The sequence below is a fragment of the Hylobates moloch genome, unplaced genomic scaffold, assembly GCF_009828535.3.
Source record: "Hylobates moloch isolate HMO894 unplaced genomic scaffold, HMol_V3 SCAFFOLD_23, whole genome shotgun sequence".
NCBI lineage: Eukaryota > Metazoa > Chordata > Mammalia > Primates > Hylobatidae > Hylobates > Hylobates moloch.
The window spans coordinates 33596394-33668203 of NW_026652298.1; the positions used below are offsets into that span (position 1 = coordinate 33596394).

At 46.7% G+C, this 71810-nt stretch overlaps 1 protein-coding gene across 3 annotated transcripts; it reads left to right on the forward strand.

Moving 5' to 3' along the window:
- The first annotated feature begins 2374 nt into the window (after positions 1–2374).
- Positions 2375–53365, forward strand: TMEM114 (transmembrane protein 114). Of its 3 annotated transcripts, XM_032144769.2 has the most exons (4): positions 2375–3258; positions 3564–3644; positions 21052–21189; positions 23275–23779. In XM_032144769.2, the coding sequence occupies exons 1-4, from the start codon at positions 3039–3041 to the stop codon at positions 23505–23507; spliced, it is 672 nt and encodes a 223-aa protein (XP_032000660.1). In that variant the 5' UTR covers positions 2375–3038; the 3' UTR covers positions 23508–23779. The 3 variants fall into 3 exon arrangements, with proteins under 3 accessions (XP_032000660.1, XP_032000661.1, XP_032000664.1); XM_032144770.2 differs by lacking the exon at positions 21052–21189; XM_032144773.1 differs by lacking the exons at positions 21052–21189; positions 23275–23779 and adding an exon at positions 53108–53365 and having other exon boundaries at positions 3039–3258.
- Positions 53366–71810: the final 18445 nt, after the last annotated feature.

The following is a 71810-nucleotide window of genomic DNA, read 5'->3' on the forward strand; positions in this document are numbered from 1 at the left end:
TGGCCAATTAGCACATCTGGTCCCTTTGAATGACAGAGATTGATTCAGAGATGGGCACATGACCAAAAACAGACCAATGAGATTTAATTCTGGGGATTTGGCACTATTGAGAGAGAGATTATTTCTTTTTCTTGGAGTTGCTAAGCTGTGAAACTGGCTCCTATGATTGAACAAATGAAAGGCTGCTTGAAAAATGAAGTCAAGCAAGAGGAAAACAACTGAGAGGCGGCAAGAAGAAGAGAAAGAGGGAAGCGATTGAACCTCAAAGACATTGTAAGGGCTCCTGGGATCAGCCTCAACTGAATTTTACCTGCATCTCTCAAGTTGATGGTGAGGACTATTTTGATGATGGTGGAAGTAAAGATGATAGTAGTAGTGTGATGGAGGTGACAGCAAAATTATCAGTGATGATGGTTTTGGAAAAGATCTATGTTCATCAAGATAGTGGTGGAGGGGTGATGAAACAGAATGGTCTGCAGAATCAAGGGAGGGTATATTCTTGCTGGTGATAGCTCTACCAGGGTGCTGATACCCTTGATAATGAAGATGAGGATGACAGTGATGTAGATTAAGGTGGTATTGGCAAGGAATAATAAAGTAACAAGGAAAGGGAGAATTCTTAACCCCAGCCTATCACCAAGCCCTATCAATTCTACTCCCTCAACTTTTAAAAAACTCTATGCACTTCACTCTCTGCTCACTGCTGCCCCCACCCTAGCCCAAGTCAGCAGGATCTTGCTTCTTCTTCTACGATGTCCTCCTAACTGGCCTTCTTGTTCTCTTTCTTGTCTCTCTATATTCTATATTCCACACTACAGCAAGCATAGTGAGATTTTTTAATACATTAAGTTAGAATATTTTACTTTCGTGCTGAAAATGGTTCACTGGTTTGTGCTAAAATTGAAACTCTTTATCATGGATCTCAAGATCTGCATGACCTGACCAATTATTATACCCTCAATCTCATTTCCCTCTGGTTGCTCTTCCCTTACTACATTCTAGCCTGATGGCCCTTCTTTTGATTTCTCTAGAATGGACCAAACCCCTCATATAAGCCATTCTCTAGACATGGATACTTTTATAACCTTCATGTCTGAGCGTCAATGTCACTTCCTCAGAGAAGCCCAGTGAGATCTCCCCTCTGGTACTTTCTCTCGTAGCACCCTGTCATAAGCACACTTTGATGATTCTCTTCCAACCTGACCAGCACTTACCAACTTTTGGACCTTGATACAATGGTCCCTTAAGAGTGGATCACAGGCGTGCCAAGATTGTGATTCCTCAGCCACAAGGTCAGCCTTGAGGGGCTTTAGTAGCTGTAACTCCTGAGGATTGGTCATCCCCAGCTATCTGGAAGCCTCTTCTATTAATAAGCCATGCAAATATAGGTATTTTCTCTATGTCCCCTGCTTTGTAAAAGGCTGGGAAGCCTGAATCCTATATTTCTTAAGGGCAGGACTTGTTTTTGGATTGTTCATGCCTATAGACTATAGTATCAGACACATAGAAGATACCGGAAGTATTTCGTGAAGGAATAAAAGGTTTTATGGTGGTGAAGAAGATGGTGGAATTGATAAGAGTGATGGTGATGACAAAGAGGAGATTGGTGCTGGTGCTGGTGGTGGTAGTGATGATGATGGTGATGGTGATGCTGGTGGTGATGCTAATGATGGCGGTGGTGATAGTGGTAATGGTGATGATGGTGGTGATGATGATGGTGATGGTAATGATGATGGTGGTGGTAATGGTTGGTGGTGATGGTGGTGATGATGGTGGTGATGATGATGGTGATGGTAGTGATGATGGTGCTGTTGGTGGTGATGATGGTAGTCATGATGGTGGTGGTGATGGTTGGTGGTGATGGTGGTGATGATGGTGGTGATGGTGGTGATGGTAGTGGTGATGGTGGTGGTTGGTGGTGACGATGGTGATGATGATGGTGATGGTAGTGATGATGGTGGTGTTGGTGATGATGGTGATGGTGGTGGTGATGATGATGGTGATGGTGGTGATGGTGGTGGTGGTGATGATGGTGGCAGTGGTGGTGGCTATGATAATCAAGAAAGATTTTGGGGGTAGAAATGATAGATTCTGAGGACCTGGACTACCTCGGTGCTTTAGAGAACTTTTATGAAAAATTAATGTGCCTTTTCACATTCTAGTCAGCCCAGACTATACTTGAAGGTGGATTTTGGAGGAAGGGTACTTGGAGCTGGAGGGGGTCTTGGAGATGATTTGCAAATCCTGGCGGGACTATGAGGCCCGCGACACCCCTCCTTACTGCCCCAGGTGTTCCCAAGGCCGCCTGCCCTTCCACACCGGCAGCCTCCAGCGCTCCAGGGCTGGGGACCGCCCCCGTCCATGCTACGTGCGCACTCCGAGCTTTCCCTCGGCGAGGAGGAGGGTGCAGAGGGTCAGCTGAGCCCCGGCCAGAGCAGGAGCTGCGGGAAGACCCTGGAGAGCAGGGCTGGGAGTGGGGAGCTGGCAGTGTGGGGCCAAGAAAAAGGGCTGGGGCGGAAAGCCAGAGACAGAGGCAGAGAGGGGAGCATCTGGGATGGTGGGGAGGGTTCGTGGAGAGTGAGGCAGGGGAACGGAGGGAGTAGGAGTCTGGGGAAAGTGAGGATTTTGAAGTGAGAGAGTCCGCTTGGGCTGGGCGTGGAGGGCCGAGGGTGGAGTGGGGCTGAGGGACGAGGTGGGTTAAGGTGCTGGTGGGGAAGGACTAGGGCTTCCAGGAGGGTCTGAAGGCGAAGGTGGAGGTCGGACGGCACAAGTGAGGGGGTCTGCAGGTAGAGCTGGCATTGGAGGGCTGGTAACGTGGACGGTGGCTGAGCGGGGCGCGCGTGCAGGTCGGAGCCGGCAGGTGAGGAGCCAGGGTCTGAGCTAGGGACCGGGGTCCAAAGGAAAGGCTTTCAGATCTGAGCTCGGCGGCTCCGGCAGTGGAGCTGGGAGCCCGCGGTGGCCGGCTGGGGAAGGGGGCAGGCGCAGACGGGTCGCGCCTCGGCGGCTGGAACCCGCGGCTGCTGGTCCTCGGCTCGGCGATGCGGGTGCACCTGGGCGGGCTGGCCGGCGCGGCTGCGCTGACCGGGGCGCTCAGTTTTGTGCTTCTGGCGGCCGCCATCGGCACGGACTTCTGGTACATCATTGACACCGAGCGGCTGGAGAGGAGCGGCCCGGGGGCGCAGGACCTGCTGGGGTCCATCAATCGCAGCCAGCCCGAGCCTCTGAGCTCCCACTCCGGCCTCTGGCGGACCTGCCGGGGTAAGGGTGCACCCGGTGGCTGGGGGCTGTGGCTGCGAACGCCCCCTGCGCGGTGCCCTGCTCGCTTGGGACCTGTTGCTTGGCGCGCACTCCTCCCCCAAGTCCCTAAAATACAATGTCTAGGGACTCGGGGGGAAGGTGAGCAGAAGGCCGGGGCTGCGAAAACCCTTCCGAGAGGCACCCGGCTGCGATCCCAACTGCTCTAGCTCTCCCCGCGCCCTCCCCGGGTGGGGCACTTAGGGTGAGCATGGGGGCAAAGCCGCAGATGGGGGTTCTGCGCCCATGGATTCCTCCGTCCTATCCAGTGCAGAGCCCGTGCACACCGCTGATGAACCCCTTCAGGCTGGAGAACGTGACAGTCAGCGAATCGAGCCGGCAACTTCTCAGTGAGTCCGGGGAGGGTGAGGATGGAGGGAGCGCCCCGGTCCTAGCCATGGGTTCTGGAGCCTTTCCCCAAACAGCCGGGCTTCGGGGCCTGCGGAGAGGGCGGCTGGGGTGGCCTCTGACAGCCCGGCCTGAGAATGGAGTGGGCTTAAGACCGGGGGGCGGGGTCTCTCCTGATCCACCTGTAACGTTTTGTAGTTTAGGGTTCATTCAGCTCACGTTGACTAATGGCTTTCTTTGCACCGTTTTGATTGATGGTTAAGACACAGGCCATCCCCTCAAGGAGCTCACAGTGGTGCTGAGACAAATGTGGAGACGCGCAGTTAAGAGTTCAGCAGCGTGAGGAAGGGAAGGTGGGAAGCCCCTGCAGGGACCTAAATTAGCCTGGGGAGGTGAATGGTGAAAGGGAGGTCTCATTCCACAGATTCCATGCCAGCGGTGTTTGTATTCACATTGCCTAGAACAAGGGCTTTGCAATAGTGCGGTGCGATAAAAATTTGCATATAAATATATGATTGGAGCCAGGCAATTAGGAGGTGGGAACAGCTCCTCCTCTCAGGTCCATTGTGTCCCTCTTATTCGTGGTTGGTTCTTCGTACCCAACTCAGTGCCTGGAACTCAGTAAAAGTTGTGAGGACTGAAAGCAAGAAAGGAAATGGGATGAAGGAGCATTTGTTGAGGGACAGAAATAAACGTAACAGTTCAATTCATTGAGGCTTGCGATAAGCCAGACATGGAACAAACTGCTATTCATCTATGTCTTCATTTGATTCCTACAGCCACACCCTATGAAGTTATTAGTATCTTCATTTCTGCCTTCATTTTTCCAGTGAGGAGGCCCAGAGAGGTTCTGTAGGAGGATCTGATGAGGAAACGAAGACTGACTTTCGCAGACGTTGAAAACATGGGCAGGTTTTTTTGAGACAGGGTCTTGCTCTGTTGCCCAGGCTGGAGTACAGTGGCACAATCTTGGCTCACTGCAACCTCCTCCTCACAGGTTCAAGCGACTCTCCTGTCTCAGCCTCCCAAGTAGCTGAAACTACAGGCGCCTGCCACCATGCTGGGCTAATTTTTTGTGTTTCCAGTACAAATGGGGTTTCACCATGTTGGCCAGGCTGGTCTCGAACTCCTGACCTCAAGTGATCTGCCTATCTCAGCCTTCCAAAGTGCTGGGATTACAGGTGTGAGCCACTGCATTGGTATCAGTTTTTTTTTTTTTTTTTTAATTAAAAAAGATTTTTTTTTTCATAATGATAGGAAACATAGTTACTACGTTTCCCAGGCTGGTCTTGAACTCCTGGCCTCAAGTGATGTTCCTGCCTTCGCCTCCCAAAGTGTTGGGATTTCAGGTGTGAGCCACTGTGCCTGGCCTTCTCCCTCCACTCAACCCTACCTAGAGACAGAGTCTTGTTCTGTTGCCCAGGCTGGAATGCAGTGGCACGATCACAGCTCACTGCAGCCTCAAACTCCTAAGCTCAAGCAATCTTCCTGCCTCAGTCTCTCAAAGTGCTGAGATTATAGGCATGAGCAGTTTTTGATAGACTTATTGAGGCTGGGGATAAAAAAATAAAGACAAGTGCCTAGCATGGCCCACAAGGCCTCGTAGGGTCCCTCTCCAGCCCCATTCTCCCCTTTACTCCTTTCTCTCCAGCTGTGCTGCCCTTGGCCAGTTCTTGGAACATGCCAAGTTTCCTCCTGCCACAAAGATTTTGCACATGCTGTTCCCTCTACTTGGAATCTCCCTGCTTTTATCCCACCAACTTGACTTGGCTAACTCCCACTCATAGTGCAGGTTGTATGACTTTTTTTGTGGGGGTTTAAATCTGACTCCCTCATTAGACTGAAAGCTCCATGGGGACAAGGACCATGTCTATCTTGCCACTACTGAATTCCCAATATTTAGCATAGAACCTGGCACATGAGTCAAAGTTTGCTGAACAAACATATTAGTGAATGCAAATTATATGATATTGTAGGTGGAGCTCAATATATGTATTTATTGTATGAATGTATGGGTTTGTGGTGAACCAGAACTGTTTCTCTAGAGTCCAGAGGCATGCTGGGAAATATTGAACAACTAGATCTCTGCAAAATTAAAAGAAAAAAAAAAGCCCTGGTTTGTAGCATTTGCCAGTTTCTGTGGTGCACATTCTTCCACCATGGCCAATTTCGAGATACCAACATGATGTTACCTGGCTCACAAAATTCTCAAAATCTTAATTGGCTCTTGTGAGTTGATATGAGTCAGCTCCAGCACACTACTGTGTAAAGTTCCACCAAAGGAGACATACCCTAGACACCTGGAATGTGTGGGAGTTCAGGAAAGGTGGAGGTACCGTGTGCTCTGTCCTGAGCCCCAAACTGCACAAGCAGAAAGTTTGAGTGTCTTTGAAGCACTCTTTCAAGAATTATAAGAATTCGGCCAGGCGTGGTGGCTCATGTCTGTAATCCCAGCACTTTGGGAGGACGAGGCAGGCAGATCACCTGAGGTCAGGAGTTCGAGACCAGCCTGGCCAACATAGTGAAACCCCATCTCTACTAAAAATACAAAAATTAGCCTAGTGTGGTGCCATATGCCTGTAGTCCCAGTACTCAGCAGGTTGAGTCATGAGAATCGCTTGAACCTGGGAGGCAGATGTTGCAGCAAGCTGAGATTGCACCACTGCACTCCAGCCTGGGCAACAGAGTGAGACTCTGTCTCAAAAAAAAAAAAAAAAGAATGATAAGAATTCTGGTCATGGAAGTCAGGGAGATGGGGGTCATGTACCAGCTAAAACCCTTACAAAACAGAGGCCTTCTGTGATCCTGGGATAGGTGTCTTAACCTCTCTGAGCCTCAGTGTTCACATCCGTCAAAATGAGATGTGGACGCCATCAAGGGATATGGTTAGAATGCCATGAGAGGGAATAAAAATGGGTGAACAAAATGGACCTTGCCTAGGACCAGTCATAAGGAATGACCAGACTTGTTAGAAACGAATGACTTGACATCAAGTTTCCAGACATACGGTAAGTGCTCAGTAAGCACGAGCTCTCCCTTTGCCCTTCCTTCCAGCCTCCTTCTAGAGGTAGTAACATCTACAGAGTGCTGATCCTTTGCCAAGCTGGGTGTGCACATTCAGCCGACTTATCACATCCATGGGTCAATTGGACGGCTAACCACAGTAGGCACTGGGCTGGCTTCCTCTTCGATCTTGACAATGCAACAACCCTGCTTGTTTCAGGATTTTGAGAAAGACCAGAACTCACATCCACAGTCTATTCACTCGTTCACCCTCAGTCCTAGGGCTAACCCACAGTTTCACCACCAAGGAGGCACGTGGCCATGGGCCTTTCCTTATTTCCTTATACCTCTCTGAGCCTCAGTTCCCTCCTGTGCAAAATGAGGATAATTGTCATCTCTTTTTCTAAGGTTATTGGGAGGCTAAAACGGGAGAGTGTATTTAAAGAGCCTAATGTGGTGTCTGGCCTCCGTAAGCATGCTATAAGTGGTAGCTGCTATTATTCCCATTATATAATCCAGGAAAAAGGACAGGCTGCCCTTTCATACCATGTACTCCTTGCAAATCACCCCCAGAAAGAGCTTTTTTTTTTTTCTCCGCATAATCTCTTTTTCTTCCAAAATGAATTTTGAGTTTGGTCCAAGCTCTTCTATTATATGAAGACATTTCATTCCTTTAAGGACCTGCTGCAGAGGCCATAGAGGAGAAGCTAGCTGACAAGCAGCATGTTTGACAAGCAGCACGTTCTCTTAAGTTCAGCCTCCTAGATAAATCCTGGTGGGGGTGTATGGGAAGAAACCTTGATTTTTCCTCTAAGAAAACCCTCACAGAGAGACTACTTCAGTGCCAAGTAATTTGCTGTAATCACCTGGCAGATGGAGGACTGTTAGGGAAGTCCCATGATCTAACTTGCCTCCTGATATGATTTGGCTGTGCCCGCACCCAAATATCATCTTGAATTATAGCTCCCTTAATTCCCATGTGTTGTGGGAGGGATCTGGTGGGAGGTAATTGAATCATGGGGTGGGTCTTTCCCATGCTGTTCTCATGATAGTGAATAAGTCTCGCGAGATCTGATGGTTTTATAAAGGGGGTTCCCCTGCACAAACCTTCCTGCCTGGCACCATTTAAGACGTGACTGTGCTCCTCATTCACCTTCAGCCAGGATTGTGAGGCCTCCCCAGCCATGTGGAACTGTGAGTCCATTAAACCTCTTTCCTTTTTTCCTAAATTACCCAGTCTCAGGTATGTCTTTCTCTTTTTCTTTTCTTTCTTTCTGTCTTTTTTTTTTTTTTTTTTTTGAGATGGCGTTTCGCTCTTGTTGCCCAGGCTGGAGTGCAATGGCGCGATCTCGGCTCACTGCAACCTCCGCCTCCCAGGTTTAAGCAATTTTTCTGCCTCAGTCTCCCGATTAGCTGGGATTACAGGTACCCACCACCACACCTGGCTAATTTTTTTTTTTTTTTTTTTTTTTTGAGACGGAGTCTCGCTCTGTCACCCAGGCTGGAGTGCAGTGGTGCAATCTCGGCTCACTGCAAGCTCCGCCTCCCGGGTTCACGCCATTCTCCTGCCTCAGCCTCTCCGAGTAGCTGGGACTACAGGCACCCGCCACCACACCTGGCTAATTTTTTGTATTTTTTAGTAGAGACAGTGTTTCACCATGGTCTCGATCTCCTGACCTCGTGATTCGACCGCCTCAGCCTCCCAAAGTGCTGGGATTACAAGCGTGAGCCACCGCGCCCGGCCCTAATTTTTGTATTTTTAGTAAACACACGGTTTCACCATGTTGGCCAGGCTGATCTCGAACTCCTGACCTCAGGTGATCTGCCTGCCTTGGCCTCCCGAAGTGCTGGGACTACAGGGTGGGCCATTATGCTCAGCCAGATATGTCTTTATTAGCAGCATGAAAACAGACTAACACACCTCCTTAATTCTGCTTAGCCACCTTAGGAGAGTGGAGTTGAGCAGAAATGTCAAGTCCATAAACAGGTACATCCCAATAACCTCCACTCTTTCACCCACAGAGAGAAGTTTTCAATGAAACAGGTTCCTTGCCAGCAACATCCACTTTGCTGAAGTGTTTTGCCTTCCAGATTAGCTCTGGGGAAGTCATGGGTTGTTTCTTGGGCTAGGGACTGGAATTATCTTTGGTGGAAAGGAGGTCTTCAAATTTAGCACAGTGTAGATTAAAGAACTATGGTCTAGAATGAACCAGGCTAGCTGTATCAGCTTTTGGTGGCAACTGACAGAAACTCAAATCTTACAGGCTTTAATAAAAAAAGAAATTACTGGTTCATGTAACTGAAAAGCTCACATCTGCTGGAATCCACTGTTAAACTCAATTTCTTTCCTCTTCTTTTTGGGCTTTGCTTTCTTCTGTTTGGGTTCTGCTTTCAGCTAAATCCTCTCCCACATTAGCAACCCTGATAAGGGAGACGTTCTGTTTCTCAAGAATTCCACCAAATTTTCAGCTAGGTTTTCCACTGGACCACATTGGGTCACATGCTCAGTCCTGAGCCAATCCCTCGAGCCAAAGGGATGGAATATGCTGATTGGCCAGGCTGAGTCATGTGCCCACTTGTAACCCGAGTGGGTTGGGATCAACTGCATAGATAAGGGTGGGAAGGTTGGGAGGAGTGGTCCCATGATCACAGGCAGATCAAGGTGCTGTCCTCAGGTGTAGGGGCAGGCAAAACCCACACGTGCCTACATCACTGGGGTTCAAATCCTGGCCCCACTTCTTGCTAGCTGTGTGACTTCTTTTTTTTTTGAGACATGATCTTGCTCTGTTGCCCAGGCTGGAGTGTAGTAGCACGATCATAGCTCACTGCAGCCTCGACCTCCCAGGCTCAAGCAATTCTCCTGCCTCAGCCTCCCAAGTAGCTGGGACCACAGATGTGCACCATTACACCCGACTAATTTTGTATTTATTTTTGTGGAGATGAGGGTCTTACTATGCTGCCCAGGCTGGTCTGGAACTCCTGGGCTGAAGCGACCCTCCTGCCTTGGCCTCCCAAAGTGGTTGGATAACAGGCCTGAACCACTGTGCTCGGCCAGCTGTGTGACTTCTGATGAGTCACCTGCATCCACAAATGGGCTGTTCTAAGATGAAATGAGATCACATAAAGCAGCCAGCCCTGGGCTCTGCGCATAGTAGGAGCTCAGTTAATGCCTCCTCTTCGTGCTCTAATTCACATTGCCTTCCTGAGCCTCCAGCTTTTCATCTATGAAATAGAGCTAATCATTGCAGACCCACCAGATGCACTTATTTGCTCGGTACATAATGATTTCACCCCCAGTACTGGGCCAACTGCCTGGTGTAGAACATGATGAAACAGTTGCTGTGTGCTGGACACCATTCTGAGCTCTTGGCTTGTATCTACTCATTTAATCTTCACAACAGCCCAAGAGGCACTATTATTCTCATCCTCACTTTGCAAATGAGGCAATGGAGACATACAGAAGTTAGGTATGATATCTAAGTTTGCACAGTAACTGGAACTTCTAGGATTTGAACCCTAGCACTTTCCTTTCCTTTCCTTTCCTTTCCTTCCCTTTCCTTCCTTTCCTTTTGTTTCCCTTCCCTCCCCTCCGCTCCCCCCCACTCCCCTCCCCTCCCCTCCCCTTCCCTTCTCTTTTCTTGTCTCTTTTCTTGTCTTTCTCTTTTCTTGTCTCACTCTGTTGCCCAGGCTGGAATACAGTGCTGAGATCTCGGCTCACTGCAGCTTACACCTCCTGGGTTCAAGCAATTCTCCTGAGCCTTCTGCCTCAGCCTTCTGAGTAGCTGGGACTACAGATGTGCACTACCATGCCCGGATCATTTTTGTATTTTTAGTAGAGATGGGGTTTCACCATGTTGGCCAGGCCGGTCTCGAACTCTTGACCTCAAGTGATCCGCCCTCCTCGGCCTCCCAAAGTGCTAGGATTACAGCCATGAACCACTGTACCCAGCCTACTCAGCAGTTTGTTTCTACTCCACTGAAGCAGTGCAACTCTGAGTATAGTTTTAGTGTAATGTGTGTATATTAAGATTAGAGGTCATGGTAGTCCAGAGGAGCTCCTAGCCTGTTTCTGGGGTTCAGAGTCCTGCTATCCAATATTGCCTCTCTCAGACAGGAAACCAGAGACCTGCATTACGAGAAGGAACAGCAGATTCAGAGCCATGAGGCAGAACTGAGCTTGGTATGTTCCAGAAATAGCAGGAAGGCTGGTGTTTCTGAAGGGTGGTGTGGAAAGTGCTTCTTCAGGGCACTTCCTGCTTTTTTTTCCTATGTCTTACCTCATCTGCGTCTTCTAAGAGCCCATGAGAGAGGCTAGGCTGGCCAGATGACGACACCAGACCCAGAGAGGTCAAATGCCTTGTCGAACACAGCATGCCAGTGGTGGAAGCTGAACTGAGAGGAAGTGGTCTGGTCTGGCTGTGCTCTGAGGAGGCGAGGTTGGAAAAATCACAAGATTGGATTTCCAGTTTTTCTGGATGCTGGGCTGTTGCAGTGACATGGAAAATTAAAACCAGCCCACCCATGATGCCTGGTGCAAATTGCAAGAGTGGAGGAGGTGAGGGACAGAGCAAGGAATGGGGACATAAATGCGTGAAGAGGCTGCTTGAACCCAGGAGGGAGGAACTGTCAGTGTGATTTATGCATAGCCGTGCTGCAGGCAGTCAGGGAGGGAGCAGGTGCCTGTGGATCTTCGCTCCTCTGGGCACAAGGGCCTGGGCTCAGGCTGCCTTTCTGAGGTGCCCATTAGAAAACAAAGGCCACATTTTAAACTAACTAAAGTTCATATTTAAAGTAAGTCCACTTCTGGCTGGGCGCGGTGGCTCACACCTGTAATGCCAGCACTTTGGGAGGCCAAGGTGGGCAGATCACTTGAGGCCAGGAGTTTGAGAGCAGCCTGGCCAACATGGCAAAACCCTGTCTCTACTAAAAATATGAAAATTAGCCAGGCGTGGTGGCGTGTGCCTGTAGTCCCAGCTACTTGGGAGGCTGAGGCACAAGAATTGCTTGAGCCCAAGAGGCAGAGGTTTCAGTGGGCCAAGATCACACCATTGCACTCCAGCCTGGGCAACAGAGTGGGACCCTGTCTCTCACACACACACAAGTCCACTTCTTAGTATCGGCCATGTGAGTCTTCTAAGAAGTTCACCATACCAGTTTGAAACAGTGAAAAACAAGATATGCACAGCCTCACTGCCCACAGATGGAGAGATGGCTAGATATTTATAGGTGTATATTCATGTTGTGGAATATTATATAGCCTGTAAAAAGAATATACTAATGTATATTAGTATTAATATTACATGGCCTATAAAAAGAATATATTAAGATGTATTGTGGAATGAAAAAAGCAAGTTACAGAGTGTTATGGGCAGCAGGATGTCATTTATTATCCCCCCTCAAAGAAACTCCCCAATATTACACCTTTCCTGTGGGTATATAACAAAATTTTAAGATGCACATTTACCTTATGTGCCATTAAGATAGACAAATATACTGCCAATTATGATTGTGAGGTGCTGTGGATGGTCAAACATACTCTATTTTCAGATCTGTTAAAGTATGATAAAGGCTGGGCATGGTGGCTCACGCCTGTAATCCCAGCACTTTGGGAGGTCGAGGCAGGTGGATCACTTGAGCTCAGGAGTTCTAGACCGGTCTGGGCAACATGGTGAAACCCTGTCTCTACCAAGAATGCAAAAAATTAGCCGGATGTGGTGGCATGTGCCTGTGGTCCCAGCTGCTTGGGAGGCTGAAGTCGGAGGTTGCTTGAGCCTGGAAGATGGAGGTTGCAGTGAGCCGAGATGAGGCCCATGGCACTTCAGCCTGGGTGTTGGAGTGAGACCCTATCCCAAAAACAAACAGCAAAAAAAGTATAATCAAGTGTGCACTGTAGAATTTGAGGAATATGTGAATATACAGAAAAATTATAAATGTATAGACAAAAACTGGGAAGATGCACAGTGAGTCATTTACAGCGGGTCTCTCTGGAAAGGAGAGGAAGACACAGGGCTTGGGGTGGCCAAGAGGGTCTTGTTTTCTTTTTTTTCTTTTTTTACTTCTTTTGAGATGGAATCTCACTCTGTCGCTCAGGCTGGAGTGCAGTGGTGTGATCTCGCCTCACTGCAGCCTCCACGTCCCAGGTTCAAGTGATTCTCCTGCCTCAGCCTCCCGAGTAGCTGAGATTACAGGTGCACATCACCACATCCGGCTAATTTTTGTATTTTTAGTAGAGATGAGTTTTTGCCATGTTGGCCATGCTGATCTCAAACTCCTGGCCTCAAGTCATCTGCCTGTCTTGGCCTCCCAAAGTCCTGGGATTACAGGCATGCATCATGCCGGGCCTTGTTTTAATTTTTTCTAAGAAGAATGTTATCAGGTGTGGATGTAAAGCAAGCTCCAAGAGGGCTGCCTCTGTGGTTGGATTTCTCATTAGTGTGGCTTGTAGGGCTATTTGTGACCCCGGCTCACCTCTCCAGCTGCAAGAGCTGAGATATTGCTACTTTGGATGTCTCCTACTTCTGGATGTTGGCATTTTCTGTCCCCACTTTTGGGAATCCCTCTCCTACTTCTCAGCCCAGTTAACACCTCACCGTGTTGCCTCCAGGTCTCAGCCGAGACCTCTCCCCACTCAGGAAGCCTTTAACTTCTCAAGCTGGAGTACGTGTCCACGTCTGCAGTCCCACGACCCCTTTGTCCACTTCTTTTGTGATCTCATTCCAGCTCTGACACTTCATGGCCATTGAATCTTGGAGTAGTTGATGTAAGTTCCTTGAACCTCAATTTTCCCACCTGTGAAATGGGAATTAAAAACTCCTACCTGGTAGAGTCTAAGTTGACGATGAGAAAGAGACAATTATTCTCATATTCAGTGCCCATGGCTCTGCAAGGTCAGAGTCCCATTGACAGGTGAGGAAAACGAGGCTTTTGAACGATGATGTGGTTTACTTGGGTAAGAGGCGGAGTCAGGATTTGAACCCACATCTTTGCTCGGAGACTCCTGCTCTTTCCATATCCTAACAATACCTCTTGGAGACCATGAAGAGGCACTCCCCATCCTCCAGGACAGACTCAATGACACATATATATATAAAATTTTAAAAGCAACTTCCTTATCAGGCATACAGGACTACACAGCTCTGAGCTCTTCCTAAAGTCTCAAAGTCACACTGACAAGGTTAGAAAATAAAGGCGGTGATATTTCTTCCTTGTAGTAAGTGGATCCTGAGAACTTCTTCTTTTGCCAGAGCTTTTGATCTTTCTGGGGTAAGAGACATCCCCCGTTCTGCGTAAGAGCACTGACCGCCCCGGGGCTTCCCGACCTCACAAACATCATGGAACACTGCTTTCCCCATTGAGCAGCTCTTCGAATGGCATGATAATGGAGCAGTCACAAACACTTTTTTTGTTTGTTTTTGCTGTGAACGTCTTTGCTTCTTTCTAGGGTTGCTTTTCCCTTGACTTGTAGCAAAGTATTTTTGCGTCTAAAATATCTCTGCACTTGGGCACACACGTATACCATCGATGAAACAATGGCCTGCCAGTATTTTATTATTTTATTTTTTTGAGATGGAGTCTCACTCTGTCACCCAGGCTAGAGTGCAGTGGCACAATCTCGGCTCACTGTGATCTCCGCCTCCCAGGTTCAAGCGATTCTCCTGCCTCAGCCTCCCAAGTAGCAGGGATTACAGGCCTGTGCCACCAAGCCCAGCTAATTTTTTGTGTTTTTAGTAGAGACGGGATTTCACCACGTTGCCCAGGCTGGTCTTGAACTTCTAACCTCAGGTGATCCGCCTGTCTCAACCTCTCAAAGTGCTGGGATTACAGGTGTGGGCCACCACGCCCAGCCAACATTTTAATATTACTAGTAATTCCATGTAATAATCATAGCTATCATCTGTTGAATTCCTACTGTATGCCACCCAAGACGTGGTACTGTGTGGATGGTGTCACTCCTAAAAAGATATGCTCGTGTACCAAGCCCCAGTACCTGTGAATGTGACTTATTCAGAAAGGGCATCTTTGCAGGTGTAATTCAGACTCTCGAGATGAGATAATCTTGGACTAACTTGGTAGGCCCTAAATCCTATGACAAGTGTCCTTATAAGAAGAGGAGAAGGTGGACACGTGTGGATGGAGGCAGGGATTGGAGTGATGTGGCCACAAGCCAGGGAGCATCACAGATTGCCAACGGCTCCCAGGACATAAGAGAGGCGAGGAAGGATTCTCCCCTAGAACCATCAAGGGAACACAGTCGTGTTGATGTCTTGATTTTGTACTTCTGGCCTCCAGAACTGTAAGAGACTAAATTCCTGTTGCTTGGAAGCCACCCAGTTTGCCTTCATGTATTACAGTGGCCACAGGAAACACATACCACCACCTGATCCGAGAACAAGGCCCCCCCACTACCACTGCCTATCTATTCTTCTGCATCATCACACTTATTTCCTTTGTAACACATCACAGCCTGCAATGATCTTTGTTTCCTTGCTTCCTGGCTACTCTGTCTCCTGTGCCCGTCTGTGAACTCCATGAGGGCAGTGGCCTTGTTCAATGAGGAGTCCCCAGGCCCTAGGACAGGACTTGGCCCTCATTGGGGACCCCAAGGCGTTTATTTCTGAATGAATGTGTGCGCTCAGGGTTGAGTTCAGTGCTTTTGAAAACACTGCCGGTGGCTTACGCCTGTAATCTCAGCACTTTGGGAGGCCAGGGCGGGTGGATCACTTGAGGTCAGGAGTTTGAGAGCAGCCTGACCAATCTGGTGAAATGCTGTCTCTACTAACAAAAATACAAAAATTAGCCAGGAGTGTTGGCGGGTGCCTGTAGTCCCAGCTCCCCAGGAGGCTGAGAGAGGAGAATTGCTTGAACCCAGGAAGTGGAGGTTGCAGTGATCTGAGATGTCACCACTGCATTCCAGCCTGGGTGACAGAGCGAGACTCCATCTCAAAAAAACAAACAAGCAAACAAACAAAAAAAAAACAAAAAAGAAAAAAGAAAACATCGCCAATCAGGAAAACAACCCTGCAGGGAGGTCTTAGGTCTTAAATATTTTTTGCAAATGAGGAAATGAGGGCTCACAGAGCTGAAGGGACTTACCTAAGGTCGCATGGTGGGTAAGAGTATCTGGCTGGTATCAGACCCAAGATCCTTCTCTCCCAAGACCGTTAGCAGGGAATGACAGGACTGACGTGGAAATCCAAGGTTCAGGAAGTTTCCTTTTGAGTCCAACGCAGTAGCTGCCCCCACATCATCCCTCTCTAGCTGTTAAAGGCAGACATCTTTAACAGCTTCAGGGGCTGTGGGAGAAGGAAAGGGTCAATTAGATCTGCAGAGTAGAGGGAAGGGAAGTGGCTTTCGTCGAGGGCTTGAGCCCAAGTCATCTGCTACGGTCCTCATGTCAAGATGAATATGGTCCATTTCTGTTTTTCAAATGAGAAAACTGAAGCTCAATGAGGCAGCTCCTCTGAAGTCACATGGCTAGTAAGAACCACACTCAGGTCTGACTCTAAATACTCCACGCTTTCCTCTAAAATTCACTGCCACAAACGGAGGGTCTATGATCATGTGGACTTAGCCTGGCATCTCTGAATTGACACATGGCTGTCTGAGTCTCTTAAGGCAGCACTTTCACCTGACATTACAGCAAGTTATGTCTACATCTGAACTGCCTTTCTGAATTATAAGTTCCAAGGATGTGGGATTTATGTCTGATTCAACTTTGTACCTCTACGATACCCATCCCAAAATAATGCACCTATTAGATGCTCAGTAAATGCTCAATTTCCTTCCTTCCTTCCTTCCTTCCTTCCTTCCTTCCTTCCTTCCTTCCTTCCTTCCTTCCTTCCCTCCTTCCCTCCCACTCTCATTCATTAACTCAGCCATCCAGTGCACAGGGAGCATGTACTACATTCTAGGTTCTGTGTTGCAAGTTATTGGGCGTTCAGAGATGTGCAAGAATACATCACAAGAAATAAATTTTCCAGGTCCTGCTGGCCTTTGATTCCTGCCACCTCTGTCCTGCTCCGTCATAGCCTCCCCACTCGCCAGAGCCTGGGAGAGCCCCTGGCCCCTGTCAATTCCCTCCAGCCAGAGACCACTGGGGACACCCTTGCAGTTCAAGTTGGGGTTCGTTACTTATTGCAGCAAAGAGAACACACACCATGGGGAGCTGTGGGGTGTCTCAGCAAGAGGTTGCTAGGAAGGACTTACGGGATTCGGGCTTTGATGGGGTGTCTTTGGAGGGTCTAAGGAGGTGGAGGTTTGCTCTGGACTGGGTAATATCAGGAAGTGGAGACAATTCTGTGACCGAATATCTCAATCTTATCTATAGGGAGGCAGACTGGCTGTGATTGAGAAAGTAGGGACAGTCACATTAGCTGGGAGAAGGAGGTGTTTGATATTTTGTGGGTGGCACAGAGACCTTGTTTACACCTCTGCTTAGACAGCCTGTGAAGTGCCCTTGCTGGGCCTCAGTGTATTGTGGTCTCAGATGACCTTGTCTGATGCTGGAGTTCCAGGAGATAATATCCAGCAGAACATCGCGGTCTAGCTGTGCGCACCACACCAGTTCCCAGAAGCTGGAAACTCTTTCTTTCTTTCCATCACAGGGGTTCATTAGAGGCTTGTTGATGAATGGGAATCAGGTCTCATGGCCTTAGATCTGTGTTTGGTTCTAACAGGCTTTCCGTATTACTAAGAGGTTTGCAAGATTTCATGCACATTATTTCATTTAGATAGCCCAATACCAAGCTGAGAAACAATAACATTTAACACTTTTATGAAGTTTATGATGTGACGAGCACCATTCTAAGAAGTTTGTCCATTTTACCTCATCCTCAGTACACAATCCTGTGAAGTGCATACTCTAGTATTCCCATTTCACTGAGAAAACTGAGGCTGGAAAGTTATAAAGTAACTTGCCTACAGCCCCGCAACTGGAAGTGATAGGGCTGACATTGGAACCCTGGTGAGCATAGGTGGCAGGTGTTGCATCAGTGTTTACTGAAACAATAAACAGAGAACTGGGGCGACCACTTGTCCTGGTTTTTCCTGCCTGGTCCCTGTACACACCTATGGCCATGGTAGATAATTTAATACAGTTGATGATTGTTTGATTCTCAAAAGTGTGATTTGGATGGTCAGTCATACACGTACTCTGTCAACATGCCTGCAAGAGAGGAACTGTCTGTGACTTATTTATTTTTGTCTTCGTACCAGTGCTCAGCGTGGAGCTAGACTCACAGCAGACACTCTTAATACGTTTGCTGAATTTAATAAGTTCTAGGAGATCAGTGGGCAGGTGTTTTCACTCTTATTTTGCCGACGAGCCTCAGAGTGGTCCAGTCATTTGTCCAAAGTCACACGGCTTGTATGTCACAGACTCTTTTTCAGTGGTCTTTTGACTGTAACCCCTCACTCTGAAACTACATATCCACCACGTCCCAAATAACCCAGCCCCCATAAAATTGGTGATGATGATTATTTTTATCATATCCACATTCCAAAGGGGAGTATCTTCCCCAAGTGCATTCAGAGATGTGGCTATAGTGATGGGAACATTTCCAAGTAGAACAGAACTTGGAATCAATATTCATGTTCCAAAACCGCAACCTGGGAGAAAAATGTAGCAAAGAATACGGCACGCACACAAAGAAAGCTAAACCAAATTTCAGCAGGAGACTTTACAGCCCTCTCCTGGGTGGCTTGTTCTTACCCAGACATTTAATCGAACGTGGACATCAAGGCAGCTTGCAGCACGGCTGGGGAACTCATATGGGGCCGCCACGGCTGCATCAACTCTGGGAAACCTTATTCCAATTTCTGAACGAGAAATGATTTCTTTTCTCGGTCACAGTCTGAGACGATGGTGTGCGGGGGATGGATTTTAAAGGACTAGGTTTTTGCATGAGCTGTGGTACTCCCCTGCCCAAGACTTTTCCCTGAAAGAGAAAGAAGAAAGAAAGAAAGAAAGAAAGAAAGAAAGAAAGAAAGAAAGAAAGAAAGAAAGAAAGAAAGAAAGGAAGGAAGGAAGGAAGGAAGGAAGGAAGGAAGAAAGAAAGAAAGAAAGAAAGAAAAGAAAAGAAAAGAAAAGAAAAGAAAAGAAAAGAAAAGAAAGACAGATAGACCGACCCCAGGTCTCATCCCCTGTAATCACATTTTATCCCAGGACAGCCTTGGGAGGAAGTTCAGTCTTGTTTTCTTGACTCACCAAACTTAGTGCCACTTCAGGGACTGAAGACAAAATGATTTGGTCAGAGTGGAGGTCACTGACCAAGTTATTATTATCACCATCATCTTTATTATTGATAGGGTTATGATTTGTTTAGTGCCTGCTCTATGGGACGCAACACTGCACATCTTACTACTTTGCCCCATGTTGCCCTATGATCTTTATAAGTATTATTTTCATGATAATTCTGTGAGCCGTATACTTTTACCTCCATTTCATAAGAAGTGGAAATGGAGGTTCTGAGTAATTAAACGACATGCCCAGGACCCCACAGTCAGCCTGAATTAGAGTACAAATAATCCGGCTCTGAAGTCTATATTTTTCATCGCCATGAGATCATCTCTTAGGCTCCCTCAGTTTTTTCTTATTTCCTAGAAACTGACATATTTTCCTGCCTGAGAGCCACACTGTCTAGCTCAAAATTCACTCATTCACTCACTCATTCATTCAATACATTGTCAACACATATCTCTTCAGCACTTACCATGTCCCAGAACAGAACCTCTGCTAGAAACTCAGGGATACAATTGTGCACAAGGAAGTAATATCCTCCCTGCCAAAGAACTCGTGTCCTGTCAGGTGAGATATAAAAGTGACTCAGATGCCCTCAACACTAGATAATAAATGCCCGTCACTATAGGGTGCTGAGGGGGCACAGAGGAAGGGAATCTTGACTGGGTAGACAGTGGTGAATGCAGTGTAAGGAAAGACTTCCTGGAACAAATGATGCTTAGCCTGTACTGAAGGATAAGAAAGTATTTAGTTTCATACCAATCCTATTGCTAAAAGGATTAAAAGATGCTTGGCACCCAGCTCACAGTAAACAACAGATACACATTTGGTAAATGAAGAATGGATAAAAAAATAACTTTGCACTTGTTTCCCTTTTTTCTTTGGCTGCTGGGAAGCTCAGAGCCAAAGTAGTGGCAGAGGTATAGACCCTGAAACCTTAGACTTCCTCCTCCTCCATTCACCCCCCACCATGGGTCTTCACTTTCTTGTCATTCATCTTTTCCACTGGCTGATTTTATAGGTTGTATTATTATTTATCTTTGACTGTTCGGGCTTGGGAGTTCTCTAGAAATGGCCCCAGTTCCTACTAGAGAGGAGGCAAGAGAAATACATTCAATGCAGGACTGTTCTCCAGGCGGATCTGTTTGGCTCTGCAACCAGGGGGCAGCATCTCCCCCTTCACTTTGGTTATCCCACACATCACGTGGTCTTCAAGCCCTGAGAATAACAGTGTCCCCTTTAGTTGTCTCAATGCCCAAAGCCCTTCATCCACAGAGTCCCTGCTCCCCTAAAAAGCTTTTTCCCATCCAAAAAGCTTGCATGAGGCTCCTCCTTGTGGCGACAAATGTGTTCTGGCAGAGAACGGGGCCGGCACTCCACTCAGTGAAGCCAGCCTTGGGAGAAGGATAACTTCCAAATGATCAGCAAGTGCTGTCGCCAAAATGTCATGCTAAAGACCACGGTGGTTTTTAGATCTCTTAAGGTCCCACGGCTGTGGAGGCAGAGCCAAGGCACAAACCACTGCCAGCCATCCCCCAATCCCAAGTTCTTCCTAACACCCCAGCTCTTGTAATGAATAATTAATGATGTGTGTGATCATCTGCATTGTAGCTTCCCTCTTGTTAGAAATCAGCTCTGGCCAGGCACAGTGGCTCACACCTGTAATGCCAGCACTTTGGGAGGCCAAGGCCGGAGGATTGCTTGAGCCCAGGAGTTTGAGACCAGTCTGGGCAACATATCAAGACTTCATCTTTATCAAAAATAAAAAAATTAGCCAGGTGTGGTGGTGCACACCTGCAGTCCCAGCTACTCGGGCAGCTTAGGTGACAGGTTTCCTTAAGCCCAGGAAGTTGAGGCTGCAGTGAGCCCATGGTCGTGCCATTATACTTCAGCCTGGGTGACAGAGCGAGACCCTGTCTCAAAAAGAAAACAACAACAACAACAACAACAAAACAACAACAACAAAGCACACAGCCTTGCACACGATGAGCCTCAACCACTGTTGTCATGGTCATCATCAGCAGCAGAAACAGTAGAAGTAATAGTCATAGGGGTAGTGACAGTGTGGATTTTCCCCAGCTCTCGTAGGTGCTCGGGAAGTGTTTGTTGATTGAGTGAAGGATGTTAGTAACTCTCTTCTGCCTGGTATCCTCTCTGTCTCTTGTAAGCCATGCATGGGACGTTTGTGATTCTGCTGCCGCTCAGCCTGATCCTGATGGTTTTTGGGGGGATGACGGGGTTTCTGAGCTTCCTCCTCCGAGCCTACCTCCTCCTCCTGCTCACTGGAACTCTCTTCCTCTTGGGAGGTAGGTGTCCACCCTGCCTGGGGCTCTGGCTTGTGGCCTGGGGGTTGGGCAATGGGTACTGTGTATGAACCCTCAGCAAAGGAGGGGGATCCCAGGGCCTCGTGGGGTTCAGTTTCCCCTTCTGGGATATCAGTTGGAAGAGATGAGTGGTTTCCAGTCCAGAATCACTTAGTCTCTGGTTCCAAGACAGGAGCAATGCAGAGGGAGCAGCTTCCAAGAATCCTTTTCATTATTTCACCAAAGAAGCCATATGTATTACCTTTGCCCGAACTCGTGATAGCTTCAAGCTTTAGGGCTGTCAGCTGGCAAGAGACCCTCGCTCCAGCCACCCTCACTCGCTCCTGCTGATCAGCCATTCTGATAGAAACTGCTTTGATCGACTAAAAAATGGGCATGCCCAGGCACAGAAAGACAAACACCTCATGATCTCCTTTCTATGTAGAATCTAGAACAAATTCACAGAAAGAGAGAATGGAACAGGCTGGGGGTGGGGGCAGGGGAGGATGGGGAGATGTTGGTCAAAGAGCACACAATTTCAGTTCAAAAGAAGGAAGTTCAGCGATCTATTGGGCATCATGGTGACAGCAGTTAACAACAACCTATTGTGTTCTTGAAAATCGCTGAGAGTAGATTTTAGTTCCCACCATACACAAAAGAAATGCTAAGTATGTGAGGCCGTGCCTCTGTTGAATAGTTTGACTGAGCCATTCCACAGCGTACAACACATATCAAACCCTCATGCCGTGCACCATAAATACGTGCAATTTTTACTTGTCAATTAAACAGCAGCACACACAAAAACAAGACGAAACAAAACAACAGGTGGATGGACAATGGCTAGGTTAACACCATTGGCTGGTTTAGTGGACCAGAGGTTTTGAAAAATGGGACGTGGCACGTGGTTGGCTGCCTTACCACTCTCTATATCCCTGTGTATTTGAAATGTTCCTTTTTTTTTTTTTTTTAAATAGCAGTGATTGACATGCACCCTTGGAATCCACAGAGGGAAAAAAACAAAAGGGATGTCTGGAGGTGAAAATATTGCAAAGCTCTGATCTCCTCTAACCACTCACAATTATTATTAATACTAGCATTAATAGTTCACCCAATGACAAATTCTCGAAACCAGCACCGCCTGGTAGAAGTTTCTGCGATGGTGGAGAAGTTCCCTAATCTGGACCGAGCATCGGGAGGTGCAAACCAGGCCAGGGCAGCGAGTGCTGATGGGGGACTGAGCTGTTAACTTTGTTTAAATTAATTAACTTAAATTTAAATAGCCATGTGTAACTGGTCAGTGGCTATCGTACTGGACCATGTGGCTCAAATCTAATATCTGTGGAGAACCACCGCGGGCCAGGCACCATTCTAGGTGCTGGGGAATTGAAAATAGGCAAAACCAACAGGAGCACGTCTGCCCTCTGGAAACTCACAGCCACGGTGGGGGACAGATGTTAGTTAAATAATTACACAAACATGCCTGCAATCCCAGCACTTTAGGAGGCAGGGACAGGCGTATCACTTGAGGTCAGGAGTTTGAGACCAGACTGGCCAATATGGTGAAACCCTGTCTCTACTAAATATACAAAAATTAGCCAGGCGTGGTGGTGGGCATCTGTAGTCCCAGCTACTCAGGAGGCTGAGGCAGGAGAACAGCTTGAACCTGGGAGGCGGAGGTTGCAGCAAGCTGAGATCGCAGCAAGCTGATATCGCACCACCGCACTCCAGTCTGGGCGACAGAGCGAGGCTCTGTCTAAAAAAAAAAAAAATTGCACAAAAGAATGCAAAGGTGCGACTGTGACCTGGGCAGTGATGGGCAGCTGTATGGTGCTGTGGAATCACTGCTCAGGCAAGTCCAGGAATCGAAGCGTGAGCTGCGATGTGTGGGGAGGGTAGGAGTTGCCGATGACAGGCAGAGAAGCAGGAGTGAATGCACCCAGTGGGGAGACCAGCACGTGCAAAGGTCCCGCGGCAGGAAGGAGCGAGGACACTGGACGTCGGGCAGTGTGGCTGGGCAGGGCGAGGAGGAGGAGGGGAGTGCTGGGGCGGGGTGGGGGTTGATCTGCTCTCCCTCTGCCCTCCCTGCAGCCATGGTGACCCTCGCTGGGATCAGCGTCTACATAGCATATTCAGCCGCCGCCTTCCGGGAGGCGCTGTGTCTCCTGGAGGAGAAGGCCCTCCTGGACCAGGTGGACATCCGCTTCGGCTGGTCCCTGGCTCTGGGCTGGATCAGCTTCATCGCCGAACTGCTCACCGGGGCAGCCTTCCTGGCAGCAGCCCGCGAGCTCAGCCTGAGACGAAGGCAGGACCAGGCCATATGAGCCTGGGCTCTGGGTCGTGGAGGGGAGGGAGGGGCTTGGCCCCGGAGCTTCATGGACCCATCTCCATGGGCTGCGGCCTCCTCTTCCTCAAAGGCCACTCGGGGAGGCCAGGCACCCCCCACTTCCCCCACAAATCCCCACGGACTAAGCTCGGGGCCTGGCTGTTATCCTAGTGCCTGTGTGCCCATGACCGTGTGTGTCCGCGTGGCCTGGAGGAGCCTGAGGGAGTGGCAAACCGCTTCGCGAGAAATAAAAACGATCCTTTAATCACACACAGAGCTTTACAGATTGCAAAGTCCTCACGCCCCCTCCGACTTCATTTCCTCCTCACCCGTGTCCCTTGGATCAGCTCCCTGGTGGGTCTGGGAAAGCGGGAGGGTGCCCTACCTCCTGGGCCCTGTAGTGCGTTGAGCTCTCTGGGGAGCTTTGTTCCTTTTGCTCTAAAATAACTCTGGCGTGACACTGGCTTTCTACAGAGTCGGGTTAGGTCTACAATACGAAGCTGCAAGACTCCCAAGAGGCTGGCCAATTGACAGAGCACTCTTCAAGACTAATCACACCTTTTCCGTCCTCCCCCAGCAAAATCCATCCCTCCTTTCATCCTGGTGTTCTGCCCCTGGGAATGGGCTCCGCATCCGGGTCCGCTGGGGCAGTGCTGTTCACATTTAGCGTGCCCAAGACTCTACGGGCTTGTTGATACTCATGGGCTGATGCCACCCCCAGGGTGTCTGAGCCAGGAAGCCTGGGTGAAGCCCAAGAACTCACATTTCTAACTGGCTTCTAGGCGATGCCGAGGCTTCTGGCCCAGAGCCACTGTTTGCATAAATGCCGAGGTGGGGGGGCGTTTGTTAAGTGACAGAGAAGGGTTGTCACCTTGCTGCTCTTAGAATCACCTGGGTATCTTCCAAAAATCCTGCTGCTCTGCCTACATCCTTCATCTGATATTCTCTAGGGCTGGCGTCCAGGCAGCAGTGTTTTTTAAGAGCTCTCCAGGCTATTCTAACCCAAAACCATGGCTGAGATTCTGTTCCTGTGAGATTCCAAGTCATGAGATGTAGAGGAGGGCCCGAGGAGCCTTTGGCTTAGGAAACTCTGGGAGGTGCTGATGGTTTGGGGAATACTGGTGTGGATTAAAAGATGACAACACCGTTATCAACAATATGGCATCATCATCTTCATTATGACATCATCATCACCATGACATCAGCATTGTCATCATCATAGCTGACACCCACTGAGTACTTTCTATGCACCTGTGCTATTCTCCATGCCAGTCAGTCACTCAACAAACATCATGACATCATCACCACCATGACATGACATCACCACCACAATGACATGACACCACGATGACATCAGCATTGTCATCATCATAGCTGACACCCACTGAGTACTTTCTATGCACCTGTGCTATGCTATTCTCCATGCCAGCCGGTCAGTCAGTCATTCAACAAACATCATGACATAATCACCACCATGACATGACATCACCACCACAATGACATGACACCACGATGACATCAGCATTGTCATCATCATAGCTGACACCCACATCTATGCACCTGTGCTATTCTCCGTGCCAGTTGGTCAGTCAATCATTCAACAAACACCCAAAGGAAGGCCAGTACACACCAGCAACTAGGGGGGCAATGACTCCTCCAGACCCAGCCCTTGCTCTGTGGGGTGCCACATGATTGAGGAGAGAGCAGCATATGAAATATGTAGCCCATGATGACGACTAGGAGATAAGCAAAGCAGGGTACAGATGAGGAAACTGAGGCACCGGCAGGTTAACAAAACTGGACTAAGGGCATAAGGAGAGAAAGGGATGCAACTGGGAGCACACTTCAGAACTGCCTGATCCCAAGATGGTCCTCCTCCTACTTCCACCAACGCCTGCACTTCTTTACTGGCTGTCAGCTCCTGGGTTCAGGAAGTTGCTGCGACGTCCCTGGCTAATCCGGAAAGGCGCACATGGAGTGGATTACTCACACGGCCCCATGGGGCTAGATGAGCGCTATTGGAAAATCAGCTGCTATGCTGGGGAAAAGAAAGTTTTTGCAAAGTGAGGGCAACCATGCTACCGAAAGGGCGGTCTCTGCTTCCACCTGCTGGTGTTATTGTGGAACTGCTCCAGAGGCAGGATTTAATTCCCAAATTCGTCAAAAGACACGTTTTCAGCCCTCCTTGGGCCCAAGTGCTGGATTAAATACTGCAGGGCCAGAGTCCTCAGCTGGGGCGATTCTCTCCCCCACCTGACATTTGGCAATGTTTGGAGACAGTTTTGGTTGTTCTTAGTGCGTGTGGGGAGTGGTATTACTGGCATCTCCATGGAAAGAGGCTAGGGATGCTCCTCAACATCCTACGATGCTCAGGACATCTGGTCCCACACGTCCACCTTGGGACACGCTGAGACACTCTGCCAAGCGAGCAATAATGGACAATAACAAACCAAAACATGTGTGCACCCCAGGAACTGACAACATAGAAGAATCTCATTCATTCGCCCAGCCATTCACGCATTTGACAAATGCTTGCCAGATACCTACTATGTGTCAGAGACTGTTCCAGCGCCTGGGGACACATGAATGGGCGTGGCCAAGAAAATCTCCACCCTTCCTAGCTCACATGGGAACAGACGATAAACACATGAACCAATAATCTATCTGAGAGATTCAGACAGTGATTGGTGTTAAGAGGAAAACAAAACAGGGTGATGAGGCCGGGCGCAATGGCTCATGCCTGTAATCCCAGCACTTTGGGAGGCCAAGGAGGGCAGGTCACCTGAGGTCAGGAGTTCGAAACTAGCCTGGCCAACACGGTGAAACCCCGTCTCTACTAAAAACACACACACAAAAAAAAGAAGAAAAAATTAGCCTGGTGTGGTAGCACACGCCTGTAGTCCCAGCTACTCGAGAAGCTAAGTAAGGCAGGAGAATCACTTGAACCCAGGAGGCGGAGGTTACAGTGAGCCGAGATCGCACCACTGCACTCCAGCGTGGGCGACAGAGTGAGACTCTGTCTCAAAAAAATAAAAAAAAAAATAAATAAAACCCAGGGTGATGGGATGAAAGGTGTCTGGGAGAGATGTGACTCCAGGGAGGACAATCAGAAAGGGCCTCTTGGAGGAGGTGGCACTGGGCTGAGACCCTAATGAAGAACCTGTAGGTAGGGAAACTGCAGACCAGGCAGGTGAGAGCACAAGCAAAGGCCCTGAGGTGGGAGGAAGCTTCTGTGTTTGAGGGAAACGAAGAGAGAGGGTTGATGGAGAGAAATAGGAGGGGAAGGCAGAGGCGGGGAGGGAGAAGGCAGTGGGAGGTGCCCATGGCCTGTGGTAAGGAGGTGCTGATGATTAAGTGGGGTTGGGATGCTGTTCTATTCTATTCTGTTCTGTTTTATCCTGATCCATTCTGATCTGTTCTATTCTATTCTGATCCATTCTGTTCTGTTCTGATCCATTCTGTTCTATTCTGATCCATTCTGATCTGTTCTGTTCTATTCTGATCCATCATTCTATTCTGATCTGCTCTGTTCTATTCTGATTTTTTTTTTTTTTTTTTTTTGAGACTGAGTCTAGCTCTGTCACCCAGGATGGGGTGCAGTGGCTCAATCTTGGCTCACTGCAACCTCCGCCTGCCAGGTGCAGGTGATTCTCCTGCCTCAGCCTCCCCAGTAGCTGGGACTACAGGCGCGCACCACCATTCACCGTGCCAGGCTAATTTTTTGTATTTTTAGTAGAGATGGGGTTTTACCATGTTAGCCAGGATAGTCTAGATTGCCTGAGCTCATGATCCACCCGCCTCAGCCTCCCAAAGTACCGGAATTACAGGCGTGAGCCACTGTGCCCAGCCCGATGCATTCTGTTTTGATCTGTCTTGCTCTATTCTAATCCGTTTGGATCGGTTCTGTTCTATTCTGATCCATTTTGCTCTGATCTGTTCAGTTCCATCCTGTCTTGTCCTCTCCTCTTCTATTTTCCTATTCCATTTAGACTTTCTCTTGAGAGCGATGTGCCTTTAAGACAGTGGTTCTCAACCCTGACTTCACATTAGCATCACATGGGGGTCTTATTTAAAAAACAACCAGTTGCCAACACTTGGGCCCCAGTGGAGCCAAATGCAATCAGACCCTCGAGGGCGGACCTGGGTATTGTTATGTTCACAAAGTTCCCCAGGTGATTCTGCTGTGCAGGGGAGGTAAGAACCATTGCTTTAAGACCCTTAGGTCTGTTGTGTGAATGGACCGGCCTGCAGGGGTGGGAGTGGATGCAGGAAGTCCAGGCAGGGGCCTCCCCGGGCCAGATGAGAGGAGAAAGAACTCAGAGCAGGTGGAGGTGTGGTCGGATCCAGGTGTGCTGGACTAACCAGGGGGTTAGAGGAGGGGATTTATACTCACGAGAAGGTAAACAGGAGGAGGAAGAGGGAATAGGGCACCTGTCCCTTTGCTGGGGAGGCTCATCCCAGATTTGTCCCCTCAGGTCCAGACCTGGCTGTAACCCCTGGCAAACAACTGGCCGCTCTCTTTCTCTCAGAGGTGCTCTATCTGGCAAAGAAGATCCATTCATTTATTCACTCATTCATTTATTCACTCGCCATCCATCCATCCATTCATTTCCTCACTCATTTCTTCACTTATTTATATATTCAGTCTTTGTTCATTCATAAATTCACTCACTTATACCTGTCCCATGCTTCATTCATTCACTCACTTATTCATTCATTTATTCATACATTTTCCCATTAATCCATCCACTCATCCATCATTATCCATCCATTTGCTCACTCACTCACTCATTCACTCACTCACTTATTCAGTCATTCATTTACTCATTCACTCACTCACTCATTCACTCCCTCACTCATTCGCTCACTCGTTCTCTCCCTCACTCACTCATTCTCTCCCTCACTCACTCATTCCCTCACTCACTCATTCTCTCCCTCACTCATTCCCTCACTCACTCATCACTCACTCACTCATTCACTCATTCTCTCCCTCACTCACTCATTCACTCACTCACTCATTCTCTCCTTCACTCATTCACTCACTCACTCATTCACTCCCTCATTCATTCACTCACTCACTCATTCACTCACCCATTCCCTCACTCACCAATTCCCTCACTCACTCATTCCCTCATGCACTCATTCCCTCATTCATTCGCTCACTCACTCATTCACTCACTCACTCATTGATTCACTCACTCACTAACTCATTCATTTACTTATTCACTCACTCCTTCAGTCAGTCAGTCATTCCTCACTAATTCACTCATTCACTCACTCATTCCGTCAGTCACTCATTTACTCACTCGCTCATTCACTCACTCACTCACTCATTCCCTCACTCACTCATTCATTCACTCACTCGTTCGCTCACTCATTCACTCACTCACTCATTTACTCATTCACTCACTCATTCCCTCACTCATTCACTCACTCATTCATTCACTTACTCATTCAGTCACTCACTCATTCACTCACTCATTTAGTCACTCACTCATTCACTCACTCACTCATTTACTCACTCACTCACTCATTCACTCACTCATTCTCTCACTCACTCATTCCCTCACTCACTCATTCATTCACTCATTCACTCATTCATTCACTCACTCATTCAGTCACTCACTCATTCACTCACTCATTTAGTTGCTCATTCACTCACTCACTCATTTACTCACTCACTCACTCATTCCCTCACTCACTCAGTCATTTACTCATTAACTCATTCACTCACTCACTCATTTACTCACTCATTCACTCACTCATTCCCTCACTCATTCATTCACTCACTCATTCACTCCCTCCCTCACTCACTCATTCACTATTCACTGACTCACTCATTCCCTCACTCACTCATTCATTCATTCCTTCACTCATTGCCCCCCTCACTCATTCATTCACTCACTCATTCACTAATTCATTTATTCACTCACTCACTCATTGATTTCTTTGCTCATTCACTCCCTCACTCATTCACTCGCTTACTCACTTGTTCATATATTCATTCATTCACTCACTCACTCATATGTTCATCGACTCATTCATTCAACAGTGACTTATTTGATGCCTGATGTGCCAGGTGCTTTTTGAAACACCAAGGGTTTAGCAGTGAACAAAAGTGACTCAAAACCTGCCTTTTGAAGCTGACATTCTGGGACATGTGCATGTCTGTGTATGAGTGTACGGGTATGACAAACAATAAACATGGCTGGTGGAATGCGGGTATGCTTCCTGGTAAGAAGTTGTATAAAGCAGACGGGGAGAAGGTGGCAGGGAAGAGTGTGTTGTACAAGGAATATAATGCCCTGTCCAATCTTCTGAGAGACCAGCAACTCTTCCTCCTAATTTTGTCTTGCTTAATTAGCTCAATAAGTGTTGCCCAAGACTGTGCTGTAGGCAAGGGAAGGGGAATCTCCCTAGGGCTGGACCGACAGGGGTAGAGTGAAAACCCAGGGATATGGTTTGGCCGTGTCCCCACCCAAATCTCATCTTGAATTGTAGGTCCCCGAATTCCCACATGTCGTGAGAGGGACCCTGTGGGAGATAGTCAAATCATGGGAGCAGTTTCCCCCATACTGTTCTCGTGGTAGCCAGTAAGTCTTAAGAAACCTGATGGTTTTTGAGAGGTTTCCCTTTTTTGCTTGGGTCTCATTCTGTCTCTCGCCTGCTGCTATATAAGACGTGCCTTTTGCCTTCTGCCATGATTGTGAGGCCTCCCCAGCCACGTGGAACTGTGAGTCCATTAAACCTCTTTTTCTTTATAATTTACCCAGTCTCAGGTATGTCTTTACCAGCAATGTGAGAACAGACTAATATACCCAGCCTCAGTCCCCAAAGCTAACTTTGGTGCCTTCTCCTGCAGGTGAACGTTGGGGCTGATGGGGGATCCCAGACATAGTGAGGGCCCCCTGGAAACTTGCCAAGCATGTTCTCATGCTCTGACTGGCAGACAGGAGCCTGAGGCTCACAGAAAGAGAAGACTTGCTCTGGTAGAGGCTGATAGTGAGAGAAACCAGGGTGAGACTCGAACTCCAGCCTCAGAATCTCCCTTTGACATCCCAGGCTGCCTCCCTCCCTTTCTTCCTTGAGAATAAACAACCTGCCTTTTGGAGCCAGCAGGAAGTGCCTCCTCTGTGCCCAGCCCCTAGTCGCTGGGGATGGGCCACACTGGCATGCAAACTTTTGTTAACCTGGCCAAGCACTTTAGAGTTTCCAGCGAAAGTTCCAAGGCTCATCTAATCCTTGCCACTGTCCAAGGAGAGGATGCCCACGCTCGCTACCACTGATGGACAAGCCAACAGAAACTCAGGGAGGTCAAGGATGCATCCAAGATCACTGGCCAGGCCGGGCACAGTGGCTAACACCTGTAATCCCAACAATTTGGAAGCCTGAGACAGGAGGATGGCTTGAGCCCAGGAGTTTGAGACCAGCCTAAGCAACATAGCGAGACCAGCCTAAGCAACATGGCAAAACCCTATCTCTACAAAAAAAAAAAAAAAAAAAAAAAATAGCTGGGTATGGTGGCATGCACCTGTAGCCCCAGATACTCAGGAGGCTGAGGTGGGGGAATTGAGCCTAGGAGGTCGAGGCTGCAGTGAGCTGTGACGGCACCACTGCACTCCAGCCTGCGTAACAGAGTGAAACCCTATCTCAACAACAACAGCCACAACAAGATCGTTAGCCAGGAGTTTGCAGAACGGAGACTCAAAGCCCGGTCTTCTGAGTGCCCAGCTAAGCCACCCACTTCTGCCTCCCATTCAGCCACCTCAGGCTCCCAACCTCCCACCCTTGGGGTCTAAAGAGCCCCATGGGAAGCTCAGTCCTTGTCCTGGTGCTGCAGCTTCCGTGTCATGGAAACCTGGGCTTCACGCACACGCAGCTCCTACGTCATCCGCAGCACGAAGTCGGCAGCATCGCAACTGCACGGCTCAACCACCTTCTCCTTGTGAGGGTGGCATGGGGCTTCTGTTAGAACATCGGCGTCTGCCCCACATTCATTTCTATTTCCTCAATGAAACGCTTCTTTTAACAGAGTACTCAGAGCCCCACAAGAGGAACAACGCTTTGATGACTGATAAAATATTCATGCATTGAAAAAGCCGACTCCCCCATCCCCTTCTACCTTTGTTCCTTGGTGGAGTTTGCCTCCCTCCTGCACCGACTGGATTGCTGGGTTCTTGCTTGGAAGTAGCAGCTCACGGAGCTGCTGAGGATTCACCTGTAATGCTTGAAGTAGCCGCTTTTTCTCCACACCTGGGACGTTGGTCCTGATGAGTGTGATGGAAGCAGCTAGTGTCAGAACCGGGTGGAATTCAGGCCGGGTCCGGTGGCTCACGCCTGTAATCCCAGCGTTTTGGGAGGCTGAGGTGGGCATATCACCTGAGGTCAGGAGTTGGAGACCAGCCTGGCCAACACGGTGAAACCCCCTCTCTACTAAAAATACAAAAATCATCTGGGCGTGGTGGCGCATGCCTGTAATCCCAGCTACCGGGAAGGCTGAGGCAGGAGAATTACTTGAACCTGGGAGGCGGAGGTTGCAGTGAGCCGAGATCACGCCACTGCACTCCAGCCTGGGTGACAGAGCGAACTCCATCTCAAAAAGAAAAATAAAAAGAGGCCTGGCGCAGTGACTCACGCCTGTAATCCCAGCACTTTGGGAGGCTGAGGCGGGTGGATTACAAGGTCAGGAGATCAAGACCATCCTGGCTAACGTGGTGAAACCCCATCTCTACTAAAAATGCAAAAAAAATTAGCTGGGCATGGTGGCAGGTGCCTGTAGTCCCAGCTCCTCGGGAGGCTGAGGCAGGAGAATTGCTTTAACCCCGGAGGCAGAGGTTGCAGTGAGCCGAGATCACACCATTGCACTCCAGCCTGGGTGACAGAGTAAACTCCATCTAAAAAAAAAAAAAAAGAAAAAAAAAAAAGAACTGGGTGCAATCATATCGGCATCTGATCTTCCACCTTCTGTCAATGGGGCCCTGAGAGGTGGGGTGAAATGCTCAGGGTGGGTGCTGTAGTTGCCTACCTAAATAGGGGACTGTTGCAGGTTCAAGCACGTGCCCCAAAAAGATCATGTTGAAATTGTAACTTCGGTAGCTGTAAATGTGACCTTACTTAGGAAAAGGCATCTTTACAGGTGTCATTACTATAGTTAAGATGAAGTTAGATTAGGGTGGGCCCTAAATCCAATGACTGGTGTCTTTCTAAGAAAACCATGTGAGGATGGAGAGGTACACAGAGAGAAGGTCACATGAGGACAGAGGCAGGGGTTGGAGTGATGCTGCCACAAGCCAAGGAGCACCTGAAGCTACCAGGAGCTGCAATAGGCAAGGAACGATCCTCCACTGGAGTACTCAGAGGGTGCATGGCCCCCCTGACCCCTTGATTTTGAACTTTGTTTTTTTTATTTTTCTTTTTGAGGCAGACTCTCACTGTGTTGCCCAGGCTGGAGTGAAGTGGCGTGTGCTCACTGCAACATCTACTTCTCAGGTTCAAGTGGTTCTCCTGCCTCAGCCTCCCCAGTAGTTGGGATTACAGGCATGCACCACGTATCCGGCTAATTTCTGTATTTTTAGTAGAGATGGGGTTTCACCATGTTGGTCACGCTGGTCTCAAACTCCTGACCTCAGGTGATCCACCTGCCTCAGCCTCCCAAAGTGCTGGGATTACAGGTGTGAGCCACCACACCTGCCTGGACTGATTTTGAACTTTGGACCTTCAGAGTTGTGAGAGAATACATTTCTGTTGTTTTAAGCCACCTAATTTGTGGTGGTTTGTTAGGGCAGCTCTAAGAGGTTACTAAAGTCACTTTATCACAAGATTATTTTAAAGATCAAAGTGTTAATAACAGCTCACATTACCAGATGATGATGGCACTTTATCTTTTTCAGTCTTCCCGCGATGTCTGTGAAGTAGGTGCTGTTATTATCTTTCCCAAAATGAGGAAATTGAGGCTCAGAGGCAGGAAATAATTACCCGAGTTCATGCCCTGGGCAAGTTGGTTCTGGAAAACGGACCAAGGCTGCTGACCAGCACCTGTGCTCTTAGGGCCACATACATTTCTTCGTAGCTGCCTAACAAATCACCGAAGATTTAGTGGCTGAAACTAGTGACCCTTGTATATTGTTTGTGGTCTTTGAGAGTTGGGAATTGCGGAAGGACTCAGCTGGGCGATTGTGGTTTGGCCTCTCTTATGCAGTAGCTGGAGCTGGAACAGCAGGCAGTGGAGCAGCTAGGGGCAGGCTGAGCCCTTCTCTCTTTACATCACCTCGGGGCCTTTCCCTATGGCTCTCCACATGGGCTAGACTGGGCTTCCTGACAATATGGTAGTATCAGGGCTGTTGGGAGGCTTATATGGCAGTTCCTGGGCCCAGGGCTAGTGCTCCCGTGGGCAAGGTGGAAGACGCGTTACCTTTTGTGACCCAGTCTTAGAAGTCATATAGCATCCCTTCTGCCACAGTCACAGCCTGTTCTGATTCACAAGGAGGGAACATAGACCTCCACCTCCCTGGGAGCAGTATCAAGGTCATATTGTAAGAAGAGTGTGGGGGATTGGAGAGCTGCTAGAGCCACCTTTAGAAAGTACAATCTGCTACGCTCTCCGAGTGTAGCCTGTCTTCTCAAGCCTCACTGACTCTTTGTTTCTACCATAGGATCTGAGACACCCCCAGCTCTGGTCCCCAGCAAAATCCAACTATTTATTTGCATCCTTAGCAAGAACAGAGGCTGGAGGGGTCAGCAGGGGCCACATTACGGAAGGCCACAGGGAGGAGCATTGAGATCAATGTGAAGGGTGTTAAAAAATTGTGATAAAAGACACAAGACATAAAATTTACATTTCAATCATTTTAAAGTGCACACGGGTCAGGTGCGGTGGCTCACGCTTATAATCCTGGCATTTTGGGAGGCCGAGGCGGGTGGATCACCTGAGGTCAGGAGTTCGAGACCAGCCTGGCCAACATGGTGAAACCCCATCTTTACCAAAAATACAAAAAATTAGCCATGTATGGTGGCGGGCACCAGTAATCCCAGCTATTTAGGAGGCTGGGGCAGGAGAATCGCTTGATCTTGGGAGGCGGAGGTTGCAGTGAGCCAAGATCACACCATTGCACTCCAGCCTGAGCAACAAGAGTGAAACTCCATCTCAAAACAACAACAGCAGCAAATAAAGTGCACACAACTCAGTGGCATTTAGTACATGCACAATGTCATGCAACCATCGCCACCATCTAGTTCTAGAACATTTTCATCCCCAAAGGATGAAAAAGATGAATGTTTTCACCCCTTTTCAACCCAAAAGGAAACCCACTGGGGAGTTCTATGGAGGAGGCGATACTTTTGTGCCCTGGAAGGATCTCTGTCTATAGCTTGAGTGATGGGCTGGAGCAGCGGGGGCTGGCATAACTGCAGGGACAAAGGCCGGCAGAGGGGCTGATACTTATGTAGATGAGAGAATGTGGGCAGAGCTGGTGGGAAGGAGAGAAGAATTCAGACTTGGCATTTACGAGGTAGAATTGATGGACTGGGTGAGTGATGGATGCAGGAAGAAGAGACCAGGTTCCCAGATGAAATATGAGTGTGGATGGTTTTATGATTCACGGAGCTGGAAAATGCCGGGAGGCATGGTGACAGGTGGTGTTGAAGGAGGGGAGTAGATAGTAAATTGATTCTGGAAGACAGCGCTTGAGACACTGGGGGACATCCAAGAGGCACACGTCCAAGAGGTAGTTGGAGATACTTCTTAGGTTTAGGTCAACCAGGCTTTCCCAACCTTGGTACTAGTGACATGTGAGGACAGATATTCTTTGTTCTCGGGAGCTGCCTTCTGCATTGTAGGCTGTTCGGCTGAATCCCTGGGTTCCACCCAGTAGATGCCAGCTGCATCCCGTCTTTGCAATTATGACAACCAAAAACATCTCCAGATATTGCCAGGTGTCCCCTGGAAGACATGATTGTCCTGGTTGAGAATTACCTGGTCAGACGCATGGGGAGTCATCGACGTGAAAACAATAGCGAGATAGGCAACAGACGCAACGGGACCCCGGACCAGATTGAAGACTGGTGGAAGATGGGAAAAGGCACCAAAAGACACATCTACTAGCGCCACGACAGTTTACCATTGCCATGACAACACCCAGAAGTTACTGCCCCTTGGCTTGCCATGGCAACACCTCCCCACCACCCGGAAGTTACTGCTCATTTTCTAGCTGATTCTGAAAGGCTGCTCCTTAACTAGTGTATCAATAAAAGTGGGTACAAAGAGCCCTGCTCTTGCAGGAGCAGTCACAGAGCTGCAACCCTGCCACCTCCTCAATACAGCTGTTTTCTTCTACCACAGGCTTGCTCTTGAATTCCTTCCTGGGCTAAGCCAAGAACCTGCCCTGCATCTGTAGCGCAAACCTTCGGGATGGATGAGACGCTCAGAGAGTCAGCGTCACATGCGAAGAGAGAAGAGCTCAGGAAATGCGCATGATAAACACCAACTCACATGGGCGAAACCAGAGGAGACCACAAAGGTTACTGAGAAGGAGACCTGGGAGGAGAGGGGAAGGAAACCCCATGAGTGGGCAGGCCCTGGTACTGAAGGCTGCCTCACCTTCTGACTTCCAGCCATCTATGAGACCACATTTCCACGTTTACTTCTGCGTGTCTGCAGAGCACGGGGTCTCAAGGCACAGGTTCTATAGGCATTCGAACACCTAGCTGTGGTACCAAGGACAAACTGCTTAAGCTCCTCGTCCCTCAACTTCTTATCCTTAAGATAGCACTAACATCAGTGCCTACCCTCAGGGTTGTTGTGGCCATTGCACAAGTTACAGCAGGCAAAGTACGTAGAACAGCACTTCTCATCTGTGTGTGCTAAGCCAGTGTCAGCTGCTTTTAGGATTCTTATTTGACTCATTTCCAGGCCTTTTGAACCTGGCCTCACTCCTTGGGCTTAATTAACTCCATCATTCTTACATTCAGCAAATATGATGGAAGACTTAGTATGCACCAGCAGACACTGTCCATGCAGAGCAAAAGAGAAGCAGAGCCCACCCCACAGAAAGCACGGTTGGGGGTCAGGATCAATCAAGTGTCACATGTATGATTCCAAACGGAGACAAGTGCTATGAAGGGGCTGAGAGGTCAAGAAGGAGACTCTCTCTCTGGTCAGCAATGGTGCCTCGTTATTATTATTATTATTAGAGACAGAGTTTGGTGCAATCATAGATCACTGCAGTCTCGAACTCCTGGTCTCAGGCAATGCTCCTGCCTCGGCCTCCCAAAGGGCTGGAATTGCAGGCTTGAGCCACGCTGTCCGCCCCTACCCTTTTTTTCCCCTGAAATCACATGACCTCATCTTTTTGCAGGGCCCAGGCAATCAATAAAGGGGAAAATCAAAGAACGGAAGCCCTTTCGCATGCATCTCTTATTGTTCTGGAGAAAGTATTACAGTGAAGCAGTCTTAGGGAGGCCAAGTCGGGAGGATCACTTGAGCTCAGGAGTTCAAGAGCAGCCTGGGCAACATGGTGAAACCCTGTCTCTACAAAAAACACAAAAATTAACTGGGCGTGGTGGCACATGCCTGTAATCCCAGCTGTTCAGGAGGCTGAGGCATGAGAATCTCTTGAACCTGGGAGCCAGAGGTTGCAGAGAGCTGAGATCACACCCCCCCCCCCCCCCCGGGGGGAAAGAAAACCCCCCCCCCAAAAAAAAAAAAAAAAAAAAAAAAAAAAAATTAGCAGCCATAGTGGTGTGAGCCTGTAATTCCAGCTACTTGGGAGGCTGAGGTGGGAAGATAATGAACTTGAAAAGCTGACATTGGCCAGGCGCGGTGGCTCACGCCTGTAATCCCAGCACTTTGGGAGGCCAAGGTGGGCGGATCATGACGTCAGGAGATCAAGACCGTCCTGGCTAACACGGTGAAACCCCATCTCTACTAAAAATACAAAATAGCCGGGTGTGGTGGCAGGCGCCTGTAGTCCCAGCTACTTGGGAGGCTGAGGCAGGAGAATGGCGTGAACCCAGGAGGTGGAGCTTGTACTGAGCCGAGATCGTGCCACTGCACTCCAGCCTGGGCAACAGAGCCAGACTCAGTCTCAGAAAAAAAGATTCAAGTCCTTGAATCTCCATCTCCTGATTCTTTGGACTCTACAGCTATTTTCATTCTCCTGAAAGAGTTCTCTGGCCACAGACACCCACAGGGACCACCCATGGCCAGATTTTCCAGAACCTCAATTTCAAAGTGATATCAAACAATGGCCATTAAATCACAGGTCTTGATTCTTGGTCTGGAAAGCAGGGGCACTGAGCTGATGCCCCAGGGCCAGCTGAGTGTTTCTCAGACCAGAGGAATAAAACGGCTGCGGTCAGCACTCCTGTGCTCTCCTGTCCTCTCCATCCTGGCCTCTTCGCCAAGCAAAGGGTGAGCAACAACGGGGAGGATGAGAAGTGGGAAGAAAAACCTGGCAGGAAGCAAGAACCTCGGCTGGATTAGCAAGTGACCAGAGCCAAGCCATCAAAGGACCTGGATAAAAGGATGGAGATCACTCGGGGAGAGTTTAAATACAGGCAGCTTAAGTGGTAGGAGACCTAAAGTGAGTGATCAAAGACGACTTCAGAATCACAGCTCGGTGGGCCCTGGGAGCTGTTAAGCCCAAGAATCAAGGGCTGCTGGGAGGGGAGGGGAGGGGTTTATGCAGAAACAGCAAGGTTTCACCTTCAGGGCAGAAGGCCAGGGTCCCTGAGTTAGAGAATTCAGGAGCAGGTAGGACCTTAGAGCACAGCTATTGTCTTTTATTTTTTTCCTATTTATTTTGAAATAATTATAGGCTCGCAGGAAGTGGCAAAAATAGCACATAGAGTCCCTTGAACCCTTCACTTATCTTTCCCCAGTGGTGATATCCTACATAACTGCAGTGCAGTATCAAAGCTAGAAAATCCACATTGCAATACTGTTAAACTACAGATCTTATCTTTGTGAGTGTGTGTAGAGTTTTGTGCAAATTTCTGCCATGTATAGATTTTTGCACAGCACAATCATGAAGCAGACCTTTTCCGTCGACTCAAAGGAGCTCTATGTAGCTACCCTTTGTAGTCTTTTTTTTTTGTTTCTTTTAAAGAATAGAGTCTCACTCTGTGGCTCAGGGTGGAGAGCAGTGGAGTGAATATAGCTCACTACAGCCTCAACCTCGTGGGTTCAAGTGAGATTCCCACCTTAGCCTCCCTAGTAGCTGGGACTACAGGCACACACAACCATGCCTGGCTAATATTTAAAAATTTTTTTTTGCAGAGATGGGGTCTTGCTGTATTGCCCAGGCTGGTCTCAAATTCCTGGCTTCAAGTGATCCTCTTGCTTCAGCCTCCCAAAGTGCTGAGATTACAGGTGTGAGCCGCTGTGCCTGGTCCCCCTTGTAGTCCTTGCTTGACCCCTGGCAATCACTGATCTGTCCTCTCCCTCTGGAGCTCTGTAATTTTGAGAATGTTATATAAATGGAATCTTACAATATAGAATCTTTGGAGACTGGCTTTTATTCACTCAGCATAATACCTTTGAGATCCATCCACTTTGTTGCATTTGTTCCTTTTCATTGCTGAGTAGTATTCCATGGTTCTGATGTAGTACAATTTGTGTATCCAATAACCTAGTGAAGGACATTTAGGTGGCTCTCAGTTTTGCACAATTATGACCATGGGTTTTACGTTTGGTACATGAGCTTGAATGGAGAAGTTTAATAAAACACCCCTAGAAACACACTGTTAAATTTTATTTCAGAGTATTGTTTCAGATGCTCTCATAAAATCAATTGTGCTACTCTATGAAAGGTTTTGCAAAGATGAATTATTGTCCTGCCTCACAGACAGAAAGTCAATGTTTCTTGTCAACCTTTAGTATGGTTAAATCTGAGGATACTGGGAATGTTGTCACTGATGGACTTTCTCTCTTTGCTTTGGTCACAGGAAGTTGAGTTTGGAGCCAACAGTTTATTTGTGGCATTCTCTTCTTATGCAATGCTCACCTAATTTGGCCTTGACATTTTCATCTTTGTTTTTTTTTTACCTTAAATATTACTTTTAAGTATAACAGTGTAGAGAAGCCTACACAGTGTAGGCTAAGCCACTTGCTCAGTCAGGGTCCCACCGTTACTAGGGGCTGGAGCTTGGATTCAAACACATGGTGTCTGACTAACTTATTTGAAGAAAGGCTTTTCAGGGGGTCTTGCTTGCAGCCATTCCAGGAGCATGAAACTTGCATTTCCCCTGCCTCATGAAATTAACAAAGTCTGGCCAAATGTTTTGGCCAGAGTCTTGCTCCTGGTTCCTGGTTCTGGTAAAAACCAGAATTCCAGGAGATCCTTTCTTTGAAGAAAAAATCCTCCAGTGCTAGAGAGCACAGCACGTTTCCTGGGAGACCCATAGCTCAGTAGAACAAGGAAGAGTGAGCGAACACGATGGCAGGAGACCTCTGTCACCTTTGCTAGACTTTGAACTCCTTTAGGGTCAGAACCACGTATCATTCTTCTTCGTAGTTCTGCAAATCAAGTACAAGGTGAGGTGCAGAATAGCTGTGCCCAGTAATGTTTTGCTCAGTCTTCTTCTACTGCGGTTCTCTCAGGAGGAGAGCAGCGGACGTTCTATCCTGTGGGTTCAGCGAGGACCACAGGGTGAGGAAGGGGATGAATCTGTCTAGCAGCCACAAGCATGTGTGGATATGGGAGTGGGCAGAAGGTGAACCTTCAGAGCCCCAAGAGCTGGAGCGTTAGGAGGGACCAGCGTTCGTTTGTTTGTTTGTTTTTGAGACGAAATTTCACTCTTGTTGCTCAGGCTGGAGTGCAATGGTGCGATCTCGGTTCACTGCAACTTCCGCCTCTGGGGTTCAAGTGATTCTTCTGCCTCAGCCTTCCCAGTAGCTAGGATTACAGGCATGCACCACCACGACTGGCTAATTTTGTATTTTTAGTAGAGATGGGGTTTCACTACATTGGTCAGGCTGCTCTCAAACTACTGACCTCGTGATCCGGCTGCCTTGGCCTCCCAAAGTGCTGGGATTGCAGGTGTGAGCCACTGCGCCCAGCCAGGAGGGACCAGATTTTAGATTCCAGAGAACATGAACAAAATTCTGGGGTACTGTGATGGTTAATATTAAGTGTCAACTTCATTGGCTCGAAGGATGCACAGTATCGTTCCTGGGTGTATCTGGGTATTTCTGGCTGTTGCCAGAAGAGATTATCGTTTGAGTCAGTGGACTGGGAGAGGAAGACCCACCCACAATGTGGGTAGACACCATCCAATTGGCTGCCAGCACGGCTAGAAAAAGCAGGCAGAAGATGGGGATGGTGGGAGAAGCTGACTTGCTGAGTCTTCTGGCTTCATCTTCTTCCATGCTCCAGCACGTGCTTCCTGCCCTGGAACATCAGATTCCAAGTTCTTTGGATTTTGGACTCTTGGGCTTACACCAGCGGTTTGCCAGGGACTCTTGGGCCTTCGGCTACAGACTGAAGGCTGCACTGTTGGCTTCCCTGGTTTTGAGGTTTTGGGACTCGGACTGAGCCACTACTGGCTTCCTTACTCCTCAGCTTGTGGATGGACTGTAGTGGGACTTCACCTTGTGATCATGTGAGCCACTTCTCCTGAATAAATTCCCTTTGATATATATCTACATCTATCCTACTAGTTCTGACCTCTAGAGAACCCTGACTAATACAGGTAGAAGTTCTGTTACTTACTTTTCAGCATGGCAAGTAAGTCCATCAATTCAGCCACCACCTGAGCACACAGACACAGAACCCCACATACAAAAAGATAATCACTACCATTTCCTGTTACAACCGTCTCTCACACACATACACACACACACAAAGGAAAATACGACATCTTGGAATAAAAGGTTGAACTTTAAACAGAATGCATGTGAACTTTCTTATTTTTCTCAGTTCACACAGATCTCACTTTGAGATCATGCATTTTTTTTTTTTTTGAGATGGAGTTTTGCTCTTGTTGCCCAGGCTTGAGTGAAGTGGCTCAATCGTGGCTCACTGCCACCTCTGCCCGCTGGGTTCAAGGGATTCTCCTGCCTCAGCCTTCCGAGTAGCTGGGACTACAGGTGCCCACCACCACTTCGGGCTAATTTTTGTATTTTTAGTAGAGACAGGATTTTGCCATGTTGGCCAGGCTGTTCTCGAACTCCTAACCTCAGGTGATCCACCCACCTTGGCCTCCCAAAGTGCTGGGATTACAGGTGTGAGGCACCACCCCCAACCCGAGATCATGCATTCTTTTTTTTTTTTTTTTGAGACAGAGTCTCGCTCTGTTGCCCAGGCTAGAGTGCAGTGGTGAGATCTTGGCTCACTGCAAGCTCCGCCTGCAGGGTTCACGCCATTCTCCTGCCTCAGCCTCCCCAGCAGCTGGGACTGCAGGTGCATGCTGCCATGCCTGGCTAATTTTTTGTATTTTTAGTAGAGATGGGGTTTCACTGTGTTAGCCAGGATGGTCTCGATCTCCTGACCTTGTGATCTGCCTGCCTCAGCCTCCCAAAGTGCTGGGATTACAGGCGTGAGCCACCGCGCCTGGCGAGATCATGCATTCTTAACGCAGGCAACAACTGGATCTCTCTCTCTCACCCTCTTTGTTAAATTGGAAGATGCTTTATTTCTTTTTAACACTAGCTCCTCCACTGACTATGTAAAATTGAAATATTTCACATGGTCATTCCCATCAGTGAAAGTAAAACAAAGTATTTTCCATATATGGGTGTATTTTTTTTCTGTATACATATATACGTGGCAATTTTTAGCTCACTTCTCTATGGGCAAGAAAAAGGACAAAAATGCATATAAGATTTCATCTCTGCTGAGATAATTTGCTCTTAGCGGGTGAAAAAGGTCTTGGATACTATACAATGGTTCGTGGCCCTGCAAAAGGTCACAGTACAGAAACAGATACACAGTGCACCTGTGCTATTATTTCAAGGGTGTGTGTGGGGTGACGATTAGGAAAAAAAGTTTAAAAGACTCATCAGGGAGGTAATAATAATAAAAGGTTGTAAAGCCATGCTGTACATGGCTAGTATCTGAGAATCATTGACCTTGACTGTAGGAAACTATAGAGGTGCCATCCAGCCCTCAAGAAACATGCGTTATAATTGCCAGAGTTTGCTATGGGTCAGGCACACTGCCAAACCCTTTAGATGCATCATTTCACAGCAACCCTGAGAGGCAGGAACTCATATTACGTCCTTTTCACAAATGAGAAAATCCGGGGGTGGAGAGGATAACTAAACCCATTGCTCAGTCAGGGTCCCACCGTTACTAGGGGCTGGAGCTTAGATTCAAACTCACGGTATTTAACTTATTTGAAGAACAGGCTTTTCAGAGGGTCTTGCTTGCAGCCGTTCCAGGAGCGTGAAACTTGCATTTCCCCTTCTTCGTGAAATGAACAAAGTCTGGCCAAATGTTTCGGCCAGAGTCTTGTTCCTGAGATTTCTATCACCTGGACTGGGAATCATTTCCACAGACCCAGCAAATCTAGATGTGGGAGGTCAAAAGAGCAAGCCACAGGCCCATCAAAGGAATGATGGGCCTCCCAAGCCCAGCAATTAAGAGGGGTTTCTCAGCTGTGAACTTGCCTGTTGGTGTCCTGATGAGAATCTCTCATGGTAATTAAATAACCATGACTGTGGTCTGCACTTACCCAAGACTTCACTCGGAGGCCACGCAAGGTCCTCCTCCTGCCTGAGAAGACAACCTTGCCAACCTTTGTGTTCAGTAAAGAAAGCGTGCTGGCTGGGTGCGGTGGCTCACACCTGTAATCCCAGCACTTTGGGAGGCTGAGGTGGGTGGATCACAAGGTCAGGAGTTCAAGACCAGTCTGGCCAAGATGTTGAAACGCTGTGTCTACTAAAAATACAAAAATTAGCCAGGCGTAGTGGCGTGCGCCTGTAATCTCAGCTACTCAGGAGTCTGAGGCAAGAGAATAGCTTGAATCCAGGAGGCACAGATTGTAGTGAGCTGAAATTGCACCACTGCACTCCAGCCTGAGTGACAGAGCGAGACTCTGTCTCAAAAAAAAAAAAAAAAAAAAAAAAAAAGAAAGCGTGTCTCTTCAGGGGCAATGGGAATGCATTTCAGGACAAGGAAGGGCCTCCACGGAGACAGAATCTGGTCTAGAGTTCTTGTTTAACCCCTTTGGAGAAATCCTGGTTGATACATTCTGCCCTTCCTTACTCCTCTTCCTCCACACAGCTGCTGGACTGGTGTCTTTAATGCAAAAATCATGACACCTTTCAGCTCAAAAATTCCTTGACGACTCCCCCTTTCCCCCCAGCCGTATTTGCTGTCAATGAGACCCCACGATCCCTCAACAGAATTCCGGAAAAGAGCCTGAGAACACTCACCTGCAGCAACCATTATATGCAGACTGGATAAACATTCTAATGGGTCTTGTACATACAGGTATTTTATGTAATGCTTAGATACATTTAGCCAAGGCTCAGTTGGCTGTGGCTTTCCCCTTTCCTCCCAGCTAGCTTTAGAAATAAACGCAGCCCAACCAAATAAGAACAAGCAAAAGCTATTTATTCAGAGCTTGCTGTAGCAAGGGAGTGAGCCAGAATCACTTGCGTTTTGGCAGACGCTCAAAGGTAGATAGAGGAGAGGGAAACCTTTATTGCAGAAGAAAAAGAAGACCTCGTGCACTCTGATTGGAGCTGTTGTCATGAGGAACCTGAAGGTGAGATAATTAGAAGTGGTCATCTGCTGTGATCTGGTAGGGGTGTCTGTGTAGCTTTCTTGGGTTTATCCCCAGTTGGATGCAGGGATAAAAATTTTAGGGAAGCTGTCAGTTATTATTTGAACCCTGGGCATTTGGGACTGATTGTTACTGGGGTGGTTGCTTGGCTTCCTGAACCAGTTGCTAGAGATAGTGGCCGGACTTTCTACAAGTCTGACTTACAGAGAGCAGGCTGGCACCCTGGGCTGGTTCCTGTAGATAATGTCTGGGCTGGTCGCTGCAGAATGTCGGGTCAGGGTTCATCTTTATATAGAGTCCGGCCACTGTCGGTACGTTGAGTCTCTCAGGTAAACACGTAACCCTAAAGAGATCACACGAAAGTCTTGGCTCCTCATTTACACATGTTTACAGTTACTGACAGGTGACAATTAGAAGGAATGCAAATTGTATGTGTTGATTTACTTAACAGTTTGAAATGAGTTAAGAAATTCTATAATGTATACACAATCAGTCTTAAACATCGTGGTGCATGTAAAAGTGTTCTTCAGGATTGTATGTATTTACGAACATTTATACTCAATAAAATTGTTTTATTCGTTTTGAACATTTCTTTTTTTAAGACAGGGTCTTGCTCTGTTCCCAGGCTGGAGTGCAGTGACATGATCATAGCTCACTGTAGCTTCCATCTCCTGGGCTCAAGTGATCCTCCCACCTCAGCCTCCAAGGCAGCTGGGACTACAGGCACACACCACCACACCCAGCTAATTTTTAAATTTTCTGTAGAGATAGGGTCTTGTTACGTCCCCCAGGCTGGTCTCAAACTCTTGGGCTCAAGCAATCCTTCTCCCTCAACCTCCCAAAGTGCTGGGATTACAGGCATGAGCCACCTTGCCTGGCTGAGCATTTATTTATGAAATCAAAGGTTTGAGAATTTTAAGAAGGGTAAAATATGTAAGAAACCGATGAAACCATAGACGAAATGGTAATATAGTAGGAGAAGGGAGATAAGGTAGCTCACTGATTCTCAAAGTGTGGCCCCTGGATCAGCGGCATCAGCCTCATTTGGGAATTTGTTAGAAAACCAAATTCTCAGACCCCACTAATGATCTACCGAATTAGAAACTCTGGGAATGACGCCCAGCAATCTGTATTTGAGTAGCTCTCTGGGTGGTTCTGATACACATGAACATTTAAGGACCACAAAATTAGATTAACATATCAAAATGTAACTTGACAGCAATCGATGATGATGATGGTGATGATGATGATGATTTTCTGAGACAGAGTATAACTCTGTTGCACAGGGTGATTGCAGTGTTGTGATTACAGCTCACTGCAACCTCAACCTCCTGGGCTCAAGCAATCCTCCTGCCTCAGCCTCCCGAGTAGCTGGGACTGCAGGCATGTGCCACTATGCCTGGTTATTTTTTATTTTTTTGTAGATATTCTTTTGTAGATAAGCGCTCTTGCTATGTTCCCCAGGCTGGTCTTGAACTCCTGGATGCAAGTAATTTTCCCACCTTGGCCTCCCAAAGTGTTGGGATTGCAGGTGTGAGCCACTGAGCCTGGCCAACGATAGACTAGTGATCAAGAACATAGGAGAAAGAAGACAACAACTAGAAAGAAAAGAGAAAGGGTGCAATATAGGCTTGATTAAACAAAAGACAGGAGCATCTGATAAAACAGGTCCACAAGTTATAACCACACTGGAAACATGCACTGTGGAAACTGCATTTCAATGTCAAGCCTCACAAGATAAGATATTACGGGGCGGGGGGCGGAGGGCAGGGGGAGAGAGAGAGAAAGAGAGAAAGATGTTGAGGAGAAGAGTAACCACTTAGAATAGACACATTCATATTTTATTTATATCTCTGAGGGGAGCATTGTATGTTTTGCTGGGTGCAGCTATTTTTCAAATGTCTGTAAATTTGATTGGGTTGAACAAAGTACAAATTAATTTAAATGCATCACTGAACTTACTATGACTTTTGCTGTCATATGTTTTCTCAGTCAATTTGCACTGAGACTACTGCCATAAAATCTCTGAACACCGAAAAGGGGTCCCCCTATGTAAAACAGTTATAGACCAGTGGCCTGTAGGGTAAAGTCTAAACTTAACAGCAAGGTCTGTTCCTAAGTGTCTTATGAACTATCCTTCCTCATTTCAACAGGTTGGTCATCTAGCGAGTGCTCATTCACATGTATCCTGTAGCAATATCAAGTCACTTGACGTTCTTAAAATTCAGCGGGTTTTGTTTCTTCTACTGGTGAACCCCTACATATCCATTAAGACCCTGCTCAAATATCACCCCCTTTACTTCCCAGTAAACAATGTACTCCTTGAGTGAGGAGAGCATGTGTTTTCTTCTCTATATGCACAGGACCCAGCTTGATGCCTGGCTCAGTTAATGCTCAACAAATATTTGTTGAGTATTCATTCACCACTTAGACAAATTATACTAGTTATTTATCCAAAAGGTGTACTTATCTGTGAAGTAAGACATGAAGCAAGCACGAGAGGGCTTGCATATATCCTTTACTTGGTCTTTGCAGCTTGCCTATATAAAGTTGTTTGCTATTGATGAGTCAGTAAATGGGAAACAGAAAACAAAAACATGAACAAAATCACAGTGAAGGAAAAAGAAAATCAATCAACAAAAACAAAACCCAGGCTAATGCTGTTGTTATTATTTATCATGGCATTTACCTTTGAGCTTCCTGGCAGTCTAGGCAAAAAGGAAAATATTGGATTGCATAAGCCAGTTTGACCAATGAATCACAGTGGTTTATAAAGCGAGATGCATGGCTTTTTACACAAGGAATTTACTGTGTAGGTTCCTACGTTACGGACACTGACAAAGTGTTAGGTTACTCTAGTAGCTATAGAGAATATTTATTTGTTCATTCTTCAAATATTCTTTCAGCACATGTTCTATCCTAGACGTTGTGTGGATCTTGGGCTATAGAAATGAATGATACATTCACATTCTACAGGAGGAGAGAGACAGGTGGGTTCACGCAATATAGGATGATACAGTCCACGTTAGAAGGAAGGTCAGGAGGCTCTAGGAGCGCAAGGCAGAAACCTTGGCTGTCTTTGAGAAAAGAAGGCTCTGGGGAGGGGCTGACATCTGAGCTGAGTTTTAAAGAATGAGTTGGGTTGGCCAGATGAAGTTTCAGTGGGAGGGGTGTCCTAGTAGATAGAATTTCAAGTGCAAAGTTTTGGAGGAATGAAGCATGGTGCAAGGTGCACCATTGCATGATGCAAGCGACTCAGTCACACTAGGGCGTTTGGTGGGTAGGGGAAGCAGGTGAAATTGACAAGGTAACAAGCAAGTGCCACACCGTGAATTATTCCCAATGACACCAAAGGATCTTGGTCTTTGGGTTCTGCAGGCGGGGCAAGGGGGAGCTATAAAATAATTTAAATAGAAAAGTGACATAGTCTAAATTATGTGTTTAAAGATGAACAAATGCTCCTCATGCCGTCTCTCCTTAGTCCCCCATTGGGGCCCAGCTTTGCTCTGTAGTCAGTCTGCCTGATCCTAAGTTTCTTCGCTACGAGGCCAAGCACTTCGGAAACACTGAAGCCTGAACTGACATCAATTATGCTGAAAGGGGGAAAAATTAATTAAAAGTTTTCGAAGGGCTATGTTCTGTATTCTTCTCTATTTTCATGTTATCAGCAACACTGCCTTTTCTCCTGGCTAGGAGTTATTACAGTATAACATTTTCATGTTGCTTGTAGGGTAATTATGTCAAATATATTGGAGATGATAAGCGGCAGTTTGTATTATTCTGTGATTAATCTCCATACATTCTGGCATTTCAATCTGGCCTAAGAAGACTACATTTGCTAAACTCTGCTGCAGAGGGAGGATGTGGGGAAGAGCTGGGAGGATTGGGGAGTTGAGACTGAGGAGATTCTGGTTGGAAATATCCCAGTTCCCTCAAATAACCCACCAACCCTAGGCTCCAATTCCCCTGTTCCTTCCAAGGCTCATTTAGCGTAGTGCTTCTGAATAGTGCACCTCGGTTGCTTATGTACAAAGCACACTCCTACCCCCTTTGCTGGCCTCCTCCACCCCAAACCCACAGAATCAATATTTAGAATGTTATAAAGCCAAGGAATTTGCATTTCCAACCACTCCCTGCCAAATCGTTCTTACATATTTAGGATTTTTGAAAAGCAGATCTAGCTTAATCAGGCCCAAACCTTTGCAAACCTGAAATCAGATATGAGAGTTTTCCAAGATGGTGCTGGAGGAGCAGACTTGGGAATTTAAAATGACCTGGGATGACCAAGGGAGACCCTCGCATCTCCTTATCTGGGTTTCTTTAAAAATGTGAAATAGATGGAATTGGTTTATTGCTACCCAGAGGTAGGATAAAATACCTCTTGTAAGATGTTAAAACAGGGAAAAGAACATTTCAGTAGAGGTTCTAGACACAAAGTTTGGGAATGAAGCAGGAGAAATCTCAGCAGAGGAAGTAGAGGGGTACCAGGTTTCTCATCCTCCTTGGTCAAGGGACGCCCTGCCCTGAATCATCCTCAACATCTCAACCACGGAGGGTGACGGCGGGTGACTTCTCCAGCCACACAATGCTATGCTTCTGCTGCATTTCAACCTAATGATGGGGTGCTTTTTCCTGATCACCATGCTGTCCTGGTGAAAGCTGCCTCGCAGGGTGGTGGATCCCTTGGAGGTAAAGTTCATATTGGGCCACTGTGCTGCATCTCTCTAAGCCCTTTGTTCTTGGAAAGAACAGAGGAATTGGAGCCTGTGCAACATCTTTCTAAGCCAGACCCCTTTGATCCTCACCAGCCTGAACTGTTGGGCCCTGCAGAATTCTAGAATCTTCCCAGTTCCCAACTGGAACCCTCTGCCAAGTAACCCCTTACACAGACAGGCAAGGAATATCGTGGCTTATGTTGGGTTCTCTTTAGTTTATGATTTATTGATGGAGAATATGAAATTTTCATTAAAACAGACTGCTGTTTCTCACTCATTTGTCACATTTTTAATTTGTATTTTAAAACATTAATAAAACTGACACAATTAATTGTTTTTCAAAGTGTCAAATATATTGAAGATGGGGGACTGGAAGAAGCTTCATGTTGTAGCAGAATGAGGCATTGGTTCAAGAAAAGGATCTCCTGGTTACACTGAGATCTTTCCCCTCCCTGAACCTTGTGGTCAGATGAATTGTCTCTGATCTCTTAGTAGATATCACTGTTTACAAAGTACTTTCATTTTTTTTAAATCCTGAGATGTTTTCCAGTAGTGCTTGGGGAGGTCCCGGTTTATGTCTGTGGTCTTAGTATTATTAGTAATGTACCCCTGGACTGTCCTCATTTGTATGACAAATTGTATGATGTTCTGAGTCCAAGACTGTGAGGGCTCTTGAGTTAGACATAACTGGTTCACGTCCTTGGTAGCCACATGACCTGAAGCCTGCTTTCCCGTTTGTAAAATGCAGAAAATAATAGCACCAACTTCATGGTATTGTCATGAGTTTAGATGATATGATATAATATGCCTGGCATATACCAAGAGATCAATATATGATTGCTGCCACCCTATTTGTGGTCACTATTATCATTAGACCCTGCATGGGGCTGGTCCAGACTTTGCTCTCAGCCTCACGTCACTCTACCCTCCACGTTGTAGCCTCTCTCTGGCAACTCTGGACTTCTTTCAGTTCCATGCATATGTCTTTGCCACAGGGACTTTGCACCTGCTGCTTAATCTTTTAACCTGAGTTGCATCTCAGCTCAAACATTACTCTCCAGGGAAGCCTGCCCTGATCTCTCTCATTAGATCAAGTCCTCCTGTTGTCAGCTCTTGAAACATCCTACATCTCTCTTCTATAACAATAGTCATTGTCAAAATTTAGCAGTTATTCATGTGATTCTTTGGTTATATCCATCTCTCCCAACAGTCTGTAAGCTCCAAGAAGATAGGAACTATGCCCGTCTTTGCTTACCACCGGTTCCCCGTACCTAGTGGAATGCTGAGCTATAGTGGGTGGTCAATAAAAATTGGTTCAGTAAGTGAATTGAATTTCACTGCTTTCTGATTCATCAGTTCTACTTCATCTGTTCCTATCAACTCCCAAGTCTCCCTGTCTTTTTCTGCATCTTTCATTGACTATCCAACCTTAGATAAAATGGGTGCTATTATAATAGTAATAATAGCTGAGATTTTTTGAGTGCTTGCTATATACCAGATATTTTACTTGCATTATTTCATTGAAGACTTATGACAATCTGATGAATTCAATGCAATCATCATCACTCTTATTTGACAGATGAGGAAACTGAGGTTGAGATAATGATACCCAGCCGGTGAGCGACCAGCTGGGATTCCTGCTCAGGTGGCTGAGCTCCAGAGCTCCTTCCTCTATCTGAGACCGTTCTATTGCTCCTAAACAAACTATTTTACGAAAAAGTAGTTCATCACTGTATCCTTAATCTCTAGCCAAGTGCCTGGAATATAGCAGTTCGATAAATATGCACTCAATAACTTGATGTTTGAATGAATAAATACATTCTGATTATTAAATACCATATTTGTGGCCTAGCTCGGCAGTTCAAGCCTGTAATCCCAGCACTTTGGGAGGCTGAGGCAGGTGGATCACCTTAGGCTGAGGTGAAGAGTTCAAGACCAGCCTGGCCAACATGGTGAAACCCCATGTCTACTAAAAATACAAAAATCAGCCAGGCATGGTGGCATGTGCCTGTAATCCCAGCTACTCCAGAGGCTGAGACAGGAGAATCACTTGAATCCAGGAGGTGGAGGTTGCAGTGAGCTGAGATTGTTTCACTGCATTCCAGCCTCTGTGACAGAGCGAGACTCTGTCTAAAAAAATAAAATAATTAAAAAAATAGCATATTTGTGAGTTGTAATTTTTTTAAGTTACTTCCATTTTTTTTCTTTTTTAGTTTAGGTTTCCTGTTACAATCTGGATATTGCCATGGGACATGTGATCTATATGAACAACGTCTGTCTTGCTTGTGGTGGTGAATAAATATTTAAGGATCCCTGGGCCAGTTGCACGCAGGGTGCTTCCAGCTGATACAACCTGGAATCCCAGGATGGGATCTGGAAGAGTGAAGCTTCAGGGGTCATTTTCCTCGGAAAAGGGAATTGGGGCGTGGGAGGATGGAAGGAGAGGGTGGTGTGAGGTTGCGGGGAAGATCTGCCCAGGCATCTGAGCCTGCTTGCAGGAGGCAGAGCCCTCCTCTGGGTCTCATGAGGGTCAGAGAGAGAAGGAGGCTTTGCGGAGCTGAAGCAGTCACTCGGGCCAGGGTCAAGTATTCTGGGTAAGTGGCTGTTGGGTTGGGATTCTGCTTCTAGCTTCTTTACCTCCCACCCCTCAATTCCCTTCTCAGAGGAAAAGGACCCCTGAATCTTGTGTCTTCCAGATCGCATCCTGGAATTCCAGATTACATCGGCTGGAAGTACCCTGAGGGCAATTGGCCCAGGGATCCTCAAACATTTATTGAGCACTGCACACCAGGCACACGTTATTCCTATGGGTCACATGTTGCATGGCAATGCCCAGATTGTGACCGAACACCCAAAGTGAAAAACGTGGAAGTAACTAAAAAAAATCGCAACTCACAAATATGCTATTTAATAATCAGAATTTATTTATTCATTCAAACATCAAGTTATTGAGTACATATTTATTGAGCTCCTTTTATTCCAGGCATTTGACTAGAGATGGAGCATACAGTGATAAACTGTTTCCTCAAAGTCACAAACAGATACATTATAAATGATATAATTTAAATATAACACAAATTTATCTACTGCATTCAAATTAAATACATACATACACACACATATGCAATGAAGTATATACAACATAAAAACACAGCACGGCCGGGCAGGCGCGGTGGCTCACGCCTGTAATCCCAGCACTTTGGGAGGCCGAGGTGGGCGGATCACGAGATCAGGAGATTGAGACTATCCTGGCTAACACGGTGAAACCCCATCTCTACTAAAAATACAAAAATTAGCTGGGCGTGGTGGCGGGTTCCTGTAGTCCCAGCTGTTCGGGAGGCTGAGGCAGGAGAATGGCGTGAACCCAAGAGGCGGAGCTTGCAGTGAGCCGAGATGGCGCCACTGCACTCCAGCTTGGGCGACAGAGCAAGACTCTTGTCTCAAAAAAAACAAAAAACAAACAAACAAACAAAAAAACCACAGCACACACATTCTTTGTCTAGGTTCATACAGTCATATGGTCCAAAGTTCCATGGGTACAATAGGGTACACGATGACACTTCTCTCTCCTGCCTCAGGTCTCTACCTGCCCACTGGCTTATCTCCCAGCACAACCAGCACCATCAATTCTTTGGCTTCCCCTCCAGAGCAAATATGTTTATCTTTTTTTTTTTTTTGAGGTATCATCTTGTTCTGTCACCCAGGCTACAGTGCAGTGGAAGGATCATGGCTTACTGCAGCCTTGCTTTCCTGGGCGCCAGTGATCCTCCTACCTCAGCCTCCTGAGTAGTTGGGACTACAGGCAGGCACCACCTGCCCAGCTAAGTTTTTTTTTTTTTTTTTTTTTTTTTGTAGAGACAAAGTCTCACCATGCTGCCCAGGCTGGTCTCGAACTCCTGGGATCAAGAAATCTACCTGCCCTGGCCTCACAAAGTGCTAGGATTACAGGTGTAAGTCACTGCGCCCAGTCTCAGGGCAAAAATGTTTAAATATTGCCCCCCCACCCCTGCGACGACAGCTTTCTTTTTTCTTTCCTCTTTGTTTTACGCAAATAGGAGCAAAGTAAACAGTGTTCTAACCTTGCCTTTTATGCTTATACATATCTTGGAGTTGGTTCATATCAGTACACAATAAGCTTTCTTGTTCTTTTTTACAGCTGCTTTTTGATAGCTCCACGGATGTCAATGATGAATTATTAACAGCAAATCAATAGAATGGAAAACTTCTGCAGGGCTTTGCTGTCATGGAAAGAAGTTCCTGGTATAAAACAGAATGGGGGATAAAATCAGATTGTAGTTTCACGCCATACGATATCATATGATATTATCATGGTTATGAAAAATAGAATCTATACGTATATGTGTATAGCTATATGAATTGGGAAGAATGTTTATTAAAATATTAGCATCAGTTATATCCTGGTGGCAGATTTACTATCATATATAAATATATTTTTGTTTGTTTGTTTGTTTGTTTGTTTTTGAGATGGAGTCTCACTCTGTCACCCAGGCTGGAGTGTAATAGTGAGGTCTTGGCTCACTGCAACGTCTGCCTGCCGGGTTCAAGCCATTCTCCTGCCTCAGCTTCCCAAGTAGCTGGGACTACAGGAATGTGCCATCACACCTGGCTAATTTTTGTATTTTTAGTAGAGATGGGGTTTCACGATGTTGGCCAGGCTGGTCTTGACCTGCTGATCTCAGGTCATCTGCCGGCCTCGGCCTCCCAAAGTGCTGGGATTACAGGTGTGAGCCACTGTGCCTGGCTTGTTTTTGTTTTTTGAGACAGGATCTCACTCTGTTGCCCAGGATGGAGTGCTGTGATGCAATCACAGCTCTCTGCAGCTTCAACTTCCGAGCTCATGCAACCTTCCAGCCTCAGCCTCCCAAGAAGCTGGGACTGCAGGCATGCACCACCACGTCCAGCTAATTCTTACGTGTTTTGTAGACATAGGGTTACATCTTGTTGCCCAGGCTGGTCTCCAACTCCTGGGCTCAAATGATCCTCCCACTTTGGCTCACACCTGATGGAATTACAGGTGTGAGCCACCGCACCTGGCCTGTATTTTTAATAAAAGTAAAAATGTGTGATTCCTACAGCTATGACAAAGGAAATATTATCTTTATTTTGAAACAAAAAAGTGCCCTTCACACCTGCTCTGCCTTTTACTATTGACTGAGAGTGGATAATTAGACCATGAACAGTGGTGATTCCCAGTGCCTCAACTGTGAGTCCACCCCTTTTTCTGAGCTCAATGCCTGGTAGATGATTAAAACATGGAAGCAAAAAACCCAAAACAAACAAACAAAAACAAACCAAAATAAAAAAAAAAAAAGAAAAAGAATAAGCATCTGAACTTAAGGGTGCAAGAATGGCTTTGTCAGAGGGACCTTTGAGTCCACTTTAATTTGTTTAAGCAATTCATTGAAGACTTCATTACTGGAGCTGATTTTAGTAATAAATTAGTTGTGACTCTCCCCATTGCTAGTCATTATTCCCTTATGTTGAGATACCGAGGTGGCAAGCCTTCACTCAAATCAACCTTCTCATTTTAGAGACAAGGATGTTCAGTCCCTTAAAGTTCCCGAAGAACACATCAAGGCATGGTGAAGTTAGCTATGTACAAATTATTATATGAACAGCTTTCAAAACATGCAAGTACCTGGGGGCTAAAAGTAATAAAATGGGTTGTTAGAGACAAAAGAGTTGGGATTCAAGACCTGTTTCAACCCCTTAATTTTTTTTTTTTTTTTTTTTTTTTTTTGAGACAGAGTCTCGCTCTGACACCCAGGCTGGAGTCCAATAGCGCTATCTTGGCTCACTGCAACCTCCGCCTCCCAGGTTCAAGTGATTCTTCTGCCTCAGCCTCCCAAGGAGCTGGGATTACAGGTGCAAGCCACCACACCCAGCTGATTTTTGTATTTTTAGTAAAGACGGGGTTTCACCACGTTGGCCAGGCTGGTCTTCAACTCCTGACCTCAGGTGATCTGCCTGCCTCGACCTCTCAAAGTACTGGGATTACAGGCGTGAGCCACCGCACCCTCCCCAACCCCTTCATGTTTGAAGATTTGTCTTTCATTTTGACCATGAGGACTTAATAAGACCCTTGTTCAGAATCAAACCAAAGAGCCGGGGCTATAACCTGGGTATTCTGATTCTCAGCTCTGGGACTTCCTTTAACATGGTGTTCCACACACCCCAGGCAGCACACGAAAGATGGCAGGGCTCCCTACGCAGTGAGTCTTCCCTACCATCACCTTGATTTGACTTGATGAGAATTATGCAGGAACCAAAATTTGCAGGTGACGTTCCCACGATGAAGGATTTGCTGCAATGCCACATTCATCACAGAACTCATAAGAGCAGTGCCTACAGTTTGGAAATCCTTTTTCCTTGACAAATGATATATTTCATTTATTTCCCATGATCTTCTTGCATTATTTCAATATTATTAATACTTGGCAAATATATTAAAAAGTAATAAACTGGCAATTGTGATTGTGCTATGGACCCCAAACTGCAATTATTCATTACGTTTCAATTATTAACTTCCCTTCAAATGTCTTTCAGCGAAGATTGTAAGAAGAAAAAACAATCCCTGTGAAGCTCTGTACCCTGGTTCCTGGAGATCTATGTTTCACTCTGACTTGACATTTTTCTGATTTATCTGCTATCTCAGGGCTAGAGGAATCAAAATAATAATAAAAAAGTCCTCGCTACTTAATAAACAATAACCATCAACACCTTACATTTACATAGAGCTTTTTAACCCTTCCTAATGCCTTAGTATCTATGATTGCATTTTATTTCAAAACAAGGCTTATGAAGTATGTGCTTCCAATATGTGCCCCTGTTTATTGATGGGGGACACAGAGACTCAGAGACTAGGCACAGAGGACACTCAGATGGTGAGACTTCCTACCACTCACACCCCTCCACCACCACGCCCCACCATAGCATCTCAGCACCAGCCCCATTTCCAAGGCGAGTCTTGACCTTAGGAGAAAGTCAATCACTGAGACTGATGGAGAAGGTGATGATGACAGGAGTAGCTGTTCTCTGAACTTGCACAGGGACCTAAGTGCTGGGCACATGTTACTTTGTCTAATCTTCCCAAGATCCCAATGGGGAAGACACAGTAATAATTCCTCTTTATGGAAATCTTAGGAGATTTGCCCAAAGGCCCACAGCCAGCATCTAGGAGTACAACCATAGCGATGATAACTCTGATGACATTTGCATGAATTCAATGTTGACCATGTGCCAAGTACATTTGTAGATTTTATAAATGAGAGTCCTGAAGATCAAAGGACTTGCTCAAAGTCAGTAACAACCACCATGTTGCTCACCTATCCACCAGCACCTCTGCCTTCAGCACCCCCACCAAGCACTTGTGTGTGTCATCCCATCTGATGTACCATCCCACTACTATTTTTGCTTTCACTGCCAAATGAAAAGTAGTGATGGGAACAGGAGAGAGGGATGTCTATGCATGTAGTTGCCTTGGAGAGACCCTCCCACCAGAATTTGGCTTATGGTTAGCCCTCAAAGCAATTCTACACCGTCCACCTGCTCCCACTTCTCACATTATCCCTGTAGGAGTACGATAAGTGATAGCTGTAAAGGACATGAAGAATTCCCTTTTTTTTCAAATAAGCAAATTGCATTAAATTTTGATGATGGTCATTATGGACTGGTTTGTCTTTGGCACTTAAGCAAGTCCTCCGGTCCCCTTTGAAGAATTACATTTGCACAGATTAATTGTCTGCAATTTTGTCCGGCACATCCTTACCCCAGTCATCACACTGCGAAACCTTGTCCCCATCTGGGCAGAGCTCAATGATATAGCACTTTGGCCTTTAAAATATGCACAATAAATATTTCAGGTTTTCTGATGAATGACTTGCTCTCATGGCAAGGCTGCAGGGATAGAGTTTTGCAGAGACAGAAGGAGGGAGAAGTGAAGCAAATCTCAAAACGAGAGTCGCTTTCAGTCTTCACAAAGAGGTACTGGGTGCCAGGCAGAAGGGGTGGCTTTCGTGGTCAGATGTCACAGCAGCAGGAGTCACACTGGAGTTGCTTTCTGAAATGCCTGACTGCGTCCTGGACAGGTGTCACTTTCCCGGGATGACTGTCTTCCAAGGAGCACATTTAACCTTCCCAATCTGAGGAATCCCATCTGAGACCAAAGTTCCTGCTGAAAGAGATGTGTGATTTTCGGTAAGCTGGTCTATGGAAAACTCAATGAAGTGACCAATGTAACATTCCAGGTAACAAGTGAATAGTTCATGGGACACTCAGTTGAATAGTCTGTGGAACCCTCAGTGAAATAATCAATGTAACATTCAATTGGTACTTCATACTCCATTCATTCAACAATTCAAATTTCCATAAAGCATCCACTTGGTTGTTTAAAGCTCTGGGTCAGTTCATGCCATTTACCTTTTAAAAATATTCAGTGGTTTCCTATTACACTTAGAATAATATACTAACTCCTGACCATGTAACAAAGGCTCCGACATGAACCATAACCACCTCACCCATTCATTGCACCTCACAATAGTCCATCCACACAGGCCTTGGCCCATCTTCCATGAACTCACAGAGAATGTTTCTGCTCCAGGACCTTGACACTTGCTCCTCTCTCTTTCCAGAATACTCTGCTTTGGGATCTTCCCACGGCTGGCTTCTTGATGTCATCCAGGTCTCAACTCAAATGTTCTATCAAGTGTCTGAGGATATATTCTTGAACTAATTGGAAGTAATCCCTTTATCTCAACAATTCTCCATCAATTACTTTATTTTATCAGCTCTCGTCTCTATTCAAACTTGTTTGCTTTGTTTATGTGTGCTTTATTTGTTGGTTATCTGTCTCTTCCAGTCCAATGTAAGCTCCGTAAAGGTAGGGACTTTATTTATATTGTTCCTCATGGTATCCCTTCTGCTTAGAATGTAGCTCATCACAGTGTCAGTGCACAGAAAATATCCGTTGAATGAATGCATGACTATTTCTTTTCTTTCTTTTTTTTTTCCTTTTTTGAGATGGAGTCTCACTCTGTTACCCAGGCTGGAGTGCAGGGGCGTGATCGCGGCTCACTGCAAGCTCCGCCTCCTGGGTTCATGCCATTCTCCTGCCTCAGCCTCCCGAGTAGCTGGGACAACAGGTGCCTGCCACCATGTCTGGCTAATTTTTGGTATTTTTAGTAGAGACGGGGTTTCACCATGTTGGCCAGGATGGTCTCGATCTCCTGACCTCGTGATCCGCCCGCCTTGGCCTCCCAAAGTGCTGGGATTACAGCCGTGAGCCACTGCGCCGGGCCTGAATGATTATTTCTTGAGCACTAATGATATGCAGGTTGTATGCTGAGCACCTGGAATACAGCACTAAATGAGACACGTGGTTCTCTTTAACGGACCCCTTGACATTCTAGTAAGGTATTTGGCCTTTCACCTTTCATGGCCTTGGAGAGCAGCTCTGGGAGGCAAACACACCCAGACAGGAGTGACTGGTGTCCAATTTCGATCATGATACTAGGGTCAGATTCAGAAGTCCTAGAAGTTTTAGTGTTAAAAGAGTTTTTAGAGATCCATGACATCCAAACTTCCCTATTTATAAGTCCCAGAGAGAGGATGTGGCTTGGACAAGTTTACACAGAGGGCTAGAGGCAGACTGAAAATTAAAATGCAGGACTTTTGACTCCAGGAGTTATGTTCATTCAATTTTATTGTCTCAATACTAGGATCTGGGTTCTGAGAAGCCTACGCATTGTTTCAAAAGAAAAATTTATATTAGCACATTCTAATTAAAACCCATCAAATCAAGATTGGTGTGTTGGAGCTTAACCCCAGGTAGTACCACAAAAGACCTTACTAGGGGCACCTGAGCCAGGTAAGTATTCCCACTGGCTCTTCCATAAGCAATCCACCTCTCCATTCTTTCTTCCAACAGATTTTCAGTGCCTCACTTATACTAGGACACAAAAACAGCTAGAGCTGCAATGAATTCAACTTTACTTCTCATCTACATGAGGTAGGTTCCCTATCTCATAACAGAGGTATCTGCCAAGGGAATGTTCCTCATTTCTAGTTCACAAAGAATTCTACAGCCCTTTCCTTTAAATATCTGATTGACAATCCCTCTGAGTGCTTCACAGAGTATTCAATTTTCCCATGGACTATTCCGTTGACTGTTACATTGATCATTTCATTGAGGATTCCACAGACTATTCAAGTGAGTGTCCCATGAATTATTCAATTGTTCCCTTGAATGTTACACTGGTCACTTCATTGAGTTTTCTATGGATGAGTGCACTGAAAATCTCACACATCTCTTTCAGCAGGAACTTTGGTCTCAGATGGGGTTCCTGAGATTGGGAAGGTTAAATAAACTTCTGCATGGGTGCAAGAGTCCCTTCTACCTCTGCTATCTTGTTGCGGCAGAATCCTTCAGTGCCCACTCTTTGAAGAAAACCAACATGGCTTCCCTTGTGATAACTCTCACAGCAGTTTCAAACGTGGCCATAAAAAGCAGTACTTGATTTCCCAGCTGAAACACTTCTTTTTCCAGTGTCCCAAGGAGGGGGTTGGAATGGGATAAGTTATGTGTTGTGGTTTTAGGCATTAATGAATATGAGAAACTAAATTATTGAATTTTGCAATGCAAATTATATTTTGAACAGAAATTCTTCATTTCTGAATGCTAAGGACTCACAAAGAATGTCAATGGTTTATGAATTAGGCCATTAGCATGCAATTTGTGATTCAAACAGCACACTAGCACTGTGTAATAAGTAACTATATAAAGAGTAGTGTTGTTGTCTACATTTTCAAAATATTTTGCTTAATGCATTAGAAAGTTTTCAAAAGGCTGCAATGGGCCTCCCTTCTTTCCTCACTCCTCCCTCCCTCCCTTCCTTCTTCCCTCCGTCCTGTTTTTTGAGACAGAGTCTCACTCTGCTGCCCGGGCTGCAGTGAAGTGGCGTGATCTCGGCTCACTGCAAACTCCACCTCCCAGTTCAAGGTATACTCTTGCCTCAGCCTCCTGAGTAGCTGGGATTGTAGGCGTATGCCACCACACCCTGCTAATTTTTGCATTTTTAGTAGAGATGGGGGTTTCTCCATGTTGGCCAGGCTGGTCTTGAACTCCTGGCCTCAAGCAATCTGTCTGACTCTGCCTCCCAAAGTGCTGGGATTATAGGTGTGAACCACCATGTCCGGCCCCTCCTCCTTTTCCAAACTTCCTCCCTAATTCCAATTCTCTCCCTCCCTCCCATCCTCCTCTATTGGTTACCTACATTCCCCTCCCTCCCTTCATCCCTCCCACCTTCCCTTCTTCCTTCCTGCTTTCTTTCTCTCCTCCCTCTCACCCTCGCTATCTTCCTTTCTCTCTCCTTCCCTGTCTCCTTCCCTCCTTTCCTCTCTCTCATTCTCTTTCCATTGGCTACATTAGCTATTACTCCTATGCTTCCCAGGATAGTGCTTCCAAGATTAGATTATGGGAGCTGAAAGAGTTTTAAGAAGTAATCTTGACTAGTCCCACTAGCTCTAGAGATGGGAACTCTGAGACCCAGAGAGTGAAAGGGTCATGTCCAAGGTCCCACAGGGATAGAGCCAGGTGGAGCCAGGTCTCTGCAATACTTACCCCTCAATGGACTCCATCATGGCAGTGAGCAATCGACTCATCTCAGATACTTTGCTGAGAGTGGGTTTTCATGGAAGCAGACAGATTAGGGCACTGGCTATTAGGTGAGATTAGAGGGTGGGAAGGAGATGAGAAACTGGAGGTGAATAAAGGATGTGGCAGGAGAAAGCTAATGCAAATTTCAACTGTACAGTCTATTAATTGGGATGACTTGATCTGAAGGCAACTGGGACCAGGAAATAGAATTGATGTGGAGTAAAAGTTCAGTTCAGTTGAAAAAATAAGGTTTCACGATCAGAACCATCAGTCAAAGAAGGAACTACGTGGTGAAGTGATGCACATTCCATCACTTAGAGAATTTCAGGTTGAGTGCAAATACTAATTCATAGAAATCCAAGAGCCTAAAATTCTTCTAGCTTAGTGGTGGTCAACCTTGGCTGCACCTCAGAATCACCTAGGGGAGATTTGAAAACTGATTTCATTGACACACTGTTTGTCAATGAAATCAGAATTTCTGGGGGTGAGACTTGAGATATCAGGACTTTTTTTTTTTTTTTTAAGTTTTCTTTTAAGAATTCCAGTGTCCAGCTAGGATTCAGAACTACTAGTAAGCCCAGTGGTTCTCAAATTTTTTTTTTTTGAGTCGGAGTCTTGCTCTGTCGCCCAGGCTGGAGTGCAGTAGCTCGATCTCGGCTCACTGCAAGTTCCGCCTCCCGGGTTCATGCCATTCTCCTGCCTCAGCCTCTCCGAGTAGCTGGGACTACAGGTGCCCGCCACCACGCCCGGCTAATTTTTTGTATTTTTAGTAGAGACGGGGTTTCACCGTGGTCTCGATCTCCTGACCTCATGATCCGCCCGCCTCGGCCTCCCAAAGTGCTGGGATTACAAGCGTGAGCCACCGCGCCCGGCCGGTTCTCAAATTTTAGCGTGCATGAGAAACACCAGTGAAGCTAATTATCAATGTAGATTCCTGGGTGCCTCTGCCTACCTATTCCAATTCAGTTCCTCTGAAGGGGGACCTGGGAATCAGCATTTGAACGAACAACCCAGATGACACTGATGCTACTGATCTGAGGACCACAGTCATAGAAACACTCCCTGTCCACTTCTCCATGTGATATTTGATTCTCTTCAACAAATGTCCCTGCTAGTTATCCAACTGCCACTTTGCTGCTTCCAGCGACAAGGAGAAGCCAGTTCCACTAATGGGTTAACTGCACGGGAGAGAGCTCTGACTCTAGGCCAGCAGTCTCAGATGGCTTTGGGGAGTCCTGGTCAGAATCATTTTGGAATAGCCGTACTCAGCTTTTAGTTCCAGGGCTGCACACATAATCCTAGCCTTGATTGGAAAGCTAGTGATAAGAGAGAAATAACCTTTATCCAAGTCTAGCTGTTCTTCTCTTCCCATAATGGTAGAGCATTTTTGGTCATCCTTGCTTCTCACCCTAGCCAGCTGCAATCTCTTCCAGATAGCGAAGATGCTGAGGATTTTGCTGTCTTCTCCAAATGATTCTCTAAAGCCCTCTTCTGAGAGTGCCTTTCCCACTTTGCAGGAAAGATCTTCAAAGTCAATAGTCCTGTGCTCAGCTGTAATGAAATAGACAAGATCTAGAGTCTGCCAGGGATTCCTGCAGCAGCCATTTTCCAGGGAGATGGCAAACAATAGCATTATTCAAATGACCAGAGGCAAAATATCCCCCCTACCAAGAGTGCCTTGCAAATTCACACATCCTGTAACGGAGTGTCTTCAGAAGCACACACAGAGCGTGTGCTCAGTGACTGATGGCCAGAAGGCAAAGAGCTCACCTTGGGCTATGAAATATTTAGAAGTTAAGTTAGCGCCTTCATGCTTTATAAGAAGAAAGTTCATGCATTTTTAAATTATTTTGTAAATCATGTTGAATGCTGACAATGCAGATTTACCACCAGGGCTGCGATTTAAATACCGGGTTATCCCCTCATTATGTTAACAGAGTGAAGAGAGAGAGAGAGTCATTTCCTCTGATCCGTCAAAAGACTGTTGTGCTCCTCTTGGTGAAAGCATGTCCCCCTCCTCAACTCTGGCTTCCAGAAGATGCTCCCCCTTGGTGTGAGACGTTGAGGAACGGTGTGATTGGATGCTTTGAGACAGCTGTCTATGTTTGGGGGAGCAGGTCAGAAGGGGCAGCAGAGTGTTGATGCCTATTAACTAGAACAGCATGGTGCATGAGCCAGGTACATCTTCTGCAGCAGAGTGGGACAGTGGGGTGACGTGAGATGCATCTTCCTCCTTTATCAGAACTTATGAATTCCTTCAAAAGAGAAAGAGTGTGTGTGTGTGTGTGTGTGTGTGTGCGTGTGCATTTTGGGTGAACAAATTCATACCAGAAACCATGAGGAAACTAGCTCTGGCATGGTGGCTCAAACCTGCAGTTCTAGCACTTTGGGAAGTCGAGGCAGGCAGATCACTTGAGCCCAGGAGTTCAAGGCCAGCCTCGGCAGCATGGCGAAATCCCATCTCTACCAAAACTTAGCCGAGCATGGTGGCATGTGCCGGTGATCCCAGCTACTCAGGAAGCTGAGGTGGGAGAATAAAGTTGAGCCTGGGAGGCAGAGGCTGCAGTGAGCTGAGATCACACCACTGCACTCCAGCCTGGGCAGCACAGGGAGACCTTTAAAACAAACAAACAAACAAAGAAGAAACTATCAGAAAACTAGAGACCCAGTCTAGGTGACGAGGAAGGGGAAATAATAACTTGCAAACAGCTCACAGACCCCACACTCCTCACCCTGTACGGGGGGGAGACAGACTCATGGCGTGGATTTAGAATTGGATCCTGTTTGGTAGCTATTTGCAGCTGTGTGGCTTTGGACAAGTTACTAAACCTCCCTGAGCATAGTTTCCTTTTCTGTGAAGTGGGGCCCAAGTCTACCACCCTCAATGGTCCCATGTGAGAATAAAAAGACACAGCAGAAGAAAGGGGTTAGTACAGGCACAGAGTACAGTTTCAATGCAGTCTGGCTAAAAACACGCAAAATTCCATGATTAAAAAAAAAATCTTACTACAGACTAGAAATCTTGTTTGGGCTTTACAGTTGCCGTCTTATTTTGTGCTCACAGTAAATCCACGGGGAATTGTCCATTTTATGCTCATCTCACAGACAAGAGGACTGAGGTTCAGATAAACAATGAGCCTCAAAGCACACAGACACTAACAGGCAGAGGCAGGATTTGAATTTGGGTGTCCCTGACACCAAAGCTGGGGCTTTTCCACTTTCCCCTGCTGTCTCCCTTCCCTGGAGAGAAGATCTCATGGCTTCACGAGCTTAGGAGCTGTGAGTGCCCATGAGCTGAGCAGAGAGGGAATACTTATTTACTTATTTATTTATTTATGTATTTATTTATTTATTGAGACATAGTTTCGCTCTGTTGCCCAGGCTGGATGGAGTGCAGTGGCACGATCTTGGCTCACTGCAACCCCCACCTTCTGGGTTCAAGCGATTCTCCTGCCTCAGCCTCCTGAGTAGCTGGGACTACAGGTGTGCCCGCCGTACTGGGCTAATTTTGCTATGTTTAGTAGAGTTGGGGTTTCCCCATGTTGGCCAGGCTGGTCTTGAACTCCTGACCTCAGGTGATCCACCTGTCTCAGCCTCCCAAAGTGCTGGGATTAGAGGCATGAGCCACCGTGCCTGGCCTACTCAGCACGTTTTCATATTCAAAGTTTAAAGCGTTGGTGGCAGGAAAATGTTCATGGGTTGGTGGGAAACCACCAACTTAACTCATATTCATTAACTTTTCTTGTAGACCAGGGGATGGGTGGGAATTATTTTGGTGTGGCTAGATTGGAGGGTATATCCATCTGTTCTTGCATTGCTATAAAGAAATACTTGAGACTGGGTAATTTATAAAAAAAAAAGATGTTTAATTGTCTCACTGTTCTGCAGGCTGCACAGGAAGCATAGCAGCTTCTGCTTCTGGGGAGGCCTCAGGAAACTTACATCACAGCAGAAAGCGAAGGAGAAGCAAGACGGGGCTTTAGTACTCTGGTACCAGAACAGCATAAGGAGCCCCAGAAAGTACTGGATAACCAAGAATCAATAAAGGCAAAAACCAAGTCTGCTGTGGGACATGAGCTCAAGAATCCACGATGCTTCTCATTGGAGTACATTCGATCCAATGACGTGCAGTTTCTAAATCTTGGTCTTCCAAATATCAAATTCTCAGTAGGGAATCCGATTTTCCCAGGTCCAGCCAGGTGCTCATGCCTGGGATCACTCAGCTATGCTTGCGTTGGCAGAGGAAGGGGTTCCTATATATAGTGGGGTCATTATTGTGAGCCAGACAGACGTCCCATGAGGTCTCAGAGTGCTAGTGCTGGGAGGTATTTTCCACATTCCTTTGTTTTTCTCTCTTCATTCCAAGAAAAGACAATCTGAAGCTTATCTTTTTGCTTTGAGACAAATCAAGACATAAACCAAGAAAGCAGGAACTAGAAGAGTAGGCTACATGGGGAACACCGACTTTTTTTTTCTTTTTTTTTTTTTTGAGACCGTGTCTCGCGCTGTCACCCAGTCTGGAGTGCAGCGGCATGATCTTGGCTCACTGCAACCTGCGCCTCCCGGGTTCAAGCGATTCTCCTGCCTCAGCCTCCCGAGTAGCTGGGACTACAGGCGTGTGCCACCATGCCCTACTGTTTTTTTGCATTTTCAGTAGAGACGGGGTTTCACCGTGTTAGCCAGGATGGTCTTGATCGCCTGACCTCGTGATCTGCCCGCCTCGGCCTCCCAAAGTGCTGGGATTAGAGACACTGACCTTTTAGTGTACAGTGATCCTGCCGTTAATCAACCTGGCTCAGAAAGTGGATCCACAGGATAACATGGGGGAAGGAGGGTAAGGAATGGATTATGAGAAGGGAGTGATGAGAAGGACAAACAGCTCCCCCACATGGAGAGAGTTTCAATAATAGTCTGTTCTTGATGTATGACCCATGGTGTCCACAGAGGAGAAACCGTGGTGAGCTCATTTGGAAAGCCCGAACTCTCATCTTGATTGTGATACAAAATAAATACTGGCTCTATCAGAACAACTGGATTGTCTTGTTTTTGTCAGTCACAACATGGTAAGCTCAACCCCCATGTAAATTTCTGAGATGGCAAAATCAGCCATAACCGAGGCAAAGCACCGTTAACGGACAAGACAATTTCATCAAGCAAAATCTCACAAATAATATATTGCTGTTTGTCATCAAGACACTTAATACACCAGGGGCTGCTCCCAAAGCTCCCGTAATCAATTTTTGCTAATTTACCAATTCTGTGGCTCTGTGAGGGTGCTGGTAATTTCATATTTTACACACCCACAGAGGTTACGGTAATTGATTCAGTTCTAGAAAGTGCTGTAATGACTTTGAATGAACTTGAAAGGTTTTGCATTTGTTTTCAGAGGCTGTTAGAGAGAGTGATTCAAACTCTGCCACACGGGCACAATTTGTAAAGGTTGGACATGAAAACGACGGATTAGCTTTTCTCGGAGACAGCTATCTTCTTGTTATAACCTCCCTGCTCATGAGGCAGGCTGGGCTTGGCACTGAAACACTTGACTTCCTTTTTATCTGTATCTCGATGGTGGCGGAAATAATCTCTGAACATCTGAAGGGAAAAAAGGCAATTATTGAAAAATTCTTCTAGAATGACTTGGCTTTTTGAATTCAATTTCTTTAACAAACACCCAAAAAGTAAGTTGGCAAAGATGAGAAGTTGTGGAAATTTTCTTCTTGACTTTGGCACTTCTGAAACTATATATATTCAGCTTCACTTTGCCCCTGAGTGTCTCTTTTAGGCCGCTTATGCCTGACTGTGAAGACAATGTCAGGAGGAGAAACCTGGAGCCCTGTCCTAGCGGCACCAGCAGCATGGTTATTGCCATTTTTAAGGAGGGTTTTCTATGTCCCTGAAAGTGGGCTGAGCACTTTGTACAATGAGAGCATTGAAGCTGAATGAATCCCTTTCAGGTGGCTCAACCCATTTCACAGATTATGAAACTGAGGTTCAGCAAGGCTAAATAAGTGCAGGCTTCCCAGTCTGTCTGGTTACAATGCCTGTGCCCTTAACTACCCTCCTGTTCTGCTAGTCTACCAGTGGTGTGCTGGTAAATGTTTAACAACCAGCTTTTCGAAAATAAAAACAAAAACAACTAAACTCAGATCCGTAGCATTTGTTTATCATTGTGGTGTGAATACTCCCACCACGGTTAATTTCAAGCTACTGATGTGATGTTGAGAAGTAAGGAAGAGATACGCAAGTGAGGTAGGAGGTGGGACTTTACTCTGGACCAGACTGAAGACTGGCTGAAACAGGGAAGGGGCAAAAGCACCTTTCCAGAAGACATGCCCACCAGTGCCAGGTCAGTAGACCATTGCCATGGCAACACCCAGAACTTACCACCCTTTTTCATAGCAACGACTGGGAAGTTGCCATCCTTTTTCTAGACATTTCTGAAAATCACGCCTCTTCATTTGCATGTAATTAAAATTGGGTATAACTATGACTGCAGACCTGACCCTAGGCTGCTACTTTCAACACACTGTTTATGGGGTAGCCCTGCTCTGCAGGAGCGATCATGAGGCTGTAACACGGCTGCTGCTTCATTAAAGCTAAGCTTTCTTCTACCACCAGCTTGCTCTTGAATTCTTTCCTGAGTGAAGCCAAGAATCTTCGTGGGCTAAGCCCCAGTTTTGGGGCCAACCTGCCCTGCATCACAAAGTCAGCTCTCATGCTGCTGTGATATTGACCCCATAAAGTTTCCTATGAACCATTTATCTATTAATAAACTCACCTTGCACTCCATTTTCTGATTTGTGCCCAATATTGCAGCTCAGATTGCTTTTCCTTGTAGCCTCACTATCACTCTCAGACTAAGTGTCGGGTGCTACCACTATGGCCCTGTCTTCTGATTCATTCCCGGGGTATAGACGTCTTACTAGTCTTTTGTCCAGCACCCCTGCTGGAATGACCTTCACTCTGAGAACTGGACTTTCACAGAACCCACTTCAGAAAGGCAACAACACCTCAGACAGCTGCGGTGTTTGAGGGTGAGGTGTTCACTCATGAGGGTGTGTGGGGACATTTTCAATAACTGAGTGTGCTGGTGAGTCGAGAGGTGAACTTTAAGCCCACTCAAACACTCCCACGTTGGAACCAACATGAGTCGGTGGAGAATGCACAAAGGGCTCTTAAAGTGGGTGAGAAATGACTTACAGGAGCTGCCTGACTTTCGGGGTGGAGAAGGGGCCCCTCTCCAGGCTCAACAGGAACGGAGGCTCCGGAAGACGTTTAGGAGTTGCGGTTCATCAGTGAGGGATGAGATTCCGGGTAAGACTTCCTGGAGTGCAATTGGACCATATAGAAAACATCCTCATCTGTGTCCTGACACTGCTCTTGAGAGAAGGTGGCAGAGTTGAATATATAATGAGGAGATGAGCCAATGAGAAAGGGTGAAACCTGAATCTCAAGGGAGCCTCATGAGTTCGGTGGGAGATGATGGTGGCCAGGACTGGGGTGTGGGCAGTGCCCAGGGACAGTGGAGGAGGAGAGGGAGTGCTGCTGAGGGGAGAGAAACCATCAAGGATGAAACAGCTCTGGCTGCGGGAAGTGATGGCAAATCTGTATCCACTGCTGAACATCAGGCAGTTGCTACGGCAGGTTGAGAGAAAGGTGGTACTCAAAGCTCATTGAACACCCTGCATTAGGCTGGATACTTTATAGGTGGTGCTCTATTTTATCCTCATAAGAGTCCTTTCATGACAATGAAGCTGAGAACAGTTGCGATTGGGCACCCAGATATATAACTGGTGTGGTTTGCAGTCAAGCCAGGATTTTCTGATTCCTCCTTCACTGCTGTCTGTTGTCACCGTATAGAAGGCAACACTTTCCTCCAAGCCTTCCCATTCTTTCCTTGCTGGGCTATTTCTTCTCTGTCTTCAAGCTCCTGGCTTTTTAAGCTACTATTTCTTTAGTTCTTAATAAGCTAAAGCACCTGACTAAAGGCTCTGCACCCAATGTTTCATTAAATACATCCAACAATGCAGTGAGGTGAGCGCTCGCTATTCCTACCACCATTTTTCCCAGTGAGAACTCTCATGTGCAGAGGGATAGAATCACTTGTCCAAGGTCGCACTGTGAATATATGGCAGAGCTGGGCTATGAACCGTGATGGCATCTTGCCTGCTACTCTTCTGATGTGCTTAGGACCAACACATTTCGAGACCTTCTGGGAAACAGCATTTGTGCAAGAGAAGAGTATGGTTTGATGGGACCATTCTTTAAATGTCTTCCTGGTCCCGGCAGGCTGAGATGGGAGGATTGCTTGAGCCTGGGAGGTTGAGGCTGCAGTGAGCTATGATTACACCACTGCCCTCCACCCTGGGCAACAGAGCAAGACCTTGTCTCTAAAAAAAATTAAACAACTTTGTGGCCTAGAGCTCCGTGGATGCGCATGGGCAGACTCTTGTTTAATTGACAACCTAGGAAGCTCTTTTTTTGTTTTTTTGTCTTTTTCTGGGGATTTTCCTGCTGACACAGAGAAGATGCCTTCATCTTTGCCCTTTAGAGAAAATGTTTCAAGAAAATAACCGACAGTTGTTAATTCTCACATTCTAAATGCAAGGGTGAACGATTTAATTCCAGAGTTAGAAATAAGGCTCTAACTTCACTTTTACAACCAGCAATGAGGTCCCAAGATAACTGCATTTTTGTTTCCTAAGAAAGAGGCTATGTTGATGGGAAAAGGCTGTATTGGAATGCTGTGTCCTTATTCCTCACCCGTACACCTCATAGGTTAAAATCCACCAACCGAGGTAAGATTTGGGTAAGAACTTTACCCTGCTGGGCCTTTCATGTATGAAGTAAGTGTGATAGAGAAGAGAGAAAATAATTCCTCCTTTTCTGGGTTATGATGAACCTTGAGTGAGAAAGTAAGGTGAACATGTGCAGAGAGCATGTTAAATGGTGATGTCTCCTAGGTACAGTGTGGTAGTTAGGATGTAGACGCCGGTGTCTGACAGTCCAAGGGTCTGAAGGCCAGCTCTGCCATTTACTAATGGAGCAACTTTGGAAAAGCGTTTTAACCCTTCTTTCCCTTCCTTCCTTCCTTCTCTCCCTCCCTCCCTCTCTCCCTTTCTGTCTCTCTCTCTTCCTTTGTCTCCTTTCCCTCCCTCCCTCCCTCCCTCCCTCCCTCCCTTCTTTCATTCTTTCTTTCTTTTCTTTCTTTCCTTCCTTCCTTCCTCCCTCCCTCCCTTCCTTCCTTCCTTCCTCTCTCTTTTTTGAGACAGAGTCTCACTCTGTTGCCCAGGCTAGAGCATAATCATAGCTCATTGCAGCTTCAAACTCCTGGACTCAAGCAGTCCTCCCACTTCAGCCTTCTTAGTAGCTGGGACTACAGGTTACTCAGCTAATTTATTTTTGATACCTGGCTAATTTATTTTTTCATTTTTCTAAAGATGGGATCTACCTGTGTTACCTAGGCTGGTCTCGAATTCCTTGCCTCAAGTTATTTTCCCACCTTGGCCTCCCAGAGTGCTAGGATTACAGGTGTGAGCCACTGCCTAGCCTGTTTTAGCTTTTCTGAGCCTGTTTCCTTATGTCTAAAAAAGAGATGTTAATGACACTGCATATAGGGTAGATGTGAGGATGACAAGGGATAATACAGGGAAAATGCTCAACACGGGGCCTGGTGTGTAGCAAACATTTAGTAAAGGACAACAATTGTTGTAACAGTCATTACCTTGTCAGTAGTCCTTCAAGTGGCTTCCTTCAGTAGGAGCCAAGAGGCAGTGAGGGTGGGGACGAGGAAGGTGGGTTGGAATGTGGAGCAGGGGAGATCATTCCCCACTGGAGGAGTCCAGGAAGAGTCTGGGGGCTCATGTGGTTTGAGTTGGATGCCAGGACCAGGAAAACATTTCGAGAATGGCCCCAACAAAAGTTGAGGATGAAAGGAACCGTATTGATCAGTTATATTCCATGGACTCTTTGAGACACTTTTGTATATGAGACTTCCTTTAACCCTTGAACAAAACCAACAAGTTAGTATCATTATCTCCGTTTTACGGATGTGAAAATGGAGGTTCATGAAAGTGAACTGGATCAAGGGCAGAGTAGGTGGTTGAACCCAAATCTCTCAGCTTCTTGGAACTTGGTGCTGTATCCACTTTGTTGCAAAAGTGGGCTTTTGGGAGAAGCAATCAGAGAGGACACCCACCACAACTCCTGAAAATGCCTGTGGGCTTGTCCTCCTTCAACCCCCAGGGGACCCGAGGCAACCCAGCGGAGTTTCTGATGACCACAAGGCCCCTTGCTTGGTTCATTCTGTCTCTCTGCATGCACAGTCCCAGCAAGATGCCAATGGCCTTCGCTAATGTTCCTGAACGGCCCATTCCCGGAGACCCAGACAACAGCCCAATTATCTCTGGCCAATCAAAGGCCAGCTCTCTGCTTGGGCCCCACATCTAAAGGAGATTTCTCCTTCTCAGGAGAGTCAGCTAGGGACCTGTGAGCCGCTAGGAAGGTAATCAGGAAAGTTTGGCTGTGGCAACCCCTCTCCCCCTCCTGCCATGGAAGGGAAGAGAGGGGGCTCTGAGAGGAATGGGGATGGCTTTTCTAGGCAGCTACCTGCACTGAGCGCTGGGAGTCAAATCATTGGCCGTTGTCTAACATCAAGCTGGTAATGGAAAGATATTTGTTAAATACACAACATCAAATTTGCCATTTTAACCACTTTTAAGTGTCCAGCTCAGTGGCCTTACAGATTGTTGTGCCACCATCACCACCATCCATCTAAAACTCTGCACCCATTCAACATGAACGCCCCATTCTCTCTCCTCCCAGGCCCTGGTAACCTTTATTTTACCTTCTGTCTCCATGAATTTGACTATTCTAGATACCTCATATAAGCAAATTATACAGTATTTGTCCTTTTGTGTCTGACTTACTTCATTTGGCATAATCTCTTGGGAAGTTTCATTCACGTAGCAACTATCTGACTTTCCTTTATTTATTTATTTTATTTTTTATTTTTATTTTTGAGATGGAAACTCGCTCTGTTGCCCAGGCTGCAGTGGCACGATCTCAGCTCACGGCAACTTTCGCCTCCTGGGTTCAAGCAATTCCCCTGCCTCAGCCTCCTGAGTAGCTGGGACTACAGGTGTGTGCCACCACACCCAGCTATTTTTTTTTTTTTTTGTATTTT

Excerpts from the sequence above, each read along its gene's own strand:
- TMEM114 (XM_032144769.2), top strand. The coding sequence starts at position 3,039 with ATGCGGGTGCACCTGGGCGGGCTGGCCGGCGCGGCTGCGCTGACCGGG. Across the intron at positions 3,645-21,051 it reads ATCGAGCCGGCAACTTCTCA|CCATGCATGGGACGTTTGTG; the intron begins GTGAGTCCGGGG and ends GTCTCTTGTAAG. Across the intron at positions 21,190-23,274 it reads AACTCTCTTCCTCTTGGGAG|CCATGGTGACCCTCGCTGGG; the intron begins GTAGGTGTCCAC and ends CCCTCCCTGCAG.